General features: G+C 35.4%; 4 protein-coding genes across 4 annotated transcripts; 2 read left to right on the forward strand and 2 right to left on the reverse strand.

The window, feature by feature from the left end:
• Window positions 1-8624: 8624 nt before the first annotated feature.
• Window positions 8625-9245, forward strand: LOC110098472 (17.6 kDa class I heat shock protein-like). Its single transcript, XM_020825314.2, has one exon. It carries the CDS (start codon window positions 8681-8683, stop codon window positions 9176-9178), a length of 498 nt encoding a protein of 165 aa, XP_020680973.1. The 5' UTR covers window positions 8625-8680; the 3' UTR covers window positions 9179-9245.
• A 16318-nt stretch (window positions 9246-25563) lies between these two features.
• LOC110098474 (serine/threonine-protein kinase BSK5) lies at window positions 25564-35496 on the forward strand. The gene is made up of 10 exons (XM_020825316.2): window positions 25564-26013; window positions 26092-26315; window positions 26410-26545; window positions 26727-26860; window positions 26967-27072; window positions 27744-27829; window positions 28553-28741; window positions 29120-29278; window positions 33762-33875; window positions 35080-35496. Exons 1-10 carry the CDS (start codon window positions 25932-25934, stop codon window positions 35323-35325), a joined length of 1476 nt encoding a protein of 491 aa, XP_020680975.1. The 5' UTR covers window positions 25564-25931; the 3' UTR covers window positions 35326-35496.
• A 704-nt stretch (window positions 35497-36200) lies between these two features.
• On the reverse strand, window positions 36201-41323 carry LOC110098473 (mitochondrial import inner membrane translocase subunit TIM10). Its single transcript, XM_020825315.2, has 5 exons — window positions 41103-41323; window positions 40669-40721; window positions 39489-39527; window positions 36606-36675; window positions 36201-36444 (listed from the first exon to the last, which is right to left on the reverse strand). The coding sequence occupies exons 1-5, from the start codon at window positions 41139-41141 to the stop codon at window positions 36394-36396; spliced, it is 252 nt and encodes an 83-aa protein (XP_020680974.1). The 5' UTR covers window positions 41142-41323; the 3' UTR covers window positions 36201-36393.
• Window positions 41324-44185: 2862 nt separating this feature from the next.
• Window positions 44186-56038, reverse strand: LOC110098471. Its single transcript, XM_020825313.2, has 3 exons — window positions 55614-56038; window positions 54642-55492; window positions 44186-44836 (listed from the first exon to the last, which is right to left on the reverse strand). Exons 2-3 carry the CDS (start codon window positions 55076-55078, stop codon window positions 44614-44616), a joined length of 660 nt encoding a protein of 219 aa, XP_020680972.1. The 5' UTR covers window positions 55079-55492; window positions 55614-56038; the 3' UTR covers window positions 44186-44613.
• Window positions 56039-56785: the final 747 nt, after the last annotated feature.

Genomic DNA, 56785 nt, shown 5'->3' on the forward strand with positions numbered 1-56785 from the left:
ATATTCATTTATAATAAAATTTTAAATAATTATTAAAATAATTTTAAAAAATAAATAAATAATAAAAATTCACTTGATATAAGAATTTGAGATTTTTTTTAGTATTTATAATAGTTGTATACTTGAACAAGACCATCTAAATAACTCAATCCTTCCGTGGCACGTTTCTTGGTTGAGCTTGACATTACAAAAAATTATCCCGACAAAATTGGGCCAGGTCCTGAAATTTTTGGATATCTTCAACATGACGAGCTTGAGGCTTTTCCTTCATTTTGTGTTCAATGTAAATGTATAGGTCATTTGAAAGGTGATTATCAGCCTCCTGCATCGTCTCTCCCATTACTATTTTTGCTAATGTTAATCACCCTATTAGCCTTGATGGGAATGTTAATGTTGTTGTGAAAATTTATGAAAATTTTACTCCTACTTTGATCGCCCTTATGCCGGTTGCTTAATTAGTTTTTAATGGGGATAATCCTTAGGAAAATGGTTGGATGGGGCTTTTGGTACTCCTTTTCTTGACAATGTGGATCATGGTGAGGTGGGAGCAGTTAATGATGTTATGGGGCTAAATAATTGCTCAATAATTGTATGATTAAACTAACAGCTAGTCCTAATGTGTCTTTTTTTGTATTGGTGATGATGATGAGGTTGTTGTGGATTATGATGTGAACTTTGTTTCATTGGATTATGGGAGCTGTGATGCTGTCGTGCCTGACAGGTGTGAGATTGGTATGGATCTTAATGGAACGATTGTTGTTTCTATTGAATTACCCCTTCTTTCCTCATAATCGATTTTTTTGAATATTCTATTCGTTGATGTTCCAACCTCTCTTATCTCTAACAATGCTTTGAAAGCTCAATTAGCGGTTAATTTGAAGGGTAATTGTGTGGACCATAATGATTGGCTTGATGGGTCCATTTCCTCTCCTTCCAGGGGAGGGGGGGAGCAGTTGGAAGGGCCTTAGGATGAATTTCATGCTATGTATAATCTAAATGTGAGTCGTATCGTCCAAAAAGTTTTTGCCCATGGTGGTGGCAAACGGCGCAGGAGGAAATATAAAAAGATGTAATTTTGGTTCCTTTTTTGGCGGTTGGCTGAACTCTTATGTGGTCCTTTTTTTTTTGTTTATTTCGTCCCTTTAGCTTTGGGATTCTCTATGGGTATTTGGTTTGGGTAAGTTGTGGGGTTGTGCTTAATCGATTGTGGGTCCTTCTGTTATGCTTGCGGTTGGGTATGCATTTGGGTCCTGCTATGGGGGTTCAATTGATTGTATGTTGGATTGTCTTCTTCTTTTTGTGGGCACCCTTTTAATTTACTTTTTTTTTTTTTGCCTGTGTATTTTTGGTTTAATTCTCTGCAGGCTATCAAGCCATTGGTTTTCTCTTTCCTTTGATTCCATTATGGGGTTTTCATGTTTTCTCCTCTTAATTGTGTTTGATCTTTGTAATAAATTGGAACATGAGTTCGTAGGTTTTTCTTCAAATGATATATTTTAGAGAGCTTGTGTTCCTTTGAAGAACTTTTAATTAAATAGAGTTTAAGATGTCACACAAATAATTCAGTCAATTTGTTGGAATTGCTTGAAGAAATTAATCTAAAAAATAATTTAGTGCAAGTTAAAATATACAACTATACAAGAAAAGAACACTAATATCCAAATTAGGATTGATTGTACATTATTAGCGCATAACAACAAACACATCTTGTAATTAAGCTAAACTAGCTGATGTGGCATAAGATCATTGGTTGCTTGCCTTTCTTTTCTCTATAAATAGGTTCTCTGTACTGAAGTATGAGATAAGATAGAAATATTAATTCTTCCTTTTATCTGTTTCGTTTCCACTGTTCTTATTCTTCTTCTTGGTATGAGAGCAGGTGACCAAAATCGTTGAAGATGGCGAACTCCGCTTCGTCGGACCTTCATGAAAACATGGAGACGATGCATCAAGAAGAACCATCTATCTCTGTTAGCCTCAAATTTGTCTTCTCGAATATCAAGAACATTGTGCCGACCGAACTCAATCAAGAAAACATTGATGTTTGGCGTTCGCAGATCCTCAAAATCTTTCGAGCTAACGGCTTCGATAAGTTTCTTGACTCGTCTGTCTCTCCCACGCCTCAATCGATTCTCGATTCAACAGGATCTCTTCAATCTAATCCTTCTTTTAACCAATGGAACCTAACCGATCAAAATTTATCTGCATCTTTGTGCTCTACTATTTCATGTCATCCATACTTCCTTATGTAATTAATCTTGCTTCCACCGCAGCCATTTGGTTCATGCTTGAAAATCGCTTTCAAGCGACCAACCGATCCAAAGTTATCCAACTCAAAAACTCCCTTCACAACATCTCTTTCAAGAATAGCACCATGACCAAATACATATCTGATATAAATATTCTTGTTGATCAAATAGCTTCAGTTGGATCAGTAGTTATTAATGAGGATATTATCTTGTATATCCTCAACGGTTTACCTTAATCCTAACAATCTTTCAAGACTGTTATCCGCACCATGTTGACCCCAATAACTCTAGATCAGCTTTACCCGCTCCTTCTCACCGAAGAAATAAACATTGCATCAAACGCTGCTCAAAATCCATCCTTCAGCGATCCCAATTTGGCTTTATACTCATATCGTGGACGTGGACGACAAACCAGAGGAAAATTCTGTGTGTCTTCAGGACATCCGCCGAAACAACCAGTAAACCAACATTACATGTCAGATCGTTTTCAAGAAGGCTCATTCTGCTTCCGACTGTTGGCATCGTCTAAATGCCCAATATGTTCCATCGGTCTCAAATCAACCTAATCGAGCTCTGGTAGCTGCTCCCGACAACCCTCATACCAGTTGGTTTCTTGACTCAGGTGTTACTTCTCACCTCACGAACTCTCTTGACAACATGTCAATCTCCAGGCCATATCAAGGATCAGACAATATTATCATTGGCGATGGAAGATCCGTCAATATAGCGAACTCAGGGGTCAGACTTCTACCGACCCCATCTCGTAAGTTGAGACTATCTCAAATATTCCATACTCCCTCTGATGTAGTACCTGCACTAAAAAGCTTAACAACAACAAGAAGAAGATGATAATAAACTCTATAGAGATTGAACTTCCAAAAACTGAGTACTCCTACAGCTTCTCCCTACAAATACTACCTTCGGCTAAACCTCCTAGAAACAAAAATAACACATGGAGATAAAAGTGGCTCTGAGCCCAAATGGTCCAAAACAGTAAAAAGGCAGAGAATATTCTAACTAACTAAAAGTGCTTGAATAAGATGTCCCTCCGGTGCACCGTCTAAAGATGCTCCGCATCATTCGCCCCTTCTCCAACGGGAACAGGTGTTGGGTCTTCTAGATTACTGTTGCCATCATCTGGGGGAAAGAACGGGTAAAGATCGACCACATTAAATGTGTTTGGTGTATTGAACTCAGCTGGTAGCTCCACCGTGTATGCATTTTCGTTGATACATTTGAGCGGGTCCAAACTTGCGTTTGCCCAACTTAGAGTAAGTTCCGGCTGGCATTCGTTCTTTCTTCAACCGGACCATCACTAGTTCACCCGGCTGGAATGTCTTCTTCCTCCTATGTGCATCTGCATCCTCTTTGTATTTGGCATTCGACTCCAGCAATTTTTATCGGACAGAAGTAATCAATTCCGAAAACTGATCAGTCCACGTTGCAGCCGCTTGACTTTTGCACTTGGGTAATACTGTGACATCAACGGTAGAATTTGGCATCTTAGTATATACAATACTAAATGGGCACATACCAGTAGAGCGGTTAGGCATGGAGTTGAATGCGAATTCTGCTTGTCCGAGCACCTCGTCCCACATCTTCGTATTGTCCTGCACAATACATCTCAGCAAATTTCCCAAGGTGCGATTCACCACTTCTGTCTGGCCATCAGTTTGAGGATGATACGGGGAACTGAGTTGGAGTTTGGTGTTCAACCGCTTCCACAATTCTCGCCAAAAGTGGCTAATGAACTTCACGTCTCGGTCGGATGTTAAGCTCCGCGGCACACCGTGAAGCCTCACGATTTTTCTGAAGAATAGCTTAGCCACGTTTAATGCGTCGAAGGTTTTCTTGCAAGCTATGAAGTGTGCCATTTTAGAAAACCTGTCCACCACCACCATAATTGAATCATTGCCTTTCTTAGTGCGGGGAAGGCCGAGCACAAAATCTAGACTTAAGTCCTCCCAAATGGACTCCGGCACCGGTAATGGTAAATACAACCCCGTGTTCTGTCCGCCTCCCTTGTAATTTTGGCACACCGAACATCTTTCCACAAATTTAGTAACATCTTTCCTCAAATGGGGCCAGAAGAATTTGCTCGTTATTTGAAAAATAGTCTTGTCCCTGCCTGCGTGGGCCGATAACCCGCCACAGTGGATCTCTTGGATGAGGTGCTGCCTCCAAGATGATTTTGGTATGCACAACAAATTCCCTTTAAAAAGGAACCCGTGACGGATCGAATAATCTTCACCCGGTTCTTTGTTTATACACTTCAACCAGCTTCCGGCAAAGTCTTCGTCTTCGGCGTATAGTTCTTGCAGACATTCCAATCCCACGAATTCATCCCTTAGCTGAGTTATCAGCATAGACCGACGGCTCAAGGCGTCAGCAACCCGGTTCTGTGTGCCGCTCTTGTGTTTTAACACAAAAGTGAATTTTTGTAGTAACAAGATCCATCTTGCGTGCATCCGATTGATGTTTTTTTGCGTGTTGATGTATTGCAAGGCCTTGTGGTCACTGCATAGAACAAAATCCTGGTGCAGCAAATAGTGCTCCCATTGTTTAAGTGCTCTAATTACAGCATATAGCTCCTGCTCGTATACAGACCAGCGCTGTCGGGATGAGCAAAGCTTCTCGCTGAAGAATTCAACCGGCCTATTATCTTGGGTCAGCACGGCGCCGATTCCGGTAGTTGACGCATCAGTTTCTACGGAAAAAGGCTTATCAAAGTCTGGTAATGCTAGTACCGGTGCAGTGGACAGAGCTTCCTTGATCTTAGCAAAACTTCGTTGCTGTTCTTCTCCCCACACGAAATTTTTCTGTTTCAGAACATCTGTGATTGGAGACAAGATGACGCTAAAATTTTTAATGAATCTGCGGTAAAAATTTGCGAGTCCGTGAAAGCTCCGAATATCTGTGAATGATCGTGGATTTGGCCAATCCACAATTGCAGCCACCTTCCGAGGATCGGCGCTAATTCCGTCCGCCGAGATTTTGAAACCGAGGAATGCCACTATTTCGCTGGCAAAATCACATTTTGCAAGATTTAGATAGAGTTTGTTCTGCCTCAGCGTCTCAAATATGCTTTTCAGATGCTCTAAATGTTCACCCAAGCTCTTGCTGAAAATTAGGATGTCATCGAAGTAGGCTACACAAAACCTGTTCAAATACGGTTTCAAAACCTCATTCATTAATCTCATGAAAGTTGAGGGCGCATTACATAATCCAAACGGCATGACTCGCCATTCATATAGTCCTTCCCAGGTCTTAAAGGCTATCTTCCATTCGTCCCCAGGACGAATACGAATCTGGTGATACCCACTGCGCAGATCCAATTTGGAGAATACCTGAGAGCCGACCAGCCTTTCCATCATCTCGTCTAATCTTGGCATTGGAAATCTGAACTTGACAGTGATCTTATTAATTGCCCGACTATCAATGCACATTCGCCAACTGCCATCTTTTTTTGGCACCAAAAGAGCTGGGACTGCACAAGGACTTAAACTGTGCTGTATAAGTTGTTTTTGGAGCAAGTCATCCACAATTTGCTGCAATACTCGGTGTTCAGTGGGACTCATCTTGTAATGAGGAATGTTGGGTAGAGTGGCCCCGGGATGTAAATCAACTTGGTGATTTATGGATCGCAGTGGAGGAAGTTCCGCTGGAAGCTCCTGAGGGCAAACATCTGCATATTGTTGCAATAGTTGGTTCACTACAGGTGGCAATTCGGTCTTGCTCACGGTTGCGGTTTGCTCTTTGACAATAAGGGCCACAATATCAGACGACTCCTTCCATGCATTAAGCAATGCATTGCCAGGAACCACGAACAGAGCCGCTTTGTTCGTGGGGGGAGCAGCTTCTTTGCCTGCGGGATCCGGTAATAACCGTAACTTCTTCCCCTTCCAGTCGAAGGTGTAAATGTTAGCCCTGCCATCGAAAATTGCCCCCACGTCAAATTGCCATGGGCGACCCAATATGACATGGCAAACATCCATGTCTATGACATCACAAAGGACCTCGCTTATGTAATATTTTTCAATAGAAAACTGCACTCTGCACAGGTCAGAAACAGTCAATTCCACTCCCTTCTTCCCCCAGCTGATTTTGTATGGATTGGAGCTTTTAGTTGTCTTAAGCTGGAGCGCTTGCACCACGGACCTGGATATCACGTTCTCAGTACACCCACTATCAATCAACAGGCTGCATACCTTTCCACCAATAGTGCATTTGGTTTTAAAGAGTGCATTTCTTTGAGAATTATTTGGCTGTCTAGGAGCAAGTAGAAGTCGTTGTAGAACAAACACCAGTGGTTCCCCTTCATCTCCGGCAACTTCTTCTACCAGATTGGTCTGTCTATCCTCGGAATCATCCTCTCCCTCGTCGAATTCCCCATCTAACAATTACAATTGACCGCGAGAGGGACATTCATTGGACTTATGTCCTTGTTGGAAACACCGAAAACACTTGATGGTGGACGGCTTCACATACGGATTATCTTTGGTTGGCCCTTTGAACTTCGGAATTCCTCTGACCTCCTCAGGTTTGTTAATTGCCAATGGTTGTGAGGGGCTCGCCTGACTAGTAACAGATTGTCTGTTGAAAGTAGCTGGTTTCATACTGCCCATCCGATTAGAATCGGCTGTGGACTCCACAGCTTTCCTGCTATAATTGCTCCTGCTTTGCCGAGTGGATTGCATTTCAATTTTCATTGCATAATTTACGGCTTGAGAAAGTGACCATACCGTGTTCAATTCGAGCTTGTTATGAATTGAATCCTTGAGGCCCCCCACATATCGAGCTACCAGTTGGTTTTCCTACTCATTCAAATTATTTCGGGCACTCAATCTATAAAATTCTTCGGTATAGTCGTTGACGGACCGATTTCCTTGTATGAAATGTTGGTATTTCATATAGAGCATTTGTTCATAGTCTGTAGGAAGGAAGTGTCCCCGAAGCAGCTGCTTCATCCGGAACCAACTGCGTACCGGACCTTTACCTTCTCGACGCCGCGACTGGATCATCTGCAGCCACCAAGCGCTAGCCCCGCCCTTTAATCGACACGCCACGTATTTAACCTGCTTCTCAGGTTCAATCTACATATACTCGAAGAAGGTTTCCACCGATCGTTCCCAATCGAGGTAGTCTTCGATGTGCAACTTTCCGTCAAAAAAACGGAATGTCCAATTTGACTCTAAACTCTCCATTTGAACGATCCTGTTCTCGGACTCTCCTCCGGCGAGGCGCCGTCATTTCTTCCTCTGACTCTGATAACTCCAGATTCGCGAACTGTTCCATACCTTCGTCCGAATCGGAAGCAAACGTCTCCGGTGCATGGTACCTTGGTAATCTTCTTGTTCCGCCCCGTCTGTGAGTTGCTGATATGGTTGCCGGCAAACCCCCTCGTGGTTCGGCATTGCGCTCTAACAGAGCGCGGATATCTCTCAAGTCTCGCCGCACCTCGTCGGAGAATCGACGGAAGTCTGCCGTCAATTCCTCCGTGTGCCTGGCCAACCCAGAGTGTTCGGCCCACAGGACCTCCAAGCTTTTTTCCTCCACGTGAGCCACCCGCTTGCTGCCTTCCGCCATTTAGCTCTGATACCAGAAATGATGTAGTACCTGCACTAAAAAGCTTAACAACAAGAAGAAGAAGATGATAATAAACTCTATAGAGATTGAACTTCCAAAAACTGAGTACTCCTACAGCTTCTCCCTACAAATACTACCTTCGGCTAAACCTCCTAGAAACAAAAATAACACCTGGAGATAAAAGTGGCTCTGAGCCCAAACGGTCCAAAACAGTAAAAAGGCAGAGAATATTCTAACTAACTAAAAGTGCTTGAATAAGATGTCCCTCCGGTGCACCGTCTAAAGATGCTCCGCATCACCCTCCCTACAGTTTAATTTACTTTCTATCTCTAAGCTAACTAAATATAACGATATCTTAATTATATTTAATCATTCGGGTTTTGTTTTTAAGTATCTGAAGATGCATGAAACACTTCTACAAAGATCATGTCATAATGGATTGTATCCGATTCGGACGGCAGCTCTACATCCCCCACCGAAGGCTTTATATGTTACCCACACTGCATCCAATAATTTTTAAGCGCCGCAAATCCTCTCAAATTCAATAATTTATTTTCACAAATAAATTTATTGTTTTTAAATTATATATTTATCTACAAACAAGGCCTACTAAATTAAAACTGAATTTAAAATAATTAACAAAAACAATTGTTAAAAATAAACTTCTAAAATCCTCAATAGAAAGTTAGAAGCTAGTAGAACTCCCTGGACACCTCCCCTCTTCTCAGAAACCAGAACCCTCCCGAACCCACAAGAAGCCGACTCTCCATTCTCTGAAACCCTATAAAAATCCAAACAATATCGCTGTCTCGCTATCATCAAATATTCTGCGCATTCCGGCAAACATGTCGCTTGTCCGCAATTGTCCCTTCTTCGCTTCTAACCACAGCAACGTTTTCGACCCTTTCTCCCTCGACCATTGGGATCCCTTCGGAACCTGCCCCTTTCTCAAATCCTTCACTTCCCCCATCTCCATCGACGGCTCCTCGCCGTCCCCGGCCTACTACGCACGTGTGGACTGGAAGGAGACGCCAGACGCGTACGTGTTCAAGGTCGATCTTCCAGGACTGAAAAGGGAAGAGGTGGAGGTGAAGTTAGAGGATGGGCGAATACTACACATCAGCGGCAATCGGAAGCGGGGGGAAGAGGAGAAGAAGACCGACACTTGGCACCGCATCGAACGGAGCATCGGTAGCTTTTTCCGCCGCTTCCGACTTCCGGGTTCTACTAAGGCGAGTGATGTGAAAGCTGCCATGGAGGACGGGGTGCTTACAGTCACTGCTCGCAAGGAGGAGGAGGAGAAGAAGAAACCTGTGGTGAGAAGGATTGAAATCTCCGGTTGAAGGGCGGAATTGAAGGTGTGAGTTCTTACAATATCCATGCGAAGTCTTGATTGCAATCTCTGAGTGTTTGAAAATTAAAATGGTTTGGTATTGTATGTACCTTCTTATGTATAAGCTATGCTGTGATACTGTTGTAAAAGATGAGTTCTAATTAAAAAAAAAAACTTTATTAACTGCTGGGGTTTGGCTTACAATCTTGATCTGATAGAGTTTTAAGGAGAGATTTTATGGCTTATTGGATAATTTTCTGAAACGAATCCGCAGCAATAAGAGAAAAAAAAAAATTTTTTTTTTTTTGAGAAAGAAGGTTGATTGGTAGTAAAATGAGTTGGAGAAATTTAAGAAGGAGCGTGATTAAAATTTAATTAAATTAAAAAAATTTAGATAGACAGTACACGCTGATTATTTTAGCGTCTTTTTTTTAAAGAAAATATATAATTTATAACATCCGTTACAGATATATCTTGTGATTTATATGGTATATATTTTAAATACAAAAGCACTTGATTTAAGTTCGAAATTCACTTACACAGCATATAAAATTATTTAAATTTTAAAATAAATTATAATAAAATAAAAAATATATAAATTTAATATTAAAAAAATAAAATGGGATTAATAGTCAGGTTTTAAATTTAAAAATGATTTTTACAGGAATTAAATTAAGATTGAGAGTGATTGAAAATAACATTAAAGCATTTCATTTTATGTCATGAAGAAAATGTCACCCGGAATGATGTTTACAATCAATTACAAATAACAGATGCTTTGTGAATTAATTTGGCTTAAGAACAAGCACTCTCCACACTTTACTCTCACTCCTTTTAATGTTTTGTATAATAAGTAAACAACCAACCCTCAATAATTTGAAAAAAATAATAAAAAAATTATTTATACTTAGTATAGAACTGACATAGGCTCCATGTCGCTCCAAAGATTGATGTTGCGTGCTTAACAAATGAATTAGCGTTTTGGCACTCATTGTTTTAGCTTAGCCACATTGTTAGGTTGAATCACATGACGCTTCATAAATGAACCGCTCTAACTCCCTCACTGCAACAGTGTTCGTAATGTTGTATGACACTGAGCACTTCAGAAGACAGCATTGTGGGGATGAATTTATTTCTGGAACTAAATGACAGTAGGGTGATACTCATGTTGCAGTGCTTGATGGATTGGTGTTGGGGTGCTGAATTAATTTGCAAAATTCTAAAACTTAGTTACTCAGAGTGCTCTAGCGTGGCGTTGGAGCAACGTTGAGACATGACATGTCTTGGTGCCGCAGCGCTGGAGCCAATTTATCATTTTGTGATATTTTTCCTGAATTCTCCTATGCAACATCAACTAAAACAAATATTTTTATAGGAATTTATGACCAAAACATCAACATAATTCTCACTTATCAGTTATCAACCAAATTTAAATTAAATCCCTTGGAGCTACAATAATGTTTGGTGGGAAAGCTTTTCTAGTTCATCTGAAGGCAAAGGAGAATGAAAAAAGCCTTCAATAAAATAGCAATGTGGATGCTGAAAGGAGTCGCCAGAAAGCAACAAGAGGTCATAGCAATGCTGCAAGAGAGACAGAGAACCTTGTTGACATAAAACCTTAGAAGAGCTCTCTTGTAACCACAAGGAAACTAGTACTTATCTTCTAAATAGAATGCTTTGAGCATCATAGCAAATTCAAATAGATTATTCATAACTAGGAGTGCCAAAATTTGATCATGGGCAATGTAAGGGTCGAATCCAACATCTATCCGCTATTGCTTGACTCGACACGGTTTTCCAAATGGATCAAAAATCCTAATCGGGACCCGACCCACGTATTCGAGCGTGCTACGACACAAATAAGACACGGACGGCATCAACAACACCGACAAATGGGACGACGGCGCGAAAATTGACGATTGTGCTACGAGTCGATGATGGCACGACAATTGATGACAACACAGACGACAAGTCGACTACAGCACGGACTAAATCGCGGAGGAGGAGTCGACGACTGCACGGACGAAATCATAGACAACGAGTCGACGACGTCTCGACACTATGTTTCCCGGTCAACCAAAGTTGGTTTTGGGTTTCCAGGTCAACCCGAACCCAACCCAGTTTTACAAATGGATTGAAATCCCGAACCTGACCCATTTCTCAAACTGGTTGACCCTAACCAAGAATATTCGAGTCGTGTCAAATATTGACACCCCTATTCATGGCATACTACGAAAGCTTGAGTTTAATACTTCATATACCTTCAAAACAAACATAAATCTCAACAAATCCTCCATTTGCATCTTAAATACAAGTAACCAAATTTTTTATGTTGCTATTGAAGATTAAAATATGATTAGAGGAGTACATAATATAAAATTTTGTTATTAAACTATAAAATATTTGATTGTGCAAATTGATATTTTTTATTACTTCAGATTTTAAATAATGAAATATTCTCTCTAACATAAAATATATACATATATACATTTTGAGAAAGCCCGTTTAAAAATGGATTTTTTTTTATTATTGTTCCGAAACTTTGGATAAAGTTTTATTTTTGAATTATTATGACTTAGTAATATGTAAATAGATATAAATATACGAATGTGGATTAGATTAAAAAAAATTATTAGCGCTTTTTAAATAAAAATGATAATTCATTTCCTAATGAATTAGGCGATGCATTCCATCTCTCAAAGACTGAGCAAAACATGCAGAAGCGTGGTGGGCCTGCAAGGCGGCCTTGGGCTTTCTCATACTTTAGGCCGTAGGTTGACGGGCAAAACGAAAAAGAGTGGACCTTTGTAATGGGCTTCTGGTACAGTTGCTTTGTTATAGTGATTATAATAATTTAAATAAGAATAAGATCTATTTTGATTTTGTTTGGCTCTATAATAACTTAGGGTACACTTGGGACGGATGTGTTTGGGACAATTTTTTTAATGCTTTAGTTTGGATTAGAAAGTTATTTTTTATAATAATTTAAAAAAATTACTTTCTCCACATATTATTAGATAATAAATATAATGGATAAATTAGTTCTTAGAAGTTCGTTAGGCTTAAAGGTTAACATTAGGTGTCTTAATGGGTCATCTCATGAGTCTAGAAATACTCCTCATGTGGTGTATGGGGCGAAACCAGCCTTTCATTTTAGGGAGGACAAATTTTTCATATTAATAGGCTAATATTTAATAAAAATAAAATGAGGACATAATTCAAAAGCAAAATATTGTATTCCATTATTATAGGTAAATTAAAAATCATTAAAATAATATTAATCTATTTTATATTTTTTTGATAATATTGGATTATCATCTTTCTATAATCATAAAATTAGTAGACTGTGTTCTTGGTTCTTCATTAAATCTTTATATTTTTTCTAGTCTTATTTTGTATGCTATCTTGCTCTCTAATCTTACTCAACCACCTTGACTTTTAATACTCTACTATTGGAGTTTTAAAAGATGCCAGTAAAGACAAAAGTTAGCGTCTTTTTGCACATTGTACTCTAACCAATTAGTGTATTCATCAAATCACTTTGGATGCAATATTTCTAAAAAAAGGTTTGGGGAATTGATGATTTCTAGGTTGATAGGGTCCCTTCAATAGATATGCTCTCTGAACCTTATCTTTATCATTTACACCATAACTCGAAATTGGAAGTCGGAGTCCAGGATTTGTTGATCGGGTGCTTTTCTCAGTTTCCAATCCAATTTATTTATGGTGTTTATTTTGGTGGGCTTCATAAGATGGCTTTTATGTGATTATGTTGATAAAATCGGTGTAAGTTCTCTTCTTCGTTAAATTTCTTTCTTGAAGTTATAAAACATATTTTATGAATTGGTGAAACTTGATAAATTCTATCATTGGATATTAGACATTAACATTTTTTAAAAACTTTAAAAACACTTACAAAAACTCATCATATCCAAGGATTCCATGTTCACCCTCAATACGAACGAAATATAAAATCATCCTTTTGTTAAAGACGCTTTTCATCTACAAGTGAGCAACTGGATGAGATTATGATACAAATTGTGATTAGCAATTTTTAGAATTTGGCAATTAGGAAAGGATAACGCCAATTTTTAACAAAGGATTTGATAATTTGATTATTATTTATCCAAATACAAGAGAACACTAAAAAAATGAAGTTGGCGGATGAAGACAACGTACCAGAGCGGAGAAGTCGAAGAAAAATAGAGTCCTCGCGCTCCTCCAAGTGAGCAAGCGGAGATTTGAGATAAACAACGAGCATCGATTGACGAGCGCACGAGGGGATTCAGCAGAGAGGGGAGAGCCATGGGCATCACGAGCAGAGTCTTCAATGGAAGCAGACAAAAAATGTGAGAAAGGTTCAGTTAGGGCAAATTTTAATATGTTGTAGGGGCAAATTACTAAATAGCCCTACCTCTAATAAAGATTTTACACTTTTTTAGGGGGGCAAATTGATGGGCTTCTTAGGATGGCTTTTATGTGGTTATGTTCACATAATTGATATGATTTATCTTCTTCAATAAATTTCTTGCTTGAAGTTAGAAAACGTGTTTTATGAAATGGTGAAACTTGTTAAATTCTATCATTGGAAGAATGCAATATTAGCTTTAACATAAAATTTTAATATTACATTCTTACCACTCATATAATATTTAAATATCAAATAAAGCACTCATATATTTAATTCTTAACACTCGTACCACCTTCTAAACTTTAATATTTCATTCCATGCACCCATATTTTTTCTATTGGTGGTAGTCATATAATATTAAAGTTTTAGGTGTTAGATATGTAAATATTAGAAAATAAAGTGGTATGTAAATTAACTCCCCTTATTTGAAACTTTAAAAACACCCCCAAAAACTCCTCATATCCAATTATTTCATGTTCACCCTAAAAATAATTGCCCCCCTCGGCTGATTGTGATTCCGCCCCTATGAATTATGGCAAGAGACCAAAATGTTTAAAAAAGTGAGGGTTGAGTCATATATCTATTCCCCTCTAATTTTTTTTTTAATTATATGCATTCTATAATTACTCAATATCTACTAAGAGAATTAGACAAACTTTAAATCATATTATTATCATTTAATCTTTTTTGTTAAAATATATACATACATATACATACATATACATACATATATATACATATATATACATATATATACATATATATATATATATATATAACTTTCAAATAAATTTTATATTTACAAATAATTTTGAATTTCGCTTAATGAATTAAATAGCGACAAAAAAAATTTAGTTCCTTTACTCAATGAGCAAAATCAAGCAGCATTTAACCTCTCATAAATTCTTCTGATTTACACCCATAAATCCAATAGCTTTATGCCTTTATGAGAATCAGCCGTTGAACTGAACTCATCACCTTTACAGTTTCCAACATAATTGCTTTTGTTACTTTCTCCATGGATTTCTCTGGCCTCACTGTCCATGATGCATTAAATGCAACATCTTCTCGCCATTGTTGCTCATATTCCCTTCACATGAACCTCATTTTTGCCTCACGAGAAAGATGGAACGCTGGACTGCAGAAGAATTTAATGCCCCAAGTTATTTATTATTGTCTAAGGTTCTCGTTACATGTGCAGACTTTATGTCTCTCTTTCTCTTCTCCTTCTTCCTCTCGTGATCGTCATTCAAGAATACTGCTGCTTTGTTTTTCTTCAATTAAAGAAAAGCCTGGTAGCTCTGAGTATTACTACCAGAAGATAAATGCCGTATGGAAACCACATTGGAATATTGGATGGGTTTTGGCACTGCTTGTTTCGGTTTTAATATCTATCCACAATCAGGAAGCAGAGATTATTATTTTATCTATGTGAACAGTAAAATGTAGTTAATGTTCATTACTGTATTTTTACTGTTTACAGACACAAAACTGAATGATTCTCTGTGTCTGATATCCGTACATAATAATCTCTCCGGGAAAAAGGCCCAATCCGAGCTTCTATCTTGGTACAATGTTATCGGGTTTAGGTAACGTGTGAGCTATTTTTGGGATGGGGGACTTAATTGCATTGCCCAATTTTATTAACTATAAAGTAAAGTAAAAAAAGTTTAGGGTTTTTTCCCTTTTGCTAGGGCTTTTGCCCTAGCCGCCACCGCTTCGTCTCCGGTTTCCGTCTCCGACGCTGATTGCTTTGCTTCTTATGGCTAATAAACGGTTAGATCCTGGTTTCTTGGAGGGTAAGCATTCAAAATCTTTCAAAGATGCTTTGTCTGGTGCTGTTGATTCAAAAAATTTTTCGGATTTTCACATTTCTACGATTCGTGGGTTGCCGGCTTTATGGTTTTCGGAAGATGAATTTTTGCATCTTGCCAAACCATTTGAATTTGCTTTGGTTGGAAAATTTCCCCTTAAGCGACCTAATTTAGATTCCATCCGGAAATTTTTCTTTAACCTGAAACTGTCAGGTGATTTCTCTGTCACTGTGCTGGATCAATCCAATGTTTTGATTAAGCTCTCGAATGATCTTGATTATGGGAGGATTTTCGCGCATCGCTCTTACTTTGTGTATGGTTGTTTCATGAAAATTATCAAGTGGTCACCTCATCTTGATTTGACGGAGGAATCTCCGATAGTCCCTGTTTGGATTTCTTTTCCTGGTTTGCGTCCGCACCTCTTCTCCCCCCGAATCCTTTTTGGTTTGGGATCTATCTTTGGTCGACCAATTCAAACTGATAATGCAGCGGCTGTTGGATCTCTCCCCTCTGTAGCTCGCATTCTTGTTGAATTGGATATTTCTAAATCCTACACTGATTCGATTTGGCTGGGTCCGGAGAAATTTGACTATGTTCAAAAAAAAAATTTAGAAGGTTTGCCAAATTTTTGCTTGCATTGCAAGGCTGTGGGGCATAAAAAATGAGAATGTATAAAGATTTTTCCTAACCTAAGTCCTGTTGTTAATGCTGCTCCCTCACCGGTTGTTCCGATTTCTAAACCTGTTGTGACCTCAGACAAACCTATTACTTCTGATATTTCACCTCTATGTGATAGTGATATGGTTAATGGTGAAATTTCTTTGGCTAATGGAGTGATGGATTGTGATATTAATGCTAATGCTGTGGTGGTTATGGGCTCACCCTCTGTTTCGTTGGGTGAGCTTGGTGCTACATCTGGGGGTGATAATGGGGCTGGGGATTTTGCGGCTGGAAGTTCTCCGGGTCCTCTACCTGCTAATGTTAATTTTAATGTTGTGGAGGTAGGTCATGTTGATGTGGCTGTGCTTGATAATTTGGTTGTTTCGTCGCCTGAGTTGGGTGAGGAAATTTTGTGTACGTCTGCTAATGAAGTCCAGGGAGTTTTGGCTGTTGAGGTTTCGGGCTCTCCTGCGGTTAATGTGGATGTCCATGCTGATTTGCAGGTGGACACTTTGAATGGAATTTCGGTTGGTTCCAAAAACTTCATTGAAGTCCCTGTAAACTTGGTCGATACAAACACTATGGTTAATCGTTTAGGTGCCAATTCTGGGTATGATATTAGGAACCATGTAGATTGGCTACATGGTTCATCTGAATTTGAGTCTGAATCCGATTTTTCGAATTGTGGTGTGGCTTCTCCTGAGTTTTATGGTGGATTCGACCTTGGGAATGAATTTACTTTGGTTCGGGATAGACCTGTCATTTCGGCGGCCTCCCGTGGACGTTCTCGAGGGAGAGGCCGGAGAAGAAGATAATTGGTTTTCTACTTTGTGTTTTGCTTCTGTTTACTCGTTTTTGTTTTTTGGTCTGGTTGGTGTTTGTATTGGATATGAACTATGATGTGGGTGCGGCTCGTGTCCTCGTCGCCTCGTGGTGGCAACCGTTGGTGATTTTCCTCGAGTTGGTGGGTTCTTCAGACGCTTTCTTCACCTAACTGGACGGTCCATGCGAGGCTTCGGGGATGCTGGGAGCCTCGACTGGTTACTGGGTCCTTTTTTCATTTTTCATTATATCCTATATTTTTTCTTCTCTTTCTTTTTACACTTTTGCTTGTATCCTTTTGTGTTGTTTTTAATAAAAAATAATATTTTCCTTGCAAAAAAAAGTAAAGTAAAAAAAGTTGGACTCATATTGGACAAAAAAATTTCTATAAATCATAAATCATTCTTTAGGAGCACAACACCCTTAGTTGGCAAAATGATCATCCACAGGGGAGAGATGGTCCTCCCAAGGGGAAAATACCCGAAAAGTCAATCATTCATCATTGTTCAGGACTTCCAAAGAATTGTCTCCAAAAGACCGTAGTCTTTAAGGAATAACGAGCAAGGAAAAAAACATCAAAATATATATCAAATGGATCTCAAAAATTAATTTCATCCACAAAATAGGCAGAGCCATAATAAAAACCTGCAGCGATCCATCCAAAAAAACAAAGAAAACAAAAAGAACCACCGGAACCCTAAATGAAGAAAAACAAAGAAAAAAGACCGTTGCTCCAATATTATGAAATCAAGTTCTTAGCTTCATCCAATTTCTTATAGTGATAGAGCCTTAAATGAGAATTATGTAGAAATTGCAAGTTCTTTTTTATTATTATTTTAATCTAAGCTAAATTTTAGAGGGAAGTAATGTACATGAAAGTTTTTATTTACTTACATAATTTAAATATTGCATGCACAAATATCTAAAATATTATGGTATATATGTAAATCTCCTAATAATAAAATAAAAATAGAAGGCAATTGATGAGATGGGTCATCTCATCATCCTAGCGCATGTGTTGTTGGCTATATTGACTCCTTTACATCTAATTTTTTCGTAGAAATTAGCCACCCACCGACCCGACCCCATGCCGCCATCAAACGCTATAATTCTGCCACCTTAGGTCTATTAAATACACCAATCAAGCATCACCAACACCAAGACAGCTCCACTTCCATTAACTAATATCATCAAAGCCTTTTCACATTATCACAACTTTGCTTAATCGAACATTATATAATTTCATAAAATTTTCATTTCATATAGTTTTTTTTTATTTATTTCATTTTTAAATTAATGTGTGATATTATTGCGTGAAATGAGAAAAAATCCTAAAACATTATATTTAATTAAATTTATATTTCTTAAGTTATACAACACCAACAACATCAAGTCTTTATCCCACTATATGAGGTCGGCTACATAAATCAATTTTCTCCTTGTGTCATATTAAGATTCAAATTCTTATTTAAATCTAATAAAAATATAATTTCTTGATAATTAAGTTTTTAAGGTCTTCGAATACTTTTCTTAACATAGGTCGGATATAATGTGCCTACTCTCCTAACTAGATCATCAAAGGCTGACATTTTATGTGGTCAAACCATCTAAGACCACTTTCTCTAATCTTATCTTCCACTAGAGCTACTACAATCTTTTCACGTATATGCTCATTTCATATATTATCTCTAAGGGTAAAGCCACTCATCCACTTGAGCACCTCATCTCTGCAACACTTAACAGAGTGTTATGCTTCTCTTTTAATGACAAACATTTGAGCTATAAAAGCATTGTAGATCTCACCATCATCTTATATAAAATCTTTTCTTAAGTTTGATGTATACTTCTATGTCATATGACAGACCCAATTCATTCATCCACTTTGTCAATCAACATAAAATTTGTTGAACAAATTATGGTATGAATCCTGTATTTTTTAAACTATAAAAACTAAAAAATACTAGCACGTTTGAAGGAGTGTCCATGCTCAATTAATTTTCTTATGATTTTTTTGAGAAAAAAATATATAAATATTCTAATTTAAACATATTCTGATAGACTTAAATTTTTTTAATTATTTATTCTAAAATTAATATAATTAATGATATTATATACCGTATTAATCTCAATATAAATTTTGAAGTTAGTTTCTTTGATATAATTTATTTATTGCTTGGGGAGTTAAATTTTACTCATATCTCGTTTTAGACCTGATGAGACGATATGGTCAAAATACAAAAAAAGCAGTTAAAAAACTGACGTGAAGTGTTAATAGAAGAAAAAAAAAAATCTCAAGTTCACTTACGTCAACATCCTATTACTATTTCAGTTTGGTTGAGAATTTATATTGATAGTCACAAAAAATTATCTTGATGGAGCACAACTTTAGGGGCATATTTAAATTAGAAAATTTCAAAATTAAATTTGGGATCATCCAAACTTCACTTTCAGCAAATTTATCAAATAGAACATCCCAAGGTGACGAACTCAACGACACCAAAATCAGTTCAATACAAGCTCAATGGGCCTAAATCAAGAGACCAAAGTACATTTGGAATAATCGAATCATAGATTAGATGATCAAATGATAACCAAACATAACATGCTTATAGTCTAATCAACCAGCTCGACGAGACGAATTCAAAGAGCCTAAGCTAGATTGTTTAATACTGATATCATTAAGACACTTAAATGCTTGATAATCGTTCTACGATCAAGGGAATTAATATGTGTCGTCAAATGGAGTACCCCAAATTTATTTATCATTAACCTTTGTCATATTTTACAGGGGCATGTCACTCAAAATTTATAATAAGACCTCTTTTCACATAAAGAGGAGACTTGGACATTTGTAAGTCTGGACCCGAGCTCTAAGGTTTCAAGGATTCTAAAGTTCTATCCATGCATCATAGTTGGTGAACTTCCGTCAACCACCGTCAAACCACCACCCATTCGTTGTCTATCACTAGACCACCGCCCGCCCGGCAACCGTAATTGAACCTCTACCAAATCTCCCATCACCGCCAAACCTTCGCCCGTCCACCATTGGAGACGGCACACCAGCAACAACCTCAAGTGGTCCCCCGGGCTGCTCTCTCCCGCTCTCCCAAGCCCGCACACTCGAACTTGTCCGCACATGCCCGGTCCAACCAAGTCGCCATCCATGGCAATCGCACAACTTGCGCACATGCTCTCGCACTTGTCGGTTAGTAGGTCGAGTCAGGCAAACCCATTAACCTGGTGGGTTAGTTCGAGTCTAAATGTCTAACCCGTTTGTAAAAACGACTCAGGTTCGAGTCAGTTGAATTAGACCTATGTCAATTTCGTGCTAGACCCAAACTCAACTGAAATACCCATATTTGTACCCCTACTCATTCTAAGCCTTTGTTTGAGAAAACTTTCTTTCTGCTTCTTAAAACAACTTTTTTATAAAATAAATTTAATTTTTATACAAAAAAAATTATTTTAAAAAACAGTAAAAATGTCATCCCAAAGGATACCTAAAAGTCTCCCTTGCTCTTTCTAATTTTTCTATTTTCTCTTCCTCAGCGCAGTCCTCATTAAGATGTGTTGTGATTGTAGACAATTTTGGACTTAACCAGTATGAGCTTAGAGGTTGTTGGTGCGAAATTGATGCTCATCCTATCAAATACCACAGTTCACCAAAAGACCAAAATTGAAAATTGCAGGAAGAAAATGTGGTAATATTGCAATTAATAGAAAAAAGATGTTCTACGTTCTTGGCTTGCTTGCCTTTATGAAGCTCACGGGATATGTCTCCCAAAGTTAATGATGATGACCTTTAAGCAATTTTGGGTTAACAAGTCCACGTTCGGCATAATTGCGGATTACCTTTTTATTTTTTTTAAATTAAAATCAATTTAATGCACCAACTACGCCCGCGTGTAGTTATTATTATGATAAAAACCGACAAATATCCACATCAAGCCATAATTAAGTTAATTATAATACTAATGAAGAGGGTTAGGCCTTCGAGCTGGACGCTTGATTTGGCCTTGGAACCTACTGATATATCTCTTCTATGTAAATCAAATGGGACAATGCGTTGCTGCTCAACTCAGCATTGTAAAGAGAGAGACATGTATGAGCTCATTAAATGAGTGACATCAAGTTCTTTCATAATTTTATATCACTAACAATCCTTATCTCCTTTGCTCGGCTCAGACACACCTCATTGATGGCTCTCCTCAGTAGATAAAAAATCAGTGCAAGTGTCTGACTGCTCGAATTCTCTTTCTCATCGGGAAAACTTATTACATGCGATGTCTGGTCATGTCTTGAAGCTAATCCGGACGCATCACGTTACTCAATACATAGTGCATTGGATGACTTGATGCACTCGGATTGGGCTCCGGATGCGTTCAGACACTGCACAAAATAATATCTCTCTCATCAGATTGCAAGACTCTATCTTTATCCTCTCTCTCTCTCTCTCATCTTAAGGTATAATTATTTTATTTAAATAGTTAGATTTTCTATTTTATAGACATATAGATATTTACTTTAGTTTTTTATTATATTTTTTAATAAATTCTTTTATTTTAGATTTTGTATTTACAAACAATTATATGATAGATTCATGTTAGATTTATTATTAGGAAAATTGTATGTTAGGTTTATGTATTAATACAAATTGTTTAATGATGCTATTATTAAAAAGTATACATTGCTACATCACAAAAAATCGTCTTGATCGGGCACGAATCTTGAGGTACATGCAAGTTAGCATCTTCCAAAATTAACTACATGACCTGTCCAACAAATAGATCCAAAACCAACTCAAAAAATTTGGATTTGAGTTGACCCGATCATTAATTGGGTTGAGTTCGGTATAAAATCTTAACCCGAATAATCAAGTTAGCATCTTCCAAAATTAACTACATAATTTGTCGAACAAATCGAACCAAAACAAACTCAAAAAATTTGGATTTGAGTTGACCCAATCATTAATTGGGTTGAGTTCAGTATAAAATCTTAACCCGAATAATTTTTTATTCTAGTTAGTGATAACTTGAAATCCTAAATTAACTTGAAATTAATCTGATTATTATTTAAATTCAAGTTAAATGAATTGGGTTCATGTTAAACGGGTCATTTCTTATTAAACAAGTTAAATTCGGGTTAATCAATTTTGAGTCAAATATGATTTGTGTCTAAGTATTTTGACCTATTTGATAAACGGATTTGATTCAAGTCAAATATATTTTATTTCGGTCAATTTCAAATCAGATTTAAACTGGACTCGTCAACTTGAATTGAGATCCCTATGCTAAGCGCGATTTAACACCTTGGTATATAATATGATAGTAATTTATTTAAAAATAATTTTGACAAGTTCTTATTATTCAAGGTGAATTTAATAATCATTAAATTTATTTTAAATTGAGTGCAATATAAATTATAATCAATTAGCCATACATTCAACTTATATCAGAATAAATTTAATAATTATAATTTTCATTATAATAAATTTTGAATTAAGACATCAATCAACATAACAAATTTTCCCTATATATCTATATGGTGAATATGTCAATTAGATTCCAAAATGGGCTCTGACCCACAATGCAACTATTACTATTTAGTGGTCCATTTTGATAGTCTCTCTCACTCTCTCTTTTATAATTATTTGGTTAAAGATAGATAATTGCACATTAATATTCTTTTACCTTTTCAATGCCATTTTTTACATAAATATCTCATTTTTAATTTAAAATCTTCAAAATTATTAAAAAAATTAACAATTTAAGCTTCCTCTGTAACTTGTAAGATCATCTCAAACCGAACTGCATACGGTGAGTCGCTCGTTATTCGTTGCATTCGAACTCCAAATCTTACGCCAAAATTCGGTAGGTAAACGGTGCGGCGTCAATATTTCACTAAGAGATCTCAAAAGAAAAAGAACTCACTAAGAGATCTAAAAGATGGAACTCACAAAGAGAACGCAAAAAGCAAATTTTCATTAACAATTCATCATCTCATTACATAAGAAAAGGCCTCTATATATAGGCCTAAAAAACTAAAACAAGACACATATGCCCCTAAGGCTTACATAGGACGACCCTCTTAAGTGAGGGTAAAAACGAAAAATTCATAATAAAAATTTAAAAATTACAAATAAAATATAAGATAACGTGGGACGATGACAGCCATTGATCTTCAGCTCCTTAGATAGCCATGGACGGTTGGATGTCCGCATCAACAAGAGTAAAGAAAAACCCAATGACTAACAAAAAGATTAGTGTCTGATAAAACAAAAACCAGTCGCCAAAGAGGCCAAAAAGACTCAAAATGCAATACAAAATTTAAACACCCAGCAGACGTTGTATGCATCAGGTCTCATAATTGCCAAGAAGACCGTCCAAGGAGAAGCTGGAGTGAACCAGCATTCATCATCGTCCAACAAAACTCAAAAACCGACAATGGCCTCGAAAGTCCATCCGAAAAAGCCACAGGGCAATCCTAAAGATCATCCCAAAATCCTTCCTTAAAGAGCATAAAAAAATTCAACAGTTACTGCAACAGCTGATGAACCAACTGAAAATATTTCCATTTTGTGATTTTAAATCTGCTACTTCAGAAATCTTAGAAGCAATGGTCTTATAGCATTCAATTGAATTCCCAAAAACTCGATCATTTCTAGCCCTTCTTACATAGTAAACCGTGGCGAAAATCAAAAGGAAATAGCCGATGAACCAAAGTCGGACTCTTCACTTACGCAAAAAAAAAAATAAAAAAATAAAAACTTGCTTGCGAATTTGACAAAGACGAGTGGGAAAGAGGAGAAAAACACACTACATATGAGAGCTATGGTTACCTTCGCAGGAAGCATGCATGTGAAAGATGAGAGAAATGATGTTCAATTGGAGATGAATTACGTCATTTTGAAGTTTTACTGTAATTTAGAGTGTAAAATGAATTTTTCGTTTGGAGATTATGTAATTTATCTTTCCTTTTTAATCTTTAGAGTGTAAAATACTTGGATGAAAAGAATGCATGCCTTTCTTCTTATTTTTTCTAATAATTTTTATAGAAACTTTACTTTTCTAAAATTATAATAGAAACCGTTGGTAGAGACCACTTTTAAGACCACAGAAACAAAATTCACTTCACACTTATATGTAAATGAGACAATAAAAATATGAACTAATTTCCCTCCTATTTCTATTGCGCTTAACACTCACAATTATTTTATATATAATTTAAATCATTTTCAATCAACTGCAACAAAGCAAATTAGTCTATGGCGTAACTGTGAGAATCACAGCTGACCTAAACTATTTTTGGCTACCTAAAACAGTTTTTGTTTTTTAATAATATAAGTAACAAAAGGTTTTTTATAATTAATTCTATATTTCAAGTCTTAACTTATATTGTTCATGTAGATATTGTCCTTCCTTACCATAGTACTAAAAAAAATATATTTGATGATGATTAAAGATGTTGCATATATGAAATAATTGAGGAGATAATTAAGAAAGAGTCTCTATAACATATAATGAAAGTAGCTAAATTGATGATATGATCAACATTAAAATTTTCTTAATTTGACTTGTAATAATTCATTACTTTTATCTCAAAAAATTCGATAGATATCACTAATCTTAGGCTTTATTTGGACCAATTTTCTCCACTTCTTAAAGCAATTTTTTAGTTAAATTTTTTTTAAACTATAAATTTTTGTATTAAAAAACTGTTTTAGAAAGCATGAAGCAAGTCATCCGAGATGAAGTCTTAGACTTCATTTGTGACGGCTTTTTTACTGCTTCTTCAAGCAATTTTGTAGAAATTAGTAAAAATAAGTCTTAATCAATTACTTTTTATTAGTAGTAATTTAATATCTATATTTTATTACGAGTGATGACTTATGCAATTTACTAAATATTATCTCTTTAATTCGTGCTTGACATTAGATATTATTATGTATTTCAATATTTTTATTTTATTTTAAAATTAATGACATCTACATTTCTAAAACAAACATCTAAAAAAATTCATTAGACGTGACAAAGGTCATGCTTTGGACAAATTATTTTGTGCGGACTCTGGACATAATAAATCGTCCAGATTGTTGAGTATTTGTTGGTTATTTACTGTGTATTTTAACATACGTAGTAAATAATCAGTTGTGATTATTTGTTGAGTATTTGATGAGTTTTTATTGAGTATTTACTGATTATTTATTATTTTTACTACATTTTTCTGATTTACTATATATTTGTTATTTATTTACTATATATTTTAAAATACGTATTAAATAAACAATAAATACTTAAAATAATCAACAAATACTTAGTAATCCGGGCGATTCTCCATATCTGGAGTCAGCATAGAATAATTTTTACATGCTTTGACATTTTTTGGAATTTAACCTTCCAAAATATACTAAATATGAATTAAAAAAATTCATCAAACCCTACAAGTGCCAAATAGTCTACTTAAAGACTGAATCAAATCCTCCCTTTTGAAGCTAATTTTGATGAAGGCGGTGTTGATCTATTTATAAATTTCAAGCCGCGGGCCAGCCCGACCTTATGTGGAGCCCTATTAAATGGCCACGCGCACGCATAGGTGGTGAGCACGCGGGCCAGCCCGACCCTACGACTTGGAGCCCTATTAAATGGCCACGCCCACGCATCCGTGATGGCATTCCTACCAAAACTCGCACGGAAAAACAGAGCGCTACGAGCGTGAAAAGCTGAATACATCTTTTTTCATTTTCTACTTGCAGATTAATAAAAGTCTGCAACTGAGGCGGCAAAAGAAGGAAAGGTTCGGCAGGGAGGAAGCGAAAAAGAAATTTCGGGAGTTTCACTTCATCTCATTTCAGAAGCCATTTTCAGAGGCCATTTCTGGATCAGTTTATTGAGTATTTGAAGTCTTGCATTGATTTCTTATATCTGCTTCAACTTGAGGAAGGAGAGATCAGTTGGAGTGGTACGAGCGAGTTACTCCCCGGATTCCGGATTGTATTGAAAGGAGCTTCCCAGAGTAACTATATTACTGAATTTACTTGATCTGCACTTGGTAGAGTAATGGGAGCTCGGTGCTCGAAAATCTCTCTTTGCTGGTGGCCAATGACCTTCAAGTCATCCATTATTGAGTCCAGAGATCTGGGTACTCTCTTTCTCTCTATATCTCTCGCTCTTGGAGCTTCTGATTTTTATCACAGATGCATTTGGGTGCTGGTTGCAGAGAATGGAGGGGGAGGTGAGATGGAAGCACTGCCGGCGTTCAAGGAATTCAACTTGGAGGAGCTGCGGGCTGCAACGGACGGATTCTCGCCGGAGCGCATCGTCTCCGAGCACGGTGAGAAGGCCCCCAACGTCGTCTACCGTGGCCAGCTACTCGACGCTGATCGCACCGTCGCCATTAAGCGCTTCAACAAGTCCGCCTGGCCCGATGCACGCCAGTTCCTCGTCCGTTTCTCTCTCTCTCTCTCTCTCTCTCTAGCGCATGTGATTCAATACAATAACGTTATCTCATGGATCTCTTCCTTGTTCTTTATTGAAGGAGGAGGCGAGATCAGTTGGACAGCTCCGGGGCGAGCGCCTGGCGAATCTGATCGGTTGCTGTTGCGAGGGAAGCGAGAGGCTCCTTGTGGCCGAGTTTATGCCCCACGACACCCTAGCTAAACACCTTTTTCACTGTACGACTATTTCGAGCTAACACTTGTCTAATTCTTCTCTTTAATAATTATAATTTGGAGACTACTTTTTTTTTTTGTCTTAATTCTATCTGAATGAGAGTTTTGAAGAGTTGGGGTTGCGCCATCTTTAGATCTTTCATAATGTTTATTTTTGGAATGAATTGATATTTGAATGTGGCAGGGGATACGCGACCTTTGAGTTGGGCAATGAGGATAAGAGTGGCCCTGTACCTGGCGCAGGCCTTGGAGTACTGCAGCAGCCGAGGTCGTGCTTTGTATCACGATCTCAATGCCTACAGGGTTCTCTTTGACCTGGTGAGAAATGACACAAGTCTTGAATGTGACACTTTCAATGTGCTATCTTCTTAATATTGCTCTTTGTTCTCATTCTGGTCCCTGATTTTCTCATTATGGTGAGTAGGATGGTAATCCTAGGTTGTCGACTTTTGGCCTCATGAAGAACAGCAGAGATGGGAAGAGCTATAGTACCAATTTGGCATTCACACCTCCGGAATACCTTAGGACAGGTGAGCATACTTGCATTATAGAAAAAATAAGAACGAACTCGTAAAAAAATAAATAAATAGAGAGTGTTTCTTTAGTTCTGACTTCTGCAAGCTCATCAAGTTTATTACTTTTCTCATGCGTATTTTTTATGATTATATATTCTATTTTGCCTTTTGATCTTAACTATTTGCGGGGGATTCAGAATAATAAGTTACGATGTATGCTAATTTTGCTCATATATAGGTATTAATCTTTCGAGGAAAGAGTTGCATGAGTCTATGGCCAGTAGAAACCTAATGCAAAATATTCTTTTCACTAGCTACTTCGATTATTGCCACATAATTTATTGGTTTCTACCCAAATTATGTACCTTTGCATTGCAGTTACACAGATTTTACTGTTTAATTAAGGTTTCATTTGGGATAGCTTTTTTCTTACTTTTTAAAACAGCTTTCTAGTGCAAAAATTTCAAAAAAAATTTTGAATTTGAAATTTTTGTACTATAAAATCATTTTAAAAAGCAGTATGAAAGCTATTCCAAACGAAGTCTAAGTCACGCTTAACTTATTCCCTAATTCTTATCTTACCATCTCAATTCATGAATTCTAGGAAGAAGTCTAGGACTACAAGTCTCAAATTTAATTTCTTCCAGTGTTGGTAAATTAATTTCTAGAATTTATTTACTTGGCAGGAAGAGTGACACCTGAGAGTGTTGTATACAGCTTTGGCACTCTGTTGCTTGACCTTCTCAGCGGGAAACATATTCCCCCTAGTCATGTAAGTTTATTTTCCCTCAACTGCTATGATACAATAATTTAGATGCACGTCAAACTTGGATAAAAGAACAAGAACCAAACATAATGAAAAAGAATAAATCACGATTTGCAAAACACAAACAAACACAAGAGATTTATTTGGAAAATTCAAATATGGGAAAAAATCACGTGGGAGAAGGGATAATGGCTTCACCATGACTATAGAGAAGAGGCGGAATATAAATGACCTACTAACCTTAAGCCCTTTTCAACATATTTATAGGGCAAAAATAGAGCACCGAAAAAAAAGGTGGAATTCCAAAATACCCTTACAATCAAAATTTGTTCCGGGGTGTTTCCCCTGGAAACCCCCAACATATCTGCGAAGCGTACGACGGTCAAGGACATGAGCAAATAAAGGTCTAGCCAAATTTGAGGCAAGTCCAACACTATTTGAGTCAATTAGTGTTTTTAAAGCTTCTCAAAAAGACAGCAAGCATCTTGCTATTGCATTAGTTTAAAAAATTTTGTCAGATTAAGCCTAGTTAGCGTAAACAAAAAAACTTTATGTTAGTTCAATTTATATGGAAAGGAAAGCAAAACTATCTAAACCTTAACTTGGAGTGCTATTTAGATTTATACCTTGACATAATGCTAATCTTTAATTGTATATTTCCTATAATGTAAGATGTTTGAGTAATTGATAGTCTGGAAAATTGTGAAAGACATTAATCCCTTTTTACAGGCACTTGACCTAATTCGTGGCAAGAATTTTTTGATGCTGATGGATTCTGGTTTGGAGGGGCATTTTTCAAATGATGATGGAACTGAGTTGGTACGGTTGGCATCCCGCTGTTTGCAATATGAGCCGCGTGAGAGGCCAAACGTGAGGTCTCTTGTGTCTGCACTTGTGTCCCTACAAAAGGAAGCTCAGGTAAAGGTTTTCTTTCAAGTTCAATTCCAAGAGCGGCAATCTACATTAAAAGGTCATAGTGCACAATTTGAAGTTTTATTAGTTGAGTAGCAGTAAGCCGGTAACCTTTGCTTCGCTCTGTTTATCTTGGCTTACGATAAACCTTACTTATAAAATCTTATTCACCTAAGTTGAAGTCGATGTATTTTCACTCTTCTTATTCTTACAAATTTTAAATGTATTATTGTTCATGAGAGGCATGGATCATTACCACCTTGGACTTAAAAAGAGTATTATGCAAAGGAATATTCAGATTTGTTAAAATTTGACAACTTTAAAGGCGCTTAACTGTTACGCCCAAGCTATTACATCCAAGACTGATTCAAAGTTCTTTAGTAGGTGCCATCATATATATTGATGGGTATTCCAAATCCATCTGCAACCTCGGTTAAGCCTTTGAGTCCACTTGGTGAAGCTTGCTCTAGATTGGATCTCACTGCAATTCATGGTATACTAGAGAAGGTTGGATACAAGGATGATGAGGGAATAGCGAATGAGGTATTGCAATTTTATTGATGCACCTATTTCCCTTTTATAATAAGAATAGTTGCCGGTTTTGTGACGGCTCTAGAATATTTTCATCTGTTTTGGTTCTCCATTATTTAATCAAGTACTATTTTTATTTGGAGTGTTGCAATACCAATTATGTATCAATGAAGCTATTAATAACGTCATAGCAAAGGGAATGATGTCAATGCCCATATCATGTTCAAGTTACAAAATATAAACCTGCAATATTGTAGTCATTGGACATATATAAATAAAGAATAAATATTCCAGAGTGCAAGAGATTAGACAACATTGATTAAGAAATTATGAATAAGTTTTGAAAAGTGTTATTTGACATAATTTGGTCTTACAATTGTTATTAAATGCATCAGCACAACATAAGCAAAATTATATCACATAAATTCAATATATTTGATTTTATTATAATTGGATTCTCTAAAACTTGATCATGAAAGGAAATTAACTATTAAATAACCACCTAAAGAGATCTCCCAATTTCTGTAGTCGTTCAATCTTAGCTCCAATTGCATGCACGGGTAACTGCTGGGCATTGATTCTACCTAAGGTTTCAGCAAGTAGCAAAATCACTCTTTCTTCTACCTTCAGAAGGGAGGTCGTCCCATTTTTTTCTCTTCTTTTGCACACACAGATCAGAGGAGTCCAAAAAAGCTAGGTCGTCACTCTCTATTCTTGCAAGGAATCATCTGCTGCTGCTTTTTTTTTTCTGCATTCCTCCACGCACTCTGCTGTATTCGAACGGCCAAAAGCGGAATGGGTGGAGAAATGCCGATCGTGCTCTTGTAAATTTCCAAATGCATATGATGAGTTGGGCAAGTTTGAATGACCTGAAATAATTCGACTCAACCAGACTAGGCTCAAGTCGACCTATTTAGGCCACCTAATCTAGCCTAGTGGGTTGAGCTAGTTAGTGAATGTCATGCCATTTGGTATCGACCTAAAGGATCCTATAGGCTTCTACCACTAAGCTAGGATAGCCTAGCTTCTAGGAGATCCCTGGGGGAAAAATATTGACCTCATAAAAAATGAGGTCAGCAATATTATAAGGAATGTCAGATTGAGCCCAATATTGCTCTTCTTACATAGCCTTGATTGGTCCTTGAATTTATTCGGAAGTTACTCTTTGGTAATTGTAACATTACCACAACTTTGCTTGAAGTTTTTTAATTGTTATGAATTCTTTGTTGTTGACCTGAAATTTTATCTCTCTTGAAATTTGGGCGATGATTTGAACTTGTGCAACGGTGACAACTGACTAGTTATAAGCATTGATCTATATTACAGCTCATTGTAAACTAATAAAGTAGATAATTTTGTCCTATAAATTGAAGTGTTATAAAGCATAAGATTGTTCGTTGATTTTAGTTTATCTATGGAGTGCCTATTTGATGTGAAACTACTAGGAGTTACGATCAAGATTAAAAAGAGAATTGTTAAAGTTTGCTTTTGTAATTTTATGGGGATCATGCAAGGTAGAGTTAAGGTTTAGAAACGTTACTTTGCTTAGGCAAAAGAGTTGCAAAAGAGATTAACCAAAACGATAAGAAATTTTAATAGAAAATATTAAAGCTGACATATCCCAAGGACTTTTTTTGACATTATTTTCCTATAAGATCTGCGGAGCTTTCGACATTACTTTTTGTGCTTAGTGTAGATGATCTGGCTTTAGTATAGTATTGCTTTGCATGGGGAAACCTTGTTATTTCCAGGTTGTATGACTTTTCCCTACCTTTTGTCTGCATGAAAAATTGAGAACTAGCACCAAGTTTTATACAGACCTTGGCCACATTGCCACATATTAAGATCGCATACATGTTCACTTAACATGAATCACATAATATGCGCTTTAGCCTAAAAAGTAAGAACTTTAGAAATTCTTATGAGAACTGTCATAATTATAAATTCCAGGTAGTATTTGGGTTTCTTGTTGCTTGATGGCCTAAAGCAATGATGCCCATCTTAAAACTCGAACAATGGTGTGCATATTGGAGTTTTGCAGTTGGAGTTTACATGTTGTTGACCATGAGTAGATTTATGGGTGTTGACTACATCAAATGGAACAATTGCAGCAATTTTTTAGTTAGTCTATAACCGAGAAGGATGCATTCAATAAAAGCATGATATATATTACATAGAAGGAATATAACAATTCTTGATTAAGCTAATTTCTAGTAGACTTTTGCCAGTTACTCTAAAAACAAGTTACTGCATATAGTTTTGATGTATCATTAAAAAATTCCTAATTGGGCACAAATGTTGAGGCCAATTTGCATTGGAAACTTCAAAAATTAAATCTAGGACCATCCAAACTCTGATTTCAGCAAACTTATAGTCGAACTGAACGTCTCGAAAAGATGAACCCACGGCACCATCGTTCCAATACGAGCCAAAATGGGTCCAAATCAAGGCCCCGAAGAACATTTGGAAAGTTCAAACCATAAATTGGATAATCAAATAATTTTTAAATGTGACATGCTTATAATCTAATTGAGCAGCTCGACGAGACAAATCCAATGAGCACAAGATCATTAAATTCTGATATCATTAAAACACTAAAATACTCTATAAACTTTCAAGGATGATGTCGTCGGACTTACTCTTGGCCACCGATTGTCATCGGACTTCCGCCCGGTCACCAACTAAAGCCGAATTTACGCTCGGCTATCTAATATCGCCGAACTTTTGTCGGACTTCCGCCCGACCACTAACTGCCACTGGGCTTACATTCGGCCACTGATTGTTGCTGGATTTCCTCCTGACCACCACTCACTGACTACGATTCTTCTGACCTCCGTTGCAAGACAACGGTCTTTTTGACCTCCGTTGCCCATCGACTATGGTCCTTCCAACCTCCGTCATTTGACAACGATCTTTTTAACAATCGTCGTCCTCCAACTACGGTCCTTTCGACCTTCGTTGCTCAACTATGGTACTTTCGACCTCCATCACCGGACTACGATCTTTCTGACCACCTTGGTCCGCCGACTACGGTCTTTCCGACCTCCTTCACCTGAGAATGGTTTTTCTGACCTCCATAGCCCAATTATGATCTTTCCACCAACCTTCACCTGATTAAGGTCTTTTCGATCTTTGTCTCCTATCGACTACAGTCTCTCCGACCTCCGTCGCCCAACTACGGTCATTTCGACCACTTTCGCCCGACTACGGTCTTTTCGACCTCCGTTACTCGCCGACTACGGTTTCTTTGACTACCATCTACAGTCTATGGACTCCCTGACCGTCGTCACCCGACTATGGTCTTTCCTACCATCGTCTCCCACCGTACGGTCTTTTCTACCTCAGTTGCCTGATTACGGTCATTCCGACCACCGTCGCTTGACTATAGTCCTTCCGACCATCATTGCTCGACTACGGTTCTTCCGACCTACATCGCTCGCCTACTATGGTCTTGCCGACCAAACTAATATATTAATACTGATTATTCCAAATCCCACCATGTAATGCACTCTATATGATGTATATTTGCTACATCGAGCCAAGGCCTTACTCTCAAGAGAGTAAGGGCCTCATTTGTAATCAAATGTAAATACTAATGGATTCATTTAAACTGGGCAAGACCCCATGGTTTTTCCTTCTTTTCGGGCGTTTTGACATTAAACCTTTGGTGTCTCGTTTGAATGTTATACTCCAATTATTTATCTGTCTATGTGCTGGATCTTCATATAAAGCTAGGACATTAAACTTTATATTTCTCTACCTCCACGAATATTTTAGGACACAACAAGTATAATGCAAAAAATCAAGAGGTCCTTGCATTAATGTGATTGAGATATTTGCTTGTACTGAGATCACGGCATTGCAAGCCACGCATGAAGAATTTCCTGTTGTTAACTAGCAAGAGGGTGTGAAACTTCGTCTTTCCAAGAAGATGGGTGGGAGGGAGAATGAAGGACATAACCAATTTCCACCTCTTTACCTTTATGTTTAAGAAATAAAGTTCTGAACCTATATGTTTAAGAAAGAAATGGGTTACCAAATGCTAACTTGAAGCTGTTTTGCTATATTTTAATTTGCGTCGAGTGTACTTCAGGAGACTTCTTCACTTTGCAATGAGTTAAAATTATTTTTCCTTTTTTAGGTGAGTTAGGTTGAAAGAAAGAGTGTAGACTTTTGTTCTTGACTTCTTGTGTCCAAATTTGTATTTACGCAGCATAGAGTTAGAAAGATAGAATCTAAAAACCAAAAAAAGGGCACTTTAGTTTTGCATGCCTATTCCAAAACATGAAGGAATGTTGTATTTGCACCATTCATCTTTCAAATTTTCAAAGCCATATCAACTTAACATGCTAATGCATGTTATGGAATTCAACAGTGTATTTCTTTTTTTGTTTTTTTGTTTTTTTGAGAAAAAATCAAGTACATCTGTAGTTGGGTATGTAGATACAAATTACCTACTCTAGCTCAAAAACGTTCATTGTCACTCTTCATGCAGCTTTCTTTCCAAATGTGGACCAATCAAATGCAAGATACTCTTAACACCAAAAAACAAGGAGACATGGCTTTCCGCACGAAAGCTTTTGGAACTGCTATTGATAACTATACACAGGTTTTTTGCTCAACTCGTGCGAATTCATTACAACTAAAGACCTTTAAGTAGTGTAGCATATTGAATTGTTAAAATATCTCTATCACGTCTGCATCTATGGTTTGTGGTTGATATGTCTTACAACGACACCTATTTCCTTTAGTAGTTCAGTGCACCATTGTTTAAGATTTTGGAACCATTATTAAGTTCATTTTTGCAAGCACTGTTATTACTTAGATTTAATTATTCTTGATTACTACAGTAACAATTTCTAAAGGAATGTCAAATCCTAGATATTTAACATTCTACCAATGCTAGTTTGAGTGTGGCTTTCGACCATGCTGCACTCCTAGGTTCATAACCACTGGGGCATGACTATAAAAGCAACTAAAAAGTAATTTTCACGGGGCCAAAAAAAAAATTTTTCCTCTTAGATGCTACTTTTTCCATAATTATTAGCCAAAAACATAATTTTTACCCTTGATTGATGTAGCTTTTTTCATTATTAATCTTATGACTAGAGGATATGATAGGAAACACTTGTATATCTCAAGTATTTCCTGTGAAAACAGCAAAAAACTCTTCCAAATTTCAATGAAAATCAGGGGAAATAATAGATTTTATTGCAAGAAATCAACTACTGGAAAAAAACAAGATACAAGTGATCCTTTATTTGAGAGGGATAAATCTAGAGCCCAAAAACTAAACCCAAGAGATCCCAAAATCAGCCAAATTCAAGATGCTATAATCCTAGGAAAACAAAGTATTTCATGAATACAAATCAAAAGGAAATCCCTAAACAGTCCCTACATTCAAAATTCCATCCCAAATCCCTCAAAAATCCTTCCAAATGTGCTCCCGTGAACCTAACGGCTTGATCGGCCTCCATGGGAGAGGCGGAGAGGTTCCACCTCTATTTGCCTGGGCCGGTCCCTTGTGGACTGGCTTGACCGGTCCAATGGACCAGTCTAACAGGACCAAAGGAGCAAAATGCATGGTAAGTAATTATCCTAGTTATTGTTAAGAAAATACTAACGAGAAGACATTGAATCCAAAAAAAAAAAACTCTCCTTCTCCGAGACTCAGTTTTCTCTTTAAAAGATCCAACTCTACCTCTGAATGAAAGCGCCTATGACCACCATATTTATTTTGTTTTTGTTTCTTTTTATCTTCTAAATGCTTCGTGTACAGAAATGAAATATACTAAATCTAATTTATTTTCTAGTTTATCGAGTGTGGAACAATGATTTCTCCAACTGTATATGCTCGGCGATGCATGTCCTACCTGATGAACGATATGCCTCAAGAAGCTCTGGGAGATGCTATGCAGGCTCATGCAATATCACCTGACTGGCATATCGCTTATTATCTGCAGGCTGCTGCTCTCTTCACACTTGGAATGGATAACGACGCTGAAGATTCCCTTAAGGATGCAATCAATTTGGAACCAAAATGGAAATTTCGAAGCTAAGTTTGTATAGCATTAATGTTTTGGTTTGCATTCTTATTTTGTTTATGTTTTTGGCGTTCCATCTTGTATCTATATATCTCATTGTTTTGTCAAAATTTGCCTAGTCTGATCTGTAACTACCAAAGTAAGAAATGTGTTTTGGAGTTCCTATATCTATAAGCTTTTGATTTACAACTCGTTTGTTGCTTTAGGTTGCTTTTGGAAATTCAAATATTTAATCTCATAAATGATGGCTTAATCTTGATTTTTTTAGTTAATTTAAATCTTATTCATATGCCTTTGAATTATTGACTCTCTTCTAATAATATGATTTATCGTTCGCTCTCAACAAAATGAAAATTTGTATCAAGTTTGAGTCCTATTATCGAGAGATTATTTTGTGTGGAAACCGAATGCAGCTCTACATTTGGATACCAATTAGAATGAGCCACATCAGCGATACCGAGCCGCGGTACTACGGTATCAAGCCCCGGGCTTAAGTATTCGAACAAGATTCGACTTTCACATAGAATAATTTTTCCCTGTCATCACCATTTCACGATTGCCTTAATTTGAATATTCTAAGATTTTTTAGAATTATCCCAAACAACTTAACAACCAATATTTTTTTTTTCTATCAATTTTATTACATTTGTGACACTAGAGCATTGAAATGATATAATATATTCATTGATAAAAATTTTTATGATAAGGTTGCGAGAAATCCCTTGCAACAACGTTTACTCCATCTTCAACATGCTTCCTCATGTAAATATTGCTAAGAAACTACCTTCCTGATGACAACTACAACCTTCTTGACCCCACCTTTAACTCATTAAAAAACAAAAAGGTCAACAAGAATATCCTCACATAATTTACATTAAGATGAATTTAAATATCTTTAAATTTGCACTAAGATTAGTACTTTAATTCATTCACCAATTAAATAGTTATAATAACCATTCAACCTGTAAATATTCCCAAAAATGTAGACAACAAAATTAAACATAAAATTGTTTTAAGCTGCTGTTCCCTATTACAAGAAATACGAAAAACTATTACAAGAAGTTTTGTTTCAAGTCCCCGGCCTCACATTGGTTGCTGACCGGAACCAAGCAGCTGCCCTACTAAGTTAGTCACCTGGAAGAAAAAAGATAAAAAAGAATAAGGAAAAGAACAATGGTTTCTAGAGCACTAGAGCTTTATTGCTACTTGGTGCAAGAGCTAACCTAAAGATACAGTACAATTCATTCATATTAAAGGCAAATTAATATATAAAAAAAATGATTAAAAAAACTCGCCTGCCAGTATTTTGAAACACAGCGATCAATGCAACTATTCTCACCCATGTTGAGTTCAGACTCCTTGTACCTGAGGAAAAGAAAGGGAGAAGATCCGCAACTATTTAAAAGGACATAATGAAGAATTTATGTACACAACTCTCCTTGGCCTATTGGTTGAGAGCTTAGGCTTCCAACTAAGAGGTCCAGGGTTCGAGTCTATGTGTATGCGTTGTGTGTGTGAGTTTGCCTTAAATGGCCTAAATATCCCCCAAAAAAAAAAAGAATTTATGTAGCCAACCCTACATAATAGAATAAATATTTGATGTTATTATTATTGTAACCTTAACTCAACAAGTTATATAATCATCTATATCGCTTATATTTTCGTAATGAACAAAATAAGACCACATCCCTTAATTAAAAAAATATATCCATTAAATTTAACTATAACATACCAAAATAAATAAAATGCAATTCACCGAGAAGAAAAATAAAAATAAAATTCAAATAATATAAAATTAGATAAATATTTGAAGGCAATTTTTCACCTAATAAAAAGATTGATTTGAAAAACATATAAAATTATAAAAATTGTTTCTTAGATAAAGCCTGCTATCAAACAGCACCTAAACCTACATAAAAATGTCCATAACTTTCAAACTAAATCTCAGACAAAATCTGCAAAAAACAAAACCAATCAAAGAACATGGCTGAATTTCTATAACACTGAGAAAATGACCAGCAATGGAGATCTAGGTTGCAGGTCTTGCGGGGGAAAATGGCCAGATTTTCTAGCCATTGCCAACGAAGATTGTAGATCAGTGTTGCAGAAAGATCATGATCTTCTTATGGAAGGTTAAGTATGAGATGGCAAGGAGGATGCATGTAGGCTAGGAAGTAAGAATGTGGGTCGCAATAAGAGCACATTCCTGCGGAGGAGAACGCCCGCATTAGCAAATGCAAATGAGAGAGAGCAGGGGTGGTTCTCGCAAGGAAGGGGAAAAGTTTCAAGCCACAAAGAGCTTAATTCACAAGCCAAAAAAAACTCAACTTTTGAGAATTTTTAAGTACATAAAATATTACCTTGCACTTATTTTGCTTTGTGCCAAACAACTAAAATCTTAAAACCCATACATTTATTCTACTAACTCTAGGCTCTCAATATTCTATTAATTTTTACTTATTTTATTGGCACTATGTTCTCACTAAAAAAACATACAACAGTACACCTCATTCTGCATACTCATCTCCATTATCAATATGAAAGATATAAACTCAATATTGATCCTTAAATCTTAATGTAATTCGACTATAATTAGAGAACCTATGATCACTTCATCATGATCTCTAATACTAGTCAATGTCGGTTTAGCGTAACACCATGAACTTTATACCAGAAATGATAATGAGGACATTAATGGACTTTGTTTCGAAAATAAGGCAACCCATAAAAATACATTTCATAAAATTGAAGAGCTTATAGGACTCAATATTCTTAATAATAATGATCATAACAGCTCTGGGAAGTTTTTATTTTTCAATATATGGTCATCTAGAATTAAACCATGATACTACTTTACTATATTACAAATATGAAGTTTTACTGAAGTATAGCACAGTGCTCCTCTATGTAAAGTATGCTTTCAGGCAGCACTTCCAAAAGCTCCATAGTTATTGGCACAACATTTTACAAATATTTCAGTAGTAGAATGGCCAACCGTTAAATGCCAGTATAGCATACAGCTCGATTGAGAATTTTGAAGTACATAAAAATATAATACATAATTTTGGACTTCACAAGCACACAATAAATGTGCGACACAATAAATGCTCAAAAGTTGGATTTAGGCTTCGTTTGGGACGACTTTTTTATTGTTTCTTAAAACAGAGTTTTAGTACAAAAAATTTAATATAAATGAATATTTCATCATCATTAGCTTCATCCTAATTATTTTGGATGAGCTATATGAATCCTCATTTTTCATTGTTCCTGCCAAGTTAATTCTCAAATACACTTCCTATTAATTTTCCTCATTAATTTCTTGACACTAATTTTATCTACTCGGCTATTGCGTTTATCTTCTATCCTGTTTTTATGTTCAAACCATCTAGTTCTATATTCAACTAGCACAACTTTAATAAATCTCACTTCAATTGTTCCTTAAATATAATCATTCCTTAATTTATCCTTTCCAGCTTTGCCATGCATCAAGCTCAACTTAGTTATTAATGACTTGTTTACTATCAAAATTCAGATCCATACAACATTGTTAGCCTAATTGTAATTTTATTTAATTTACCCTTAATTCTTCATAATATCCCCTCATTAAATAAATTTCTAAGAACCTTCTCTATTTTAATCACCTTGCCTTAACTTCATAAACTATATCCCCATTTATATTCACATTATTATGTATAATAAACTTTGATACTTAAACCTATGACATTAATCCCTTTATCTTCTACTAATATATTTATTTATATTGCACAAATTAAAATTACATATTATATATTCAATCATCACTCTAATATTCTAAACACTCTATACAACAACAACAAGCCTTTATCCCACTATGTGGTGTCAGCTACATAAATCCTTTTTCTCCATTATAACCTGTTAAGGATCAAATTCTCATCTAAATCTAATAAAGAAAGGTCATTACACTCCATATATTTAGTTTTAGATCTATTCAAACGAAAGTCTTTAGACTCTAAGGTTGACCTCCATAATTCTAAACGTTATATTCCAACCATTTTCTTCATTATTTAAAATTGTTAACATATTTTAGTAGATATGTCACCGATTAGAGCATTTTAAATTGTAGAAGTAAAATCCAATATATCACAAGTACAAAATAATTGTGTTAGGCCTAAACTGAGAAAGTATAAAAAAAAACATACCTTTTTTCAACACACTTATTGAAACATGTATGAGTAAGCCTGCATTAAACAGCAAGAAATGATCAATCCAAGTTGCTCCATGATGTCATTTAAAATGCACAGTTCTATCAAATAAAATCAAATGCTTAATTTCTTTTATCCATCTTGTAAAGAGTGGGGATCAGGTATTTGGGAATGAAATTTGGCTTAAAAATGGATATGGATCACTATAACCAAGAAGTCACTAGGCATGGCAAGTACTTTGAGACAAAATTGAATTTACCAAATAAGAAGTGCATAGATTTGTTATCTTTTCCTTTTCTAATAACACCACACCCGGTGAAACAAAGTTGCACGCAAAAATAAGGGGCCTTGTCATACAAAATCTTATAATATGAACAATATGGATTACGCAGTGCAGCTAGCAAATATTGTTCCAACTTTGGATGAATTTTGGATGGAATTGGCAAACTTCAACATGAAGCTTGAAATGACAGGTTTAATAAAAATATGCATCTCAAAGATTGTCTGAACTAGTAACCATAGGTGAAATTTTTTGACAATATATTGGTTTTCATAGGCTGTAAAACACTCAATTGGTGCCGCATAAATTCAAAGGAAATGTAAATAAACGGTTCAAAGAAATCAAATCTGGATACAATGGGCTAGGAAGCTCTAACAATGTTTCATGCCGTATGCTAATGAAATGTGAGAGAAAAGTTTTTACCCAAGAATTACCAACCTCAATTATATATGCAATATCTATGTTTCATGCCGTATGCTAAGGAAATGTGAGAGAAAATATTTTACCCAATAATTACCAACCTCAATTATATATGCAATATCTCGCCTATATTCAAATCATGTGCCGAAATTCAATGATTGCCATATTGATCTCAAATCTCAATTTTTACCTTTTGTCTCATCACCCACATGGTATGAAAACTTCAGAGAGCTTAGAAGCATATGAGGATCATCAAATCTTAATCAGGATTTAAATAAAAATAAAATAAAAAAGGCTTATCCTTCAAAGAAACCCTGATGTAATGGTGTGTCTTATTTAGCATGAGCCAAAGAAGAGAAGGGAGAGTGAAAGAAATTAAAGTGCATTTGCACCAACATGCACTGAGATCCCATCTAAGCAGAAGGAATTCATAAATGACAGGCAAAAAAAAAAGGCAACAACAAGCGAACGTCTTACTTGTTAAAGAGCTCTACCCTGTATTCCATCTCTTTCTCCGCCATCCCAAAGATCTGCACAGTAGAGAGTAAATCGGCATAGCATTTTACAGGAGACATGCTATTCTAACTCGCATATATCATGAAGAAGCAAACCACGACATTAATGATTGCAATCAAAGATTGCGAAGGAAAAAAAAAGTCCATAAAATCTACAGTACGTAGAGGCAACACAAATCGACCAAAAAACCCTTCAAGTCGGTCAACGCAATGAACCCCCATAATATTCGTCGAAAAATCAAAACTTTCATAATTTTAACACCAAAACATTCTACAATACTACCGGCGACAGCGATAAAATTAAGAAAAAAACTTCAAAAATAAAAAATTTCCAGATTTGTTTTCTTCAATGAACCATTTTGTTTAATGAAACATAGACAAGCAGTAGAAGCAAACCTGTTCTTTTTCCATTGTAGATGTAGGTTTGGCAGCCATGAGAAGAGCTCGAAAAATAACTGCACGGCGCGTCGGGGAAGAGCGGACGAACACGAAAAAACCTAGACTTGCCTCCAACACAAATTTGCCACGAAAGATTAGGAATCGTACTGCGATGTTGCCGTTCGGGTCTGCGGCTTGGGTTTTGCGCTTAGCAGTTAGTCCGATACCATAACCTTGGAACTGAAATATGGTTATTTATTTGATTTGGCTCGAATTTAACTATAAAATTCATCTGAAAGCCAAATCCGAACGTATTAACAAACTTCAAAACTAGATTAAATAAAACTTTAATAAGATATGGTCAAACAGCAGAAGAGGAATATTGATGCCAACTGAAATAAAACTACAATTTGCTATTTGATTTTAAATTCTATTAGAAAAAAATATAAATTTTGTTATTTAAAAAATCATCTAAAATTAACAGATAAAACACAAAAAATTTAAAAATTTCAATGCATTAGATATTCATAATTTTCATTTACATTATATATGTTAACTTAATATTAATTTATTTTGTTGGTTAAAATATCATTCTTGAAATAATAAATTAATCCATGATTAATGGGTACTCAACAGAGCCCTGCATTGGATACCCATACCCCAATCCACCCACATACCCAACATTCATGGCTTCATGGGTGGTTATGGGTGAGTACTCAACATCGGGGGTAAACTGATTTTCATTTGCAATCACTGTATGAAATATATTGTTGCAATTCTCACCACGCAGTACGCAACAATGAAACACAATCATCAATTCGTGGTGGACTTCATTTAAAAAAGCCTGGAATGTGGATGGATATCGGCATATACTGCATCCCAAAAGTCGCCATAGTTAAGCGTGGGTGGGTGAAGCCCACCCGCGCAGAGTGTGGGTGTCCAATGGGTACTAGGACCTCATGTAGGGCTTTGATACTCAACTTGGATTTGAATAAGAATTGAAATTTGTGTTAGACCCAAATTACAGGATTGTGTTTCAAATTATATCAGCATAGAATTAAACCTATGCAATGGAGTCGAACTATAGAAAGGTTTCTCTACTCACATAATAATCTAAAAGGATTGGTTGGACCCATATTTCTTACGATAGATTTAGTTGCAAAAATATATCAAATAAAATTTTTTAAACTATTATTTTAACAAATAACAAAATTAAAATAATAAAATATGTCTTTTAAAATTAAATAATGAATTATGAATGCAAACTAGATATGAGAGAGCCAGGAATTTAATGTAGTGCCCCTAGCCGATTAATAAACCAAAGACTAATACATCTAGTTAATACATAATCAAAGCTCCTTGAGTTATTGGTGGAATAGTCAACTTGATCATTGCAACCTGACTCCCAAGAAGTTAAGATATCTGATCATAATAGAAGTCTCTCATGACAGTCAGAGTCCTGCAATGGATACCCATATCCCCACCCACCCACGTACCCAACGTCCATGGCCCCGTGGGTGATTATGGGTGCCAATTTTTATTGCTAATCACAGTCTGCATTATATTATCTCAATCCTCACTACGTAGTGCATAACACTACACCGCAGTCATCAGTCTATGATGGACTGCATTTAAAAATGCCTCGAATGTGGGTGGGCATTGACGGATACGACATCCCAAAAGTCACCATAGGTGTGCATGGGTGGGTGAAGCCCGCCCGCGCAGAATGTTGGTATCCAATGGTACTCATCCAAAATCCCATGTAGAGCGCTAGCTTTGATGACGGCTTAATATCTCTCCAATTATCTCCAATTATTGGGAATTTTGTGACCTTATGATCATGTCGGCTAACATTCCTCCTAATCTAGATAAAATCTTGTCATATCTTGAAGCTTTATCACCTTAATGAATATAGAGGAAAGTGAGCTTTAAGACAGCTTTGTAAGCCAAGAATGCTTGGATCATCTATGTTGATGGTGCTTCCAAAGAGAACAACAAGAAAGTTTGCGTCATTTTAACTAACCTCTAAGATGTCATCAGCGCTTGTGCAATATAAATTTGATATTCTAAACCAATAACAATCAAGTTGAGTATAAAGTTGTACTAACCATACTGAGATCAGCAATCAAATTGGAGGAGAAGAAGGCTTCGTTTGGTACGGCTTTCTAAATTTTTTGTACTACAAAACTGCTTTAAGATGCAGTTCAAAATAAAACCGAAGTTTATCCTCCATGATTAATCTCAGTTGGTCATAAATTAGACTGTCAAAACTTACAAAAAATGAGGCCTGCTCCTAAAGGAGATTGCAATGTTAGAGCATTTTAAAGCATAGTGTATGTTGTGGATTGAAAATTAACTTGTCAACCTGATAGCAAAATACAACAACTAGCATACAACATCAATGGGCTAGTAGCCATACAAATCAACGAGGCACCACGTTGGAAAGACATGATAAAGCTTTCCATGACCGATGGTCAAGGAGCTAAGGGACTTAGGTAACGAGCTGCTAAGTATTATTACATCTCTTACAATGTTCTTTCAAGAAAAAAAAAATTGTGGAGAATTTTTTTTTAACTGGCTCTCCATGTGTAATGAACGGTATGAATTTGTTGCATATCAATCCTATGAATTCGATAGCAAGATATTAGTGACCGTTAATTATTTTCTAAAGCGAGCACTTATTAAAGGTTTATTATATAAACATCAAATAATGAGAGTACATTAATATATTATAAGGATATATTATACAACATATCAAGAAGAACCAAACAGTTTATCTTCACAGCTGCTACCATCAGAAGTTTTCTTCAATCCATCTACTATTTGCAGTTTATTTCACGAATCATACTCCATTAAACCCTTTTAAGAAAGCATTACTAAGTTGTTTAGGCTTATAAGCCTGATGGAAGATAGGAGAACAAGAGAAATGCTGAGGAATTGAAATGAATACAAATTTTACTAAGGCTTCATTTGGGACGGCTTTCTTCTGCTTCATAAAGTAACATTTTAGTACAAATTTTTTATAAAAAGCTATTTTAAAAAGCAGTAAGAAAGCCGTCCCGAACGAAGCCTAAGTTGTTTACACCTACAACAGCATTTACTGGTGAAAAACAGCACAATTAAGCCAAACATGTAAGATAGAAAACCAGACCACAATTTGGATGAGAATATTCTGTGATGGTGCCTGCTTGCAAGCAACTACAGCTAATCACGGAGCATCTCTAAAGCCTCTCCTATCATCCACAAGACCAGAAAATCACTTAGAGAAAATCACTTATATAAACATTACAAGGTTCACAAACAAAGCATAAACACTCAATATTTGATTTTGCAAGCTAGCAGCAGGCATTTCAGATTACAGCTTCACGCAGCAAACTCCTTTGCAATTCCTATAGACTTAAGTAGCGGCCATTGCAGGAGTTCTTTGGTTTGTTTCTCACAGTAGTGGTGAGAAATTCAGCTAAACGTTATATAGACTTCATTTACCTTGCGGATGGATGGAACCTCCAATCTGGCTTTTGAAAGATCCTCATGTTGGCATATTGAAATGAAAAAGCCAAGAGATGACAAAGGCAAATACCATACAAGCAAGAAGGAAGTTGAGGAAGCGATGACCTTGCCAAAAGCTTCGTGTTTCAGTCTGCACCACCGGTGGTGCAGAGTTATTGTTTGATTCATTCCAGCTCTCGATGAACTCGGTTTCGCCACTTCCAACCACGTTCTTCGCAGTTGCGCCGCAGATTTCGCAGGTCCTGTAACGAGGCACAGAATTGACTGTAAAATATTTGACAAAAGTTGGGTATTATGTGAAATCAGTCAAACAATAAATTGATCAGTAAAATATGCACATTACAAAAAGCAGTTCTCATGAGGAATAAAAGAAACAGCCGCGTCAGTGCAGAAACAGTTATGCTAACCAGCACTTGTAACCAGTGATGTTTCTTCCACATAAAGAAGATACATTACTTTGAATGCTCTATAGAAACCTTCATACGAAACCCAAAAAAAAAAAAAAACAAATATTGAAATAGTTTTGGAAGATCAACACCTTGTTGGGAATATATATACACGAGCAAAGTACAACAACAACCTAACCCTTTGTCCCACTACGTGGGGTCGGTTATATGAATCCTGTTTCTCTAAAGGATTCATGTCATGATTATTCAACAAATTTTATGCTAGCTGTCGACCATCTAACGCAACCCTCAACTTTTCTCATTCAAGACTTCGGACCTGACAACAATAATGTTATACACGAGCAAAGTATTATTCAGGACTGTCTAACACAAGCCCAATGCAAGAAAAAATGCCTCCAAACCCACAACAATATGAAAAATCCAATACAATAAGCTCTTTAAGTATTTTATTTATAGAAGTGAAAATTCAAAAGAAAATTTGGTTCTAATTTAAATTTGAAGTTCATCAATAATAACACAATTGTAATAAACTTTTGGGTTTAAAACTATCGAAATATATAATTAAAATAAATTGATATAAATATATAAACTATCAAAACTATCTGTAATTATATTTTAAATTAAAATAATAACCAAAATCCATGTTTTACATCTAATTGTCATTGAGATCTTCATAGATCTGAAAAATCTATTTATTCAACAGTATTGTTTTATCCTTTGCTAGCTTTAATTTATAACTAAGTGTCATTATTGTTAGCTTGTGCAATCAACATCTCACCTTTGGTTATGTTTCAACTGCCAAATATTCTAAGTCGAATTATATTTTTCTTCAACAACCTATCCAAAGGGGATCAGATTCCTATATAAGCCTAGAATGTCTTACATTTTGAAGCTTCCACATAATCTAACTAATAAATTTTGATTTGACTACCACCAACACACATAACTTAACAACATCATTAGAAAAATAAAGCTTATATAGAATAATTAGAGATAACTCTTAATATGAAGTAGAGTGACAATGTGAAAAGACATGTTTAAGTCTATGGTTTAGGATCATATGTGTCTATCAACAGAAGGATTAATACATCTTGAATCTCTTCAATGGCATCTTTCACAAACTCTTTTGGTCAATTTGTTTATATTTTTCTTTTGTAGGTTTTTTATTTCCAAGTAGCCAATCTTTCAAAATTGCCAATATGTTAGCCTTGATCTAACGCCCTCTTTGGTTGTTATTTTACATTTTCTTAGAGATTTGGATCTCACATTGTTTTACCATTTTATAGTTCTTTCTCTATTTTCAAAATGAACATAATAAAGTAATAATTTATCAAATTTTACTTCTTATTTTATTTTCATCAATTCTCATTATAATGTATTTATCAAAAACTGCTTCAGAGAGTTCAACAAAATTGTCCTTTGCATAACATCATATGATGTTTATTTTTATGTTGAATTAGCAAATTATATTCATGAAATGAATCCTAACGGATTAAAATAGAGTGCAAAATACTGAATTAAAATTTTGAAAAGAGAGTAGATTTAGCTTGAAATTAGATGAGATAGATATTTAGCACTACAAACAAGAGAATAACTTAGGAGGAAAATAAATAAATAAATAAAGTTGAGGTTTATAATTGAAAAATATTACAAACACTAAGAAAACTTGTCACTTTATATTTTATACATTTTTATGTTTCATATATATGCTAATTTATTTCTTCTATTAACTTTTAATATATTATTTGGTAATTATATAAAAAAATCCTCATTTTGACTTCACCCAATTTTCTAATGTTGAGGCTTACGCCTCACCTCACGAACGAAAAAATGCCTCAATACCCAATTGCGTAATTTTAAACATGGCAAGATAAAGAACAAACTAAAACAATAGGCTCCTTTCAATATGATATTTATGCAAGATAAGGCGGTGAAAATTCTAAAGAAACTCAAATTCAAATTTAAATTCTTGCTCATCCGGATAACGGAAATACAAAAAAAATTTGAACCCAAAATCATCCATGAAGATAATTTACATAAATACATTTATGCACAAAACCACTATTTTAAATGGTGTTTATCCGATAGAATAAAAATTAGCTCCAGTAAATCACACACTTAACAATCTAATGACATCAGAATTATCCTATTGAACTGTAGCTCTGTAAGTTTATGATATATAGTTAACCTCTCCGTATTATTATGTAAGCCCACAATAAGAGATTAGAATGGATTTGAATGTATTTCAAAATTTTTTCTAGAGGTTTCAATTAATTTCTTGATGATAACTTACAGTTGAGGGAGCAAGGAAGAGCAAAAAGAAAGAAAAATGGGGTAATCTAATTTCTGATTAATTTCAATAAGCTTCTTAACCGGCAAATAAAAAAGGGATAATTTTCATCCAAACCTAAACAAACTCTACCAACAAAAAGAAAACCCTATTTACAAATAACCAACTAGATAAGTTCAAACTAAACAAATAATCCCGCCAGAATTATCCTAATTTAAATTTAAATTCAAACACAAAATTATCCAATTAAGTTTAAGAAAACTCAAATTCATCATTATCCAACTGTAATATGAAATTTAATCAAATGATTCAACTTTCATAATTTTAAGCTCTCTCATATGATGTCAAATTAAAGATTTGATCATGCTAACAAACCCCCAACAACATTCGCTTCAATCTCAACATTGTAATATGAGAACCAATATTATAAGCAATTTTTAGGAGAAATCATACTGTTAATACTTCAATAACACAATTTTTATGTATTTCCACAATTTGATGCCCAGATTATGATCATAGTTGATAGATTGATCGCACTAAAACTAATCCCTAGATCATGGGTCCTATTTTTAGGAGGAATGGAAAATTTATCATATATGAAATCATAACTTCAGGTCAGAAAAGGCTAATTTTTCATCCTCCCAACTATAACACATTATTATTTATATGTCACCAAAATTTTTTTTGTTTGATCAAGCACGAATCTTGAGGCATATTCAATTTAATTCGGAACAATCTCCAATTTCAGCAAACTTATAGTCAAATTAATCGCCTCAATAATATGAACCCAACGATACCAAAATCGATATGATCTGAGCCCAAAGGAGCTCATATCAAGAGCTTAAAGTATATTGGGAAGTTTAAAATATTAATTGGATAACCAAATGATATCAAAATATGATATGCTTATAATCGAATCGAGCAGCTCAACGAGATGAATCCAACAAGCCCAAGATCACTTAATTTGGACATTATTAAGGAAATCAAATGCTGAATGAACACCCTATAAACGAGGGAATCAATAAGGAATTTGCTCTGGATCTTCTCCAAATCTACGAGGAACGTCATTATCAAAATCTATAAAAAGATCTCACTCTCAACATGAGGCGGGACCTTTTGCTAGATATTAGGTGAACTTCCATCGACTGACTAACAACGGACCTCTGCCCGATCACCGATCGTCATCAAACCACCGCTAGACTTCCACCCGACAACATACCATAGTCGGACCTCTACCAAGCCGCCGACTTTCGTTGGACCGCCATCGAATGTCTGCCGCATGATCTCCGTGAAAGTTCAATGGACACTATTCACCGCCATTTCCAACCACCCCCACCCCCATCTAATGAATGATCACCCTACTTCTAGATTGCTTGTTTGGTTGGAGTCTTTGTTTTAAATCTATGTTGTAGTCTTTGTTGTAGTTGTTCCTTTTGTTTTTCTCCTTTTTGGTGATGTCAAAAGGTGGAGTACATGGTTGGTTGTATTTTGTAATTCTCTCTTTAATCTATTTTTTTAGCTTCTATATTGTTTGTGTGTTCGTTTGTGTTCACAACTCAAAATGAAACAAAACAAAAAAAATGAAATAAAAAAGCAAAAAATAAACACATAAATTTACTTTCCTTTATTTTTTGAAGTATATCATCTACTGAGGGTGAGATTAGGAGAAAACATAAGTTTCTTGCAATTTGAACCAAAATGTTTGTCATCATAAAAAAAGGATAGATTGTTGCAATCCGGGATCATGAACTTATGATTTTGATGATAACATACAATGAAGAAATTATTTAGAGTGAAATTCAAATTCTATTATATTCCTTGGAATAATTACATATATATAAATTCTAGGAGAATAAACAAAAAAAAAGGAAAAATATTTAATCTGATTAATAATAATAATCATATCCCACGGATCTCTAACTGTAGCCCTTGGATTACTACCCACGGATCTCCAACTACAGCCCTCACATTGATGCCCACGGATTGCTGAAGGGACCTCCCATTAGCTGCATTATTCAACAACTTCTTATCTAAATCTATTCAAACTCAACTAATAAATAAAAATCCAACTACAAATAACCATGAGTTCAAACTAAACAATAATTCTTACAGAAATTATCCAAACTTATCCAAAAAAAAAGTTTTTAAAATTGAAATTATCATTATTCTACTGCAATAAAATATTTGATCTAATGGTCTTGTTTTCAGTGCCATGATGTTAATAGAATGATATCGGATTAATGATCCAATCGCACCAATGAACTATTAATGACTTCCTTTTTAATCTCAATATTGTTATCTAAAAATCATCACCGCCAATAATTTTTCTAGAGAAGTCAAACAAAACCTAAATGAACATGATCTTTTTAATCTTTACATGATTTTAAGCTCAAATAGTGAACATATATGATCTAATTAATCACCAACTATATCTGATCCCATAATAATTTAACTAGAAATCTGTAAAAAAATATACCCCCATGATTTATTTTGAAATGCATCCTTAGAATGAAATAGCTCCAACAAAGAACTAGAACAAATCAAAAGTAAAATTACAATAGACTAAAAACTAGAAATCCATTGCAATATAAGGGACTGCCAAAATCAGCATTCCAATCAATGTGAATTCTAATAAGAGGTTGATGTGTGCATCCTCAACAATTTGAACCTTTAACTTCTAGATACAACATAAACATTGTTTTAGGTACACCCTTTTTATTTTTAAATAAAATTTAGCTTATACATTATGAAGTGCCTAACTACAAGATGTCCCTACAACAACCAACCATGCTCTTATAGTAGCCAAACATGAAGCATCACTTATACACCTCAGTAACTGAATAATAAATGATAGAACAGTAATTTGCCTTCATCATTTTAAGACTGATATATAATCTCCACTTTATTTTGAAAGAATGACAAGTTTGAAATTTAAACTTCCCACTTAACGTGACACTTGTTGATTGATAGCTTAAAATACTTCAAAACATTCTATGGTAATGATTTTTAATGGAAATACAAATACAAGATATAAACAGATGTATTTGGAGGTAAAGATAAAATCTTCATGAAGACTGATTTAGGTTTCAACAAACATGATTTATTTTTTTTAAGTTGGTTTCTGTAGACTTCAAAATAAGGAGGGTTATCTTAATAAGATACAGCAAATAAACCAAAACATATTGGAAACTATCATAACAACCAAAAGAAGATATTGAAGTAATGTCAAAAACCTGAACAAATTGTCCTTTTAATAAAGCACTCTATGTCAAAACTCTCAAAAAATATCTACCATCCCTGTGAAATTAGATCGCTTCGGTAAAATACTAATTGGGGCTTTCACAAATGAAGTGCACTTCTACTTGCATAATAGCTCATTATCAACAAAAGCTGAAATGCAATTCCTATTAACTACTACAGTAACAAATTATTAATGATTATGAGCATCTGAAAATCCATTCTTACCAGGTCAGCATTAGTAAGTTTCTAAAACAATGCAACCTATAATCAGGTTCTAAACAGGAACCAGAAGAGATGCGGTTGAATTGCCTCTATTTTTAGCTTAGGCAAAAGTTCCTTAAATATCAGTTAGGATCACCAAATGTCCATACACAATTTTAACCATAACAGCATGAATCGAATATAAAATGAGAAAAAAAACACTAAAAAAAGTCATAAGAACTTTTCCACAGACAACTTGCAAAGACTAAAAAAAAGAAACTATTCTAAGCTGGTTACCGTCCATGCAATCATTTCTAAAACTACCATTCAGTAACTCATTTTTCCCAAAGGAAAACATTCCTGATGAATTCAACATACAATCATACATTATGCACAAAATATTGTTTGGTTGGAGAGATTTTGAATGCATTGCATTCCAAAAGCAGTGGTTTTAAAAATTCAAGTGTTTGGTTGGCTGAAAAATTAAATCCAATGTATTTCTTGGATGAACTTGAAAATTATTCTTAGTTCATTTTTGGCCATTCTGAAATCACTTGAATAAAACTAAAATAAAATACAGCACAAGCTGACCCCAAATAGCTCCCATTGCAACCCTTTCTTCTCTATACACCTTCGATCCCATAGATGCCTTCCCCAAGCGAGATCCCATCACAATATCCTCATATCATTTACATGCCGCCAATCTAATCATACCTCCCCCAGTAATCTTTTGTCACAATTCCGTTACACAATGTCAATCTTGTCGATTACTACCCCTAGCGAGGTCTCTTTATGATTCCTTAATGTTATCGATCCCATCGCAATTCCTACACGCAAGCAAACCCATGACCTCCCTCAACACTACGAACTTCCCAGCACAAGCACATGATAGATTGGTTGCTTCTTCGAAGGTCCATCTCCTTCTGCTTCTATTTTATTCAAACTATATTTTAATTCATCCATTAAAAAAAAATATGACACCATTGCGACGCCATGACTCTGCTCATGAAACTGCCTCCCTCTGCCTCTATCACGCCTCCCTCCCTAAGCATGCCATAGGTTTATTTTTATTATTTTTTATTAGTTCCACTTAAACACAAAAAAGAATATCCCATGAATTCAAAATGCATTGAATTTACTTTGCATTGTATTCAAAATTCCCCTAAATTCCTAATTCAAGCAATCAAACGGGCCCTTAGAAAATAAAGGTACGGTAATTTTATTGTTTCATACATGAGTTGATAACTAAGAGGCAACAAACTTAACAACATTATCTAAAAAGATAACCAAAACAAGGACTAAGTAAAAATAATAATTAATAGAGTATATGCCCCTATACTCTTACTTTCGTGCCATTCTCCGCCACACTAGGAAATCCTAACATGAAGTAAATGTCAGAACAATATGAAAGATGAACATGTCCTTGTGTGATGCATATATAAAGATAAGGACTTCAAACAAAAAATGGAGAGTTTACTTAACTGCAGATAAATATGCAATTCAAGAGAGTATGAGTTTATGCACTTATTAAATTACTGCCTATTTAAAAAGCCAGAAGTAAAAATGTTGATAAGCTAATTTCATATGGTTTTGATTGTCATAATCATTTACCTTTTAGTGGATGCTGAAGTCACTAATGCCTTCTTTTAATAAAAGTAAATAAATGCTGCAATTTTCATGAAAAACAAGGTTTATGAAACATATCATCTTTATAAAAAAACATATGCCATCTCTCAACAGAAAGCAACAACAACATCCACTCCAAATCAGAAAAGAAACAACAAATAGAAATTCCTAGGGATTATAACTGAAAGCCTGAATATTGAAGTAATTTCCTTTAAACATAGAAGCTTATCTTTACCTATAACCATGTTAATAGCACCATATCTAAACTGTTTGCATGGATTGGTGAGATCAGGCCAACAAATAGCAACTTGGGTATTTGAAAAGGAAGTGGTGATTTGATTTAAAACCATTCAATTTGCTAGAAGAATAATGCAATGCAAAGTGAACACTTGCAAAATACATCAATAAAATTTGACACATTACCTTGGCCAAGAAAATGAACTATACCGTAAAGTAGTTTTGCTTCATTCATAGTTTGCTTTGAACAAAATAAAATAAGTTATTTGGCACGTAAGCAATTAACATCAAAATAAACAACCACTTAATCATATGAGAAATGCATTTGTGGGATGAATCACAAGACATGTCGCAATAAGTACAATGATTGAAAAATATCTAAATAATTTTCACACGTCCGAAAAGCTATTCCACCTTTTTGAGATTTAAATGTTTTTCTACACGCAATAAGTTTACTTATGTTTTTATAAGGTGTTTTGCATTATATGTTAACCACAACTTATTGAACTACAAATATGGGCTAAAGAATTGGCATATATATGACCTTAAAATATTATGTTCAAACTTGCATACCATGATCAACTTTGTGCTCGTCACACCCCTTATGCAAAAGCTAGCTTTGTGCTACAAGGGTGTTGAGATGTAGATAAAATCTTTTCAGCAATATTAATTGCAAAATTAAAACCTAAAACATGGATTTAGTTCATGGGTTTTGCATGCATTCCTAAAAACTCTACTTAATATCTACAAATGTATTCTCTATCACATCTAAGTATTATAGAAAGAGATTTTTGCATGGCGTTGAAGACCGTAACTTCTTCTCCAATATTCAATCCGATGCAGGGGCGAAGATCAAAGAAGAGGTTAATAGAGTGATCGAATATTAGAAATTATATTGGTTGATGTAATACAAAGAGATTTCTCAATTTGGTGGTCGACAACAACCATTGAAGGGCTAGAGGTAGCAGTTGAAAATTGGAGGCCTTATCAAGGGGAAATAAACAATGGTTATAGGAGTTGGTGGCTAGTGAGGTGTTCCAACATAGGAGGTAGTATACTTTCCTTCATGTTTAAGGAGCATAGTTAATGGATGAACATGCCAAAGTTTAGAGTGGGAAGAAAACTAATGAGATGAAAATAAGAAAATTATCTGAGGATAAATATTTCTATCTAGTTTTTTTGTTTTTGGACAAAGAGGCATGCATCTTTGTGCGATAGTGAATGTAAATGGATCTCACAGCACCACGCAAAACTCTCTTGTGCTATTTTCTTAGTGTTTTACTTGTAAATTATTTCTCATGATCTTCATTTCTCTTGGGCTCAAGCTTTTCCTCCAACAAAAGTGAACAAGCATGGCTTCAAACAGGGCTGATCAAACATAGGACTATATTGTGATATGGCGGAAAATAGAAATGTAACACAAGTCTTGAACTGAAAACCTTTGGCCTTGAACCATTGTTAATCCTATCAACTACTTAGTTGGTAAACTTGAGCCCAAAATCTGTCACCAAACATCAACAAAGTACTCTAATAGAGCCATGATTATTTACACTATCAACAACATGCTTGATAGAATTCCAACACCTGATATTCAAAGAATAGATCAACAAACTACATCCAATACAAAAGAATTTAAAAAAACCAAAGACATTATATGGCACCTTAACTTTATATAGAATTTCAAACTTAGAAAACACAACAGTTTTTGGGCATATGGGAGAAAACACAATAGAAAAAAAAAAGTGACACTCCAAATTTAATATTGATATTACATTAGCTTATTTACTAAAAAGAATATTTAAATCAGCTAGCTAATATATAAACAATGAGGTCTAAGCTGCACATTCTATACAATGATATTTGGCTCGCCATTTTTAAATTAAAAAGGGTGAAAGACAGTTAAGAGATGCTAAAAGGCTCATTGTAAACAAGGGATGTTGAACAATCATGGGCATCCAGGCAATGCAGATTAAAAGATCAATATGAAAAGAGAAAATAACTTTAAATTTGCAACTCAAAATATTAATCAGAAAACATTGATCATACTTGTTCCCTTTGATTTTGAACCACGTCTCTGCACATTGCTTGTGAGCAGCAGCCAAGTCATCCTTGCAGGAACAACCTAATACAATCGGGATGCCAGATTCCTGGGAATGACTCTCCAAATTCAGATGACAAATTCTGCAATCCTTCTCAGCTTTTTCTACATTGGCCTTTATCTCCGGTGCCCCACACTCCAAATCCACTTCAACTGAGCAATCAGAAATGCAGGAGTTTCTGCAAGGCTCTTGAGCTCCAGATATCTCGTGACTAGATTCAATAGAAAGTCTGTATTCATGTACCGAATTGGATTCATAAGGTGAATGCCAATGCTCATCATCAGCATCCGAAAAGCAAGGACTTCCATCACTATCATTAGCAGTAGAATGCCTGCAAGGCCCAGCTTCAACTTTTTGAGAAGATTTCTCTTCCTTGATCACCATTTGCAGAAAACCCAATATGCAAAGGTTAATAGCAAGGCATCAAAAGGCCAAAGCAAGGTTTGGTTTTTACAACAGAAATGAAGTACAAGTTAAGAGATGAAATTAAATCTCAAATCAGTCAAGAATGAAGTTTTGATTCCCTTAGAAGAATCCTTTGAGGGGAACAAAAGGAGCAGGTAGGAAAACCTTTAAGGGAATAAAAACCCAAAATGCACTCTTGGATGGTTGAAATCCTTGGCCTTCCAATCATAAATCACCTGAAACAAATGCCACAAGACTCTACTGGAAAGGTTGCTTAATAGGGAGGTCCAAACCCATATCTAAGCTGAAAGAGAGAGAGGAGACTCCGAGTAAAAAATCTCATCTTTACATAATCCGAGCTCCCAAGAGTGTAATAATTTCCCAAACAACCAGCTGAACTCCAGCAACAGAGGAAATAAAACACAAAGCACTCAGATAAAGTAACACATTGGAGAAACAAATAGAGAAAAATAAACAAAACAAGACGGGAAAGAAAAGCTTAGCCAAGAGCTACCCTTGGAATGTATGAGCGACCAAGACGGATGGATCTCCGAAAGCTTCAGAAGAGGATGATGGAGAAAATGAATAAGGGCAGACAATATTAAAAGACACAATTTTTCCGGATAGGTCTGTAATCACTACCACCTGTCAAGTCTTACAACAGATTCGCCAAAGAAAAAAAAAAAAAAAAAAACAGATTCGCAAAAGGAAAAGTGGCAAGAGAAAAGAGAAAAGAACAGCTTTGCAGAGTAAGACGAAGAGAGAGAAGAAGGCCACAGTCTTCTCCTTGCTAGATCTCACCACACAGAAAGAGAGAGAAATTAAAAAAGAGAAAGAACATTATAATACTGCCACTGTCCGAAGTGAGAGGGAGAGGTATCGGAGGAGGCAGGAAGGTCCGAAAGCCTGAACTTCCCTTACTAATGAAAGGAGAAAGCGCATTATATTTTGGACAGGGTACTGCATCTGCACTCCAGTTGGTAAAATATTTTTTATTTTTGACGGTGAACCGACTACCCAAAAATATTACTTACTTGGGGTTAGTAGATTTTTAAAATTGGAGAAATGAGCATTGGTAAGGGATCGTTTATATAAATTTATTTGATTTTTATAATTTTATGAAAATAGTAACAATTTTTTAAGAGATTGATCTATTATAATATCATTTAAATCATAAATATTTACAAACTTAATATCTTTCTAAATTCATTCATTAAACTATTATTCAAATATTAAAATTAAAAAAATAAATAAATTTAAATATATATATTCATCAAATCCTTAATAATTTAATCCCAACTTACATGTATGCATGTACTAGTTAGTTCAAGATTATTCTTGGATGTTGTATATATAAAAAACCATTTGAAGGGCATTTGTATAAATAAATAAAAAAATTATTTACAAATACCTTTATATTATTTAAAAATAAGTATAATTAACCTAATCTATTTACAACTTCTTAAAATTCTCATAAAGGGTTGTTGGTTGCCTGAAAATAAAATGCAGTACAAAAGTAATACTTTGAAGTTATTTTGATGGAATGCATGACTTTCTTCTTTTTTTGACTTTAAGTAAAGTGAATGCAATAAGTTTAAAATGGTTATGCCCGGGGTGGCTAGCAGGCAGTGGCTGATGACAGCCTGTAGTGGCTGATAGTGGGGATGGTGGTCAGTGATAGCACTG

This window comes from Dendrobium catenatum, unplaced genomic scaffold, assembly GCF_001605985.2.
Source record: "Dendrobium catenatum unplaced genomic scaffold, ASM160598v2 fragScaff_scaffold_71, whole genome shotgun sequence".
Classification (NCBI taxonomy): Eukaryota; Viridiplantae; Streptophyta; class Magnoliopsida; order Asparagales; family Orchidaceae; genus Dendrobium; species Dendrobium catenatum.

Excerpts from the sequence above, each read along its gene's own strand:
- LOC110098472 (XM_020825314.2), top strand. The coding sequence starts at position 8,681 with ATGTCGCTTGTCCGCAATTGTCCCTTCTTCGCTTCTAACCACAGCAAC.
- LOC110098474 (XM_020825316.2), top strand. The coding sequence starts at position 25,932 with ATGGGAGCTCGGTGCTCGAAAATCTCTCTTTGCTGGTGGCCAATGACC. Across the intron at positions 27,073-27,743 it reads TCCGGAATACCTTAGGACAG|GAAGAGTGACACCTGAGAGT; the intron begins GTGAGCATACTT and ends TTTACTTGGCAG. Across the intron at positions 29,279-33,761 it reads ATGAGGGAATAGCGAATGAG|CTTTCTTTCCAAATGTGGAC; the intron begins GTATTGCAATTT and ends CTCTTCATGCAG.
- LOC110098473 (XM_020825315.2), bottom strand. The coding sequence starts at position 41,141 with ATGGCTGCCAAACCTACATCTACAATGGAAAAAGAACAG. Across the intron at positions 40,722-41,102 it reads CTACAATGGAAAAAGAACAG|ATCTTTGGGATGGCGGAGAA; the intron begins GTTTGCTTCTAC and ends TCTACTGTGCAG. Across the intron at positions 39,528-40,668 it reads AGGGTAGAGCTCTTTAACAA|GCTTACTCATACATGTTTCA; the intron begins GTAAGACGTTCG and ends TGTTTAATGCAG.
- LOC110098471 (XM_020825313.2), bottom strand. The coding sequence starts at position 55,078 with ATGGTGATCAAGGAAGAGAAATCTTCTCAAAAAGTTGAAGCTGGGCCT. Across the intron at positions 44,837-54,641 it reads TTCAAAATCAAAGGGAACAA|GACCTGCGAAATCTGCGGCG; the intron begins GTATGATCAATG and ends GCCTCGTTACAG.